This window comes from Pongo pygmaeus, chromosome 11 (genome assembly GCF_028885625.2).
Source record: "Pongo pygmaeus isolate AG05252 chromosome 11, NHGRI_mPonPyg2-v2.0_pri, whole genome shotgun sequence".
Taxonomy (NCBI): Eukaryota; Metazoa; Chordata; class Mammalia; order Primates; family Hominidae; genus Pongo; species Pongo pygmaeus.
This window is the reverse complement of record NC_072384.2, coordinates 37,279,214-37,350,369: the sequence shown is the minus strand read 5'-3', so window position 1 is coordinate 37,350,369 and position 71,156 is coordinate 37,279,214. Positions and strand designations below refer to the sequence as shown.

Genomic DNA, 71,156 nt, shown 5'->3' with positions numbered 1-71,156 from the left:
CACCATGCCTCGCTGATTTTTGTATTTTTAGTAGAGACAAGGTTTTACCACGTTGGTCAGGCTGGTCTCGAACTCCTGACCTTGTGATCTGGCCGCCTCGGCCTCCCGAAGTGCTCGGATTACAGGCATGAGCCACCGTGCCCAACCTATTTTGCTTTTATTTAGAATGAAATCACTGTTTTGAAATAGCTCTTGAGGATAAAATTGAAGCAGGATGGTACATATCTGAAGAGCACCAATGAAATTATTTCAGAAAGAGAAGAAAAAAATTGAAATATAGTTAATTGGTAATAGGAACTAAGTTTTAGAGGGTGAGAACTAACATTCATAATGCTCTCTCTAATTTATTATTTGAGACTAAAAGACAACAATGGAAGTAAATGGCAGCTAGAGATCATGGTATTGCCCAAGCAGTCAATAAGCCAAAGTTTGAATTTCTGTGGTACCTCCGAATAGCTGTTTAATATTAGGCAAATCATAACCTGTTTCAGAACTTGCAATTTGCCTAAGTATCAGTTTCCTATTCTATAAAATGGAAATATTAGAACCTACTTCATGATTTGCAATCATTTAGCATAGTGTCTGGGACACAGATTTGGGATTTTGTATGTAGTCTCAGTAAATTATCTACCCAAAGCATTGATTTAATATTGTCTGAACTATTTGATTTTTTTTAACGCATTTGAGAATATAATGAATATTTGCTGTGTTTTCCCTCACTTAATGACCGAGTAAAACTGAAGTCCTATTGTGTCATTAAAAGGGGGCTAGAAGGACCCAGACATTAGGATTTCCCTAAAATAAAAGAAGGTTTATTCTAGCTGGCTACACTTTGGTTGTTCCCAATCACTCTAAACAATTGGTATACTCTGACAATGAATTTGTATTTGTAATTGTTAGAAGTTGGGCAAATATCTGCTAGTCCACCCTATCCAAGCTAGTGATCATTCCTATAGTAGGAATTTGTTATTCTCCTCACATTGTAATGCGTCCCAGGAAAGGGCATTGTGTTACATGATGGGGTGAGGGGTAGAAGCGGGGAGTATGGTGGTCTCTAAAAAGGTGAAATTCTTGAAGATCCTGCTTAAATGTGTCCTGTCCATGAAGTCTGTTTCTTTAGGCCTCTAGTAAAAATTAATCGCTTTACCTTTCCTCAAGTAGTTTTTATAGCTCAATTTTGCATTTACATCTCACTCTGTCTTGTATAATATTTGTGTTCTTACTTCTCAGTCTTCCTTAGGAATTAGCAACCTCTCTGAGAGCTGAAACCAGTCTCTTTCTTCACTTTTACCTTTCATGTGGTACCCGGCATCCAGGCTTGTATGCAACTGGTGTCCAAACGCTCAGATCAATTAATCACCCTCTATAGAACCTTGAGACTTGAGAGTTTTAGTTGCTGTCAGTGTATCCATAGAAGTGAATGCCCTTAATTTGGGAATTGGGGAAATTTTTCAAGTGATTGTAATTGTCTACAACCCCAATTTGAGGTAAGAAAGATTGCAGATTGTGGAACCAGTCCATCATGTAATGCAGAAAGCATTTTCTGGTTCTGCTGTCTTCCAGCTCCTTGGCTGAGAAATGTCACAGACTGGTAAAGCTCACCTCCAAGCCAAAGGCACATCTATTTACACAGTCATTACTATTTCTGTTTCAAATATACATCTGCTTCTCAAATATTCCTCTCCCTTGACAGCAATGTGTCTCACTGCTCCATGTAAATTCTTCTATTTTTCAAATTATTAATCTGAAAGGGATGGAAATGGAGGCACTTGCATGAAAGGAAAAATCCCCTGACATATGTAGTTACCTTGAAAGCCTGACATTTGCTTTTAGTTGTTACCTTTCAAAAAAAATAAATAATATCCTTTTAAGGCATAAAAAAGGAATGATTACAAACTCTGATTTTAAATATCCATAGGTATTCTGGACCAGATCTAAACATATTTTTCTTGGCCGAAAGTGATATGTTTTACAGATCTCTTTGATACTATTGTGCTCAAGCCAGCAGACCTCTGTTCTTCCTGATTGGAAAATGTAAGTCATATTTAAGAATTGTTTAAAAAAAAAAAGTCACCAGCTGAGTCCTTGGATGTAAAGTTGCAGCTCACTGCAGATTCCGATAGCTGAGTTACAACTCACTGAAAACCAAGGGTTTAAAATGGAAACACTGACAAACCTTCAAGCCAGGGCAGCACAAATGGCGCCTTGATAATTTATAGTCTACAGACAGCTCTTGGGTTTATTATCACAATGACAAATGCACTGTCATTGTTAATAGGATATTTCCCAGCAAGGACTTCTTGTTATGCAAGCCAGGTCCAGTATGTCATGCCGCATGATAGCAATAAAGTCTACAAGAATTTGTAATGAACTTCAATTACTAATAGATTATGGTTAATGGGAAATATGTGCAGTAAAGATATGGGTTTTTATATGTGCCTTCTGGTATTCTATGAGGCAATGATTTATGTTACAATTTATGTTAACATTTTCTACTATGAAAAGACTCAATTTGGTAGAAAGCCACTTCATCCATAACAAATATTTAAGATAATTTTGCACATAATATAAATGAAGGTATAAAATTAGATATTAATCTATTTAATTCTAGCATTTTTATTTTTATTGAAAGTGAAGACTTTTTTTCCCTCTACCTAGTAGTACCGTTGGTTAAAAACTCTCACTATAAAACAAAAGCATAAAATACATTGATGTCTTTGAGTTAAATGTAACATCTTGTATGTTAATTTCTTTGTTTAACATCCTTCTGTAATTAAGAACCCCATTAAAATTTGATGTATACTGGTGTCTTGCTTATGCAAGTATTATTTTAAATTAAGAAAATACACAAGTATTCATCTTAAATTAAAATGAATTTGTAATCCACATCATGCTTTCTGTCACTGTAGAGATCGACGGCTGGGATACAAATGTGGAAGTACATATATAAATGATTTGTGCGTGTCTTTATGTCTGGGTGTGTATGACACACACACACAGATATTATATGTAGGCCAGGTGTGGTGGCTCACGTCTGTAATCCCAGTACTTTGGGAGGCTGAGGTCGGCTGATCACTTGAGGTCAAGATTTTGAGACCAGCCTGGCCAACATGGTAAAACCCCATCTTTACAAAAAATACAAAATATCTACTGGGAGGGTGGTGTGTACCTGTAGTCCCACGTACTAGGGAGGCTGAAGCACGAGAATCCCTTGAACCCAGGAGGCAAAAGTTTCAGTGAGCCGAGATCGCACTGCTGCACTCCAGCCTGGGAGACAGAGCAAGACTCTACCTTTAAAAAAAAAAAAAAATTGAAAAACGCTAACCATAACTTAGCCAAACGCAGACAAAAAAAAAAAAAATCAGTAAAATTAAACTATAAAATTGAAACAATTCACAAGATTTTATTAAATCATGGTGAATTTAAAATTCTGAAACTAGAGTCATCACAATCTTGGGAACCTGCTGAAAGCATTTTTACATCTCTAAAGTGTGTGTGTGTATGTGTTTAAAATTGCTAAAATGATTTATACAAAGCTTGGCCTTTTAGCTCAGAAAATGTGTTTTTATGTTCTCTCTTTTCTTCTAATCCCTGAACTCATGTCTTTTCACAGATCCTATATGATATCTTGCAAATGGAAGGTACAGACATGCTGAACACCTGTGTGCTCACCATTGCTTACTTGAATAACCTTTGAGCCATAATTTTTCTCTCTGAATGATGACGGCTCCAAGATTCCATGAAAGACCTTCCTGTCTAAGAGTTAAACACCTGGACTGTGGAGGGAGAAAAATCCAGAAAAGGCCCCATGCTATCACGTTTTAGCTTAGACTGTGGGCAAGTCTATCTAAACCTATCAAACCTCAGAGTCTTCATCTGAAAAATGATAATAATTCTAAAGACTGACTTTTTATTGTGAAAACAGAAGAAATAATATGTTAAGAATTTTAAATAGTCCCTGGCAAATATAAGTACTCACTTCACTGTGGATAATATTATTATTAATTGCAGAAATTCGATAAATACTGGTCGAGATAGGTAAGAGTATGATTTTAATATTTCTATAATTATTACTATTTTTTATTGTTATAATATTCTTTCCAAACCTCAATATATTGCAGGTTTAGGTGTTTTGGTGAGCCAGAAAATCACCTGGTCAGTTCACAAAGACAGATTCCTGAACTGCACACATGGTTCAGATTTGGGACGGAACCAAGAAATTTACATATCTAAAAAGCCTACCAGGTCATTCTTCAGTCCACAGAAATTTTAAAAGCAGTGCATGGTCACCATTCATAGAATCTGTTAATGTTCATATTTTTATGTTTTATTGAAATCTAACTAAATACCATGATGAATGACTAAGTCATCTGCTCATCTTTTGGGTATTTGACATAATGCAGATTAAATATCTAGGACTCAGGTGACTGATAAGATGAGTGCACTTCTCATCTTGATATTTTGGCCCCATTTGAAAAAATGTTTTTCTTCCAGTGCAGTCATCCACTTTCCTACCCTCAATATAACTTATGTTATATTTTCCAAGTTTTTTTTTTTTTTTTTTTTTTACCATTTTCATAATATTTCTTGTGGCTTCCTTTGCAGATTAAAAAAAAAAAGATTCTGAAACAGATGGGAAATACGTGGGTCAAATTAAGCTACCTATGGTAGTTTGGGCATGGTTTTAGCTGCTATTACTCTAAAAAAGTTAACATTGTACGTACAAGGTAGAATGCCCTTTCTCTCTCAGCTGACACTCAGAGGGTAGGTAGTCCACCCCAAAATGGCAACTCTTCTCCATCAGGTCCAGGGATGCAGCTCCTTCTACCTTGTTTCTCCACATTTCCTAGGGTGTTGCTGTCCTTGTCTGCATGGTCTGGCATAGCTGACTACCACATTCCAGCCATCCAGAAGGGAACAAAGTAGAAAAGGAGAATATATCTCTTTCTTTGTCATCATGTTCCACAAATTGTGTTATTTCTTCTCACATTCTATTGCCTAGAACTTAGTCATATGGCTATATCAAACTCCAAGGGTGTATAAGAAATGTAGTCTTATCTGGGCAGGCTTGTACCTAGTTAAAAATTAGACATTCTATTACCATAGAAGGAAGGCAGAGGGGGCTAGTCTCTGTCACCTCACTTCACGACTGTCCAGCTGGAGCCACAATGGGCTCAATATTTGCTGTTAAAAAGGCTTTTGTTATCAGATGCTCAGTAACTGAGGATATGTTATACAAGGTCAAAATAATGGATTAGTTCACTGGGATTGTTCTCTCTTCCCAAGGACCAAGCCACAATCATACAGGAGTTGCCTCTTGAAGATAATGTATTTTGCCTCTTGAAGATAATGTATTTTGGGCCAAAGTTGATCAAGTCAACCAGGTACTATCTTTATGCTAGAGTCACCAGGTGAGATCCGTCCCTGGGAAATAGAATAAAAATTAAGAAGCTAGGAGGTAATTCCTATATGAAACTTAAAGAGGAAGAAAAGGGACAGAGAGTCAATGAAGGTCAACATTAAAGACAGCAAGATGTAGTGGTTATGAACATGGTCCCTGGGGTTAATTCATGTGTATTAGAATTCTGGCTCCACCAGATGTGAGAATGAGGTACACATTATATAATTTAATATATAATTTAAACCTCAGTTTCCTTCTTTGTGAAATTGGAATAGAAATTGTAACTAACTCACTCATAAGCTTGTTATGAGGATTAGGTTGTGTAATGCCTATAAACACTTAACATGAGCATGACACGTAATAAGCCCTCAAGAAATGTTAACTATTATTAAAATGGGGTCTTTTAAATCCCCTGTGGTCTGTTTTATTTAGCAAAGAATCTTCCTCCATGATTAACTCTTTTTCAAGCTGGAAACTATGGATTAGAATGGCCAAAGAAAACAGAGGGAAGCAGCCAAGCTGAAGAGCCAGTTTTTGCTCCACCATTCCTAGGACACACAGATGCGAAACTCATAAGTTGCCAACCTTGCCCAAACAAATCCATCCCATGAGGCTACTACTGGAGCAGTAAGCCCTGGCTAATTTCCTTGCCTGGGTAACTTATACAATGAAGAATAAGTCCAAACTCTTCTCCCAATCAGTCCTGGAGAAATAAAAATAATTATAAACAAACCACAAGGAGGGTAATGCACCTTCCATTAAAGGCTATTGTGGGGTAGATGAAGTCTGTTGGGAAATGTGCGGCATGAGGCAGCAATATCTTGATAAATAAGCTAAGGCTGCAATGTGCTCATGCTGATAATAAGCAGCATGGAGCAACTGCCTCTTCTACAAAACCCTGGGATTTATGTCCAGTCTGCCTGCATTGAAAACCAGAGAATTAACTCATGAAACCCATATATCAACACATGCAGAAAAAGGAATTACAGTATAGAAATGAAATTAGCATGAAATTAGTTAGCTGTAGAACATAAATAAAGGTACTGACACTTTTCTGTATCTTCTATAGCAAATGTCTTTGGAGAACTCACCAAGCTTGGACTATACCTCATGGCCCCCATGATTTATTTCAACATTTTCTATCCTAAGCAGGTTGTTTGCAAAGTCCTTCAAGTATCATTAAGACAAACCAGGAAACACAGATAATTCTTCAAGAGAAGAATATGATCATGGAAAGACACTGCTTATACAGAGTATCCCCATGTGTCAGTGCAGCCTTCAGAACAGTGTCTTGCTGTATTTATTAATCCATTGCCACAGAGATTACTACAATCTGACTCAGAGCCCTAATTAATTTTTGGCACATTTAGAAATTGTGACTGTCATTACCCAGGGATCCCTTAAATCAACCCCCCTTTTACTGCAGTTGCCTTTTTGTGGTGTATATCACACTGAGAAATGGATTACATGATCCTTAGCTTTAACTATCCTGCATTAGTTGATCGTGTACTATGGATGTATATTGCACAGTTTATGAATCATAGGGGAGCTAAGGTATGGATGACAGATAATTTAAACATGAAATTGGTGATGTCTGGGACCTTGTAGGAGGTGAGGCAGAGAAATACAGGCAAAAGTTAAGGCAATGGGATGGAAAAATCAGATATTTATGACAAGCTTAAAAGGAACTTGTTAGTGAAGTGTAGTATTTAGAAAGAGTACTATCTCATTATTCAAGGAGGTGATTTTTTTCATAGTACTCTGATCCTCTGATTGCTTCTTCTTCCCTTTTATAATCAGATCCCCTTCAATGTACAAGTGGATATTTGGGGGCAAAGGTGATTTAGTTCTATGAAGTCGTACTCTGCATCTAAGATGAATGAAGATCACATATTTAACTTGCCGAATATGTAGACATACAGTGTGAGTCGGCAGGTATAGGGTTTGGCTAACTTCCTGTTATAAACTTGCTTTGGGAGCTGGGTTAAATTATTCAATGTATTAGTATCTCAGTTTCCTCACCTATGAAATAGGATAATAAGAAATAATCTTTCTAATTCATGAGGTAAGAACCAAATAAGATCTTCTATTTTGCTCTACCTAAGACATTTGGGAGGCAAGAAGCAGATACCCACAAGGATACCTAGAGTAAAATGGTATTTGTTTTCAGGTTAGACACAGATGGGAATAGAAATTGCAAGAACCCTTCCTTGAGACAGCCAAAGCTCATCTCCCATTCAAAGGCCATGTGGTCTTACACTCCTGGCATCTCTCATTCTCTCTGCAAGTTGGTTCCATGCCTCACCTTCAAACCATGGCGTCCCAGTGAGATCCTCCCACATGTGGCCCACAGTGGTGACTCTAGACTTGAATCTGTCTTAGGACCTTTCAGCTCAGCTACTATAGAAAGCCACCTCGCCTTCTTATTGTCCTTTAGATATGTAAAGCTTATTTCCACATCAGCGCCTTTGTATTTGTACTTCTTCAAATGCTTTTCTCCCAACTCTATGCATGGTTTGCTCCTTCACTGCATTTCAATCTCTGTTCAAATCTTGTTCTTTTAAAGAGAGCTTCCCTGATCACTCCACTTAATATTACCCCATCTGGTACTCTTTTCCCCTTATTTACTTTTATTTTCTTAATACCACCTATCATTCTCTGGCATATATTTATTTTTTGCCTATTTCACCCACTAGAAATCAGGTCAATGAGGTCTGGAACTTCGTTGTTGTTGTTATTGTTTTGCTGTGATATGTCCTTTGCTTAGAAAACTCCCTCACACCTAAGAGGTACTCAATAAATATTGATTAATTGTATATATCACAAATAAGTGAATGAATGTCTCATTGCCCCAGATTTGTAATTTCACATTTTTAAGAGAATTTTTAATGGATGCATTTCATAATTTTCAGAAAGACTGTTTCATCAATTTCTGCCTATAGGTTTCTATCCATGTGCCAGCTGGATAGTCTCATCAGGCAGGGTTGAGATGGGGCCATTTCACATAGTACTGAGCACAGGCACTTAGAGCATGGATAGCTCAGGGAGGCAGATCCCTTAAGGTGGTGCTTGGATGGTGCAATCCTGATGGCACCTTGAGTCTCTTGGAGGACCAGCTTAGCTCTGAAAGACACAGAGGCCATCTTCCTGTGGCTAAGAATCGCAAGGTCAGAAACTAGGTCGGCTCCTACAAGTACTAGCTCTCTGGCCTTAGTTTTAATTTTCCTTAAACTTTTTATTTACTCTGCATTTTGTATTGAGTTTCCATGAGTAACTAATAACAGTGGTGGTTAATATTTTTGAGTATTCCTGATGAGTCTAATACTTTACGTGCATATTTATGAAGCTTAACTCCTGGGCTTCTCGTAACCATCTTCTGAGGTAGATACTATGATTCACTTCATTGTGCAGATGAAGAAATATGAGAATAGAGAGAAAATAAGTTGCCTAATGTCACTTGGTGAGTAATTAATACAACTGGAATTTGTACCCAGTAAGTCTGGCTCTATAGCTTTATTTAACAAGGTTATTTTAATCCACTCGCTCCACTGTGGGACTTCGCAAGAAGCTCACATTTTCTTAGAAGTAACATTCTGATGAGGTGACACATATAAATATGATTTCAATAATAAAGTATTATGTGCCAGCTATTCTCATTAAACAAACATTTAAAATACATTAAATATACATTTGGGTCTGTGCAGTTCCACAGACTTAAGATCTAGTATTCTCCTATGGCCCTTGCATCTCTTTTTATGGATGTGCATTAGGAATTACTTAACTTTTATGGCCCAAAGTGTCAGGGCCATAAAAAAGTCACCAATTTTTATAATAAGCAAATATCAAGCCCTAAAATGCTGTGCTCCACGTCATGCTTTCTCTTTGGGTTTTGGCAATATGCCCTAACAATACATGCAAAAAAGTGTCTGAAAGAGTCCTAAATAAGTTAAGGTTTACACTGGCAACACATAACTTTGTTGGGGATCTTGAGCTCTGTTTATAATAATAATATGAACACACAAGGTATAAGATAAATGTTTGAGAAGGAAATAATTCATTGATCCCCCTTTACCTAGCATTTACCATATGCAAGGCACCATGTTAAGCACTGAGAGATCCACAACGATACATAAAACAACATTCCAAATTCATGCTGAGCACTTTTTTCTGAAACACAAGAACAAATCTGAAAAGTCAGTATGTGACTGCCCCAAATTTTGGTACTATCATACAGTGCAAGAAGAAAACAGGGATAGGTTTATCCCTTGAACTTATACAGTTTCCCATTGCTAACTAGTAGGTTTTCATGGGAATTTCTCTCTTTAAAAAAGCTTGTGTGTTTCAATTGCACTAAAATTAAGCAGGTGAGAATTTATTTATACTTGTATACTAAGGGTTTAATAAGGATGAGAAAAAGGCCATATTTACAAACACCAATCTATAGACTGCAATTCTTTTGTATCTTTCAATAGCACTGTTAGTTCTAATTTTGTTTGTTTTTGCACGTGTGCTTTATGCAAAAGACTCTGTAAAGTCTTGATTTCCAAACTTCTGGTGAAGCTCTTCAAGGTCTTCATGGCCCCATACCCATCAATCATGTGTGCCTCACAGATTCCTTTGTCAGTAGTACATATCAGTATGATTAATGGTTCAGTGTTCATATTCAGAAATCTGATTGGATAACTGTCATTTCATTTGTTGAAACGTATAATTCAAAAAGCATTGATGAAGTTGTCCAAAAAAACAGAGCAATGCAAGTCCTTTTTACTTATTATGAACAACAAAGCTTGGTAGTTTATTAGTGTAAATAGGCTCTCTATGCCGGTGTATTCCCTGGGGATAAACTAGGTGATTGAGAGGGGTCGTTTAACTTTTTAAAGTGATTATATGGCAGCATTACATGGAAGCCCTATTGCGTGAAAGAGTGAGTATCACACCGGGTTGAAGCCTTCCTCACTGGCAGAATGAGGGCTCATGAACTGTTTAGTAAAACCTTACTTTTGTTTGTAACAGGGAGTACTAATTATTTACACACTTAAAATGTTTATTTATTATTTATTTGACTGTTTATGTCAAAAATAACAGAGGGTTATTATTAAAAATAAGAAACATCAAACCATCAAACATGGTTTGAAGGTTTTGTTTTTAAAAACCCCCTGAAATCCTACAGTCCAAAGATGACTCTTGGTCTTATAGGAGGTCTTGAGAGTGACATAAGAAACTATAAAGTATCAAAATGCATTGAAGATTTTCTAGAAACTTGCATTTACCCAATTCCTAGAACCTTGCATTTACCCAATTCCTAGAAATCTGGTAAAAGGTGCATTTTAAGCTAGAACAGGTTTTAGTTTTGTGTTTTTTTGTTCTTCAATAAATTTTGTTTATACATCTGGCTATTATTTTGAGGGGAAACAGTTTGTTCTCACTGTTTATACTTATCTAAATTTCAAACATATTACAGATTTCATTTTTTAAAAAAAGCAAAACTATAATATTATTTTGATAAAATGTTAGTATTCTAAAACCTTGGTTTTAGAAGGTCTTTTAAAATGTATCAGAAGCCCAGACTTAAAAAAAAAAATTTGGCTGAATATAATAGAAAACTTCAGTATATCAAAAAGACAAACAAAAAGCTATTCACAGATAAAATTACAAGAGAAAACACAATGGGAAGAAATGACAACATGTGATAAAGAATTAATTTTTAATATTCTAAAGGTGCTTACTCTTACAAATTAATAAAAATAAGATAGAAAGCACAATAGAAGAACATACAAAGATAAATGTTTCTTCACAAAACGGCCAAATCAGTAACACAGGCTTTGTGTTCAAAGTATTGATTAGTGCATACTTCACTAATAAAGAATCTATAGTATATATTTTATTAGTATTCTAGAAAATTTCAGACAATCAGCAAGTGGAATGAATTTTATTATCAATATGCCATGGAAATTCAGTCGTCTAATTTTTCTAGCTTATGTTATGTTGAGCCTGCATGTGGTCTCTCTACCTGGAGGAGGGACAGCATAAGACCAGCAGTATCCCATATGATTCCAAATGGAAGTCCAATCATGTCTTGGAATTTGCTACATCTCATATCCAAACAGTGCTTTATCTACATTAATGGATGAGTTTGTGATTTTAATATGGAAAAAATGAGTGATCCGAGTTGTTCAAAATATAATTTTTGAATATACTTTTGTGATTGATAGTTATGCCTCAATCACTATGAAACTCAGAGTATTATTAAAAAGAACCTTCCCCTCTTTCTTAGCACTAAATTCAGGCTCTTGTAGATCTTTCCCAAGCTCTGCTTTGAGATCAGGTGGTGCTGTGGCATTAAAGTTGCAGGTTTCGGTCAAAAAATCCCAAAGCAGGTCTCCATTTTCATTACCATCAATAAAGCAGTCAGATATGTCCATGGTGGAAAAAAGGTCATAGCACTCATACTTAAGCCCTAGGTTGTCCAGCATCTGAGTGAGGTCATCTGATGTGACATACTGGCAGAGGTCATTCTGGGGAAAGCGTGATCCATACTTTTTCCACAGCTTGTCCCAGCCACTGCTTCCTGTGCAATAAAACACAATTCATGCTTTCATTTATTCTTTCTTTCATTTGCAGTCTGCCAGAAAGTACACTAGATGCTTAGAATAGAACAAAATAATAATCTTGTCCTTTTTGTGCATCTCATATTTCAAGCAGTATGGGAGGAGAGAGAAAAATAAGTAAATATATGGTGATCAATGCTAAATGAAAAAGTAATCTGAGTAAATGCTAAGAGGGTTAAAGACTTTGATGGGCTGCTGTTTTAACTAGGGTGGTCACAGTGTCTGTCTAACAACCTGACATTTGAGCAGAGACCTGACAGCAAGCCATGGAGATATCAGGGGGAAGATGACTCCAGGAGAGAGATGAGCAGCTGCAAAGGACCTGAAGCAGGATGATACTTGGCCCATTAAAGAACTAGCCAGGAAGCCAGTGAAATTGGAGCTGAATGAGTGAGGGCAGAGGGGAAAGAGATGAGGTTGGACAGATTAGGGGTGGGGAGTGGATGAAGGAACCAGATCACTTGGGGCCCAGTGGGGCCCAGACCGTAATGCTCTCTGATAGAATTTTCTGAACCAATGGACACATTCTATATCTGCATTGTCCAGCAGGATTGTCACTCACCACTTGTTGCTATGGAGCACTTGAAAGGTGGCTTAGGACTTGAGTTTCTTTTTTTTTTTTTTTTTTTTTTTTTAGGGCTATAGAACACATACCACATTTATTGATTAAGTTCACTATCTTATATGGACATGGTTTATGATACCCCAGAACAGTTACAGTAGTAACATCAAAGATCACTGATCACAGATCATCATAACAAATATAATAATAATGAAAAAGTTGGAAATATTGTGAGATTTACCAAAATGTGACACAGAAACACAAAGCAAGCACATGCTGTTGGAAAAATGGTGCCAATGGACCTGCTGGATGCAGGGCTGCCACAAACCTTCAATTCTTAAAAAATGCTGTATCTGCAAAGAACAATAACATGAAGTGCGTTAAAATGATGTATGTTTGTACTTGGATGGGAGACTAAAAATTCAAAGCAGTATCTATGAACTGAGCATATTTTGCAATGGACAAGTTTTATCTGGAAATGTCGTTTTGTAGAAGTGGGGCTAGAGCTAAACTTTGAATTTTAAGGAGGGAGAGCAAAGGCAAGGGAGTAGAATATTAAAACTCCTTCTGGATATAATAAATAGTCTGGACTGGATTGTATAGGGACAACATGGGAATTGAGACTTCTTGACATTTTGCATTGTTGCCCAAGTGATTAAAATTTTATTCTGTAGGTGATGAGGAGCCATGATGATTTTTGTTCAGGGGTTATTACATAGTTAAAATGGTCTTGGGAAGCTTGAGGTAGTGGTAATAACGTGCTATCATTAGAGTTCTGAATTAAATTGGAGTTATTTTTCAAGGAGGAATTTTTTTTAAGTCCTTAATGTGTTAATGGTTTTTAAACTACTATTTAAAACAAATTAAATTTGACTTTTATTAAAAATCAGTATTTACTTGATATTTTAAGTTTATGGAGTGAATAGTAGATCTCAAATAAGAGATAGTGAAGGCTTATGTTTCTATGTTGTTTAGATTTCAAGGCCATGAGGTTGTCCCTGGGCCTCAGCCTGGGATTCCTGATGACAAGACACTGAGGAAGACATTTAAATATTAATTCTTACCAAAGCTGCCTTGTTTCAGCCCTATTTTTTGAACTTCCATTTGTTTTTTTTTTTTTTTTTTGGAGAAAAGATAAAACCTTTTATTTAAAAGAAGAAAAATCAATTTTGTATCAGTATGTTCCAATCTCAAACATATACAGTACAATAATTGTCAAGATCTGGATTTCTAGCTAGCTAGCCGACAATCAATAAATCATTTACTTTTTTGTTGTTGTTTTGAGAGGGAGTCTCGCTCTGTCACCCAGGCTGGAGTGCAGTGGCGTGATCTCGGCTCCCTGCAACCTCTGCCTCCCGGGTTCAAGCGATTTTCCTGCCTCAGCCTCCCGAGTAGCTGGGACTACAGGTGCCCGCCACCACATCCAGCTAATTTTTGTACTTTTAGTAGAGAGAAGGTTTCACCATGTTGGCCAGGATGGTCTTGATCTGTTGACCTTGTGATCTACCCACTTTGGCATCCCAAAGTGCTGGGATTACAAGCATGAGCCACTGCGCTCGGCCAATCATTTACTTTTTTTACTCCTTTAGCTATGTTGACAAAGCTCATGACCTAGATTTTGGACTCTGGGAGCCTGCCTGGCATTATGAAGGAGATGGGTTTTCTTCATTTGATTTTGTCATTTCCTATGGTAATTTTTTTTTTTTTTTTTTTTTATTTCTGAAGTATTTATTGATCATTCTTGGGTGTTTCTCGGAGAGGGGGATATGGCAGGGTCATAGGATAATAGTGGAGAGAAGGTCAGGAGATAAACACATTAACAAAGGTCTCTGGTTTTCCTAGGCAGAGGACCCTGCGGCCTTCTGCAGTGTTTGTGCCCCTGAGTACTTGAGATTAGGGAGTGGTGATGACTCTTAAAGAGCATGCTGCCTTCAAGCATCTGTTTAACAAAGCACATCTTGCACCACCCTTAATCCATTTAACCCTGAGTTGACACAGCACATGTTTCAGAGAGCAGGGGGCTGGGGGAAAGGCCATAGATCAACAGCATCCCAAGGCAGAAGAATTTCTCCTAGTCAGAACAAAATGGAGTCTCCTATGCCCACCCCTTTCTACACAGACACAGCAACAATCTGATCTCTCCTTCCTTTCCCCACACTTCCTCCCCTTCTCTTCAACAAAACCGCCATCGTCCTCATGGCCCGCTCCCGATGGTCGCTGTCTCTTCGGAGCTGTTGGGTACACCTCCCAGACAGGGCAGCCGGGCAGAGGCGCTCCTCACCTCCCAGACAGGGCGGCTGGGCAGAGGCGCCCCTCGCTTCCCAGACGGGGCCGCCCGGGCAGAGGCGCTCCTCTCCTCCCAGACGGGGCGGCCGGGCAGAGGCGCTCCTCACTTCCCCGACGGGGCCGCCCGGGCAGAGGCGCTCCTCGCTTCCCCGACGGGGCGGCCGAGCAGAGGCGCTCCTCACTTGAGTTTCAAGTGTTACTGAAGACCTCAATTTTAAGTTTAATTCATTTAAATTAATTTCAGTTTCAACTTCACTACTAAAACATGGTTTCTGTATGGAACAGCACATTAGAATGACTCAATATACATTTAATAAGTCACCCTGGCCTCACCGATGGGAAGAGAGTACTGGAGCATAAGGGCAGAGGTGGGGAGAACAGCGAGAAGGCTACTGTAATCACCTGGGGGATAGGTGGGGGTGGGTCCCACAGACCAGTGAGCTGGGAGGTGAAGAGACGTGGTGGGAGTTTTTATGTGTTATACTCTTAGATCCAACAGGGCTCGCCAACGATTTGGATGTAGGATATGGGTAAAAAGAAAGAATCAGTGATGACCCCAGTAATTTCTGTGAGGGCACCTGAGAAGACAGAATTGTCATTGTTGGAGAGGAAAAGAATGAAGGACGAGCAGTTTTGTATCATCAGGCCTCTGGTTTCAGGAATATAGATTTGAGATACCTACTGGACATTCAGGTGGTGATATGAGGAAGGTAGTTGTTAGTCTGGAATTCAGACAAGAATCTTTAACAGTAATAATTAAAATGGAAAGAAAGAGCACAGTAAATGATGATTTACTGAAATCAATGATTTTTTACTCTCATCCGTATATTAAAAAAAGATGCTGCCTTGGACTGACAATAACTAGGTGGATTTCTATAAATCTTGTCCCCAGGTTTAGAAGACCTTTTAGCAATGTTTGTAGTATTTAATTGAAATTCTAGCCCTGCAGAGAAGCTACGGAATACCTTATCTGAGGGAGACAGATATGAGCTGAACTCTTCTTCTGATGCTTTATGAATGAGATGAGGCTTGTTATCTAGCCTCTCAGAACTTAAATTTCCTCATCTGTAAAATGGGGATTATCAAACTTACCTTGAGCGACTACAAGCATTACATGAGATAATTTAAGTGAATTATTGCATAATGGTATGCACATGAAAGATGTGTAATAAGTGCTTATAAAATACATGAATTAGTTTGCCAGTGTATTTCCACTGATTGCAATCTTGAGACTAAAAAAGCAAGCCTGCTATTCAGAAATCTATAATAATAATAATGAGTTTCTATTTATGGGCCTTCTGATACATGCATATTACATTATACAGTCAGTACAGGCAGTAATAAAGAGCATGGTCTCTAAAACCCAACTGCCTGAGTATGAAGCCTGGCTTTCCTTCTTACCAACTTTATGAACCTGTGTCTCAGTTTTATCATCTGTAAAACATGGGTGATAATGTAATCCATTTATAGACTGCTACAAGGATTCACTGAGTTAATAAAGACCGTTAGAACCATGACACAATAGTTAACGTTACTGAAGTGTTAAACTGGATTTGGCAAAAGCAATATAAGAGACAACTTATACTTTCTTTGTGCTTCTAGGATTAAATGTCTTGAGATACCTTTGGTTCCCAAGTCCCCTTTATGATCTAATGAGAGTAACTGACTCTCCAGAAAAATACACAAACAATACATACCTACACAGTTCTGCATAAGATTACAGAATGCTCAAAGACCCTTGGCTCTCATGCATGGATTAAGCTAAAGTTCCCAGATTTAATTAAACTCAAGAGATGAACCAAGACAAATAATAGGCTAAATAATAAATAGCCTAGGATAATTGATGTTCTACTTATATTTCAGAAGAGGGAGAGGTAACTGCAGGATATGCTCTAGGAGAAGGTGGAATTGGAATGAAGCAGAAAGAATAAAACCTCTGTTCAATGAAAATAAATGAAGGTTGTAAGTATTTATTAAAAAATCTTTTATTCCAAAGACAGTGGATTGTCTTCCTAAATAAGAGTTTGCCAGCAAACAAGACATTACAAGAAAATCAGCATTTCAGTGGTTGAAGAGAGGCTCTGTTATCATCATTATTATTATTTTTAACCTGGCAGAGAAAAAAGAACCAAACACTAATTGCAGAAAATTTGCTGGTGTCAGTACTGTGACTCGGTGCCATTTCTGAGCTGAGCAATTATGCACTTCCCGACTGATGCATTATCATAATGGCTCTCGGTGGGCACAACATATGGTGTTACTTTTGTTTTCAACATGATATAAACCAGATTATTTTTTTCTCACTGCACTAAAAATAACACACAATGATTTGCCTCCTTCCTTACTCAGGTAAGGAGAGGACAGACAGAAAGCTTCAGTGATCTCCTTCTGGCTCATCTCCCTTAACCAGACAGGCTGCCTTTTAAATAGCAACCCTCCCAATTGATGCTTGGCTATAATATTTGCAGAAAAAAACATTTCTTTGATATGATTTTAGTGTGGGATACTCCACATTTTTTTAAGAAATCCAACTCTCTTGTTCTTATGTCCCTTCTTTTTTATCCCCAAGTCAAATTTCTTTCATCTCCATTATCAGGAACTTCTACTAGTTATCACTAAATGTCTATCTCTTGAGTTGGGGTAATTCTGTAATGGATATTTAGAAACACAAAGGTTGATTTCCATCAAGCAGCATATATTTCCATAAGCTGACCAGTAAATGTTGTCATTTAATTCTGATTTCAATTTCTTTTTCTTTCCCTAAAAATACACAAATAGTTTTAGTTGTTTGTTCTTTATTGCTTTTGTCTGGCTGCTTCCATTTGCAGTGTGTGTGTGTGTGTGTGTGTGTGTGTGTCTTTTTTATTGAGCCTTTTATTCCTATTTATTAAACTCCCTCTGCAAATATCCAGAACTTCCTGTGTTCTCTGATTTCATAAAGTCAGTTTTAGCTGAAATATATTCTCTTTTTTTGGATGTATATTCAGAGCTTATTGTAGTTCTGATATCATAAGGCGGAAATAATAAACAATTATTCAGTTCAATTAAAACATATTTACTGAGTATTGTCTCTGTGCCAAAGTCTTTACAAAGAGCTAGGAACAGAGATGAATCTCCCTATATGCCTCCCTATATACCATGAGTATTCAGTTTTCTGCATTGGAGAGCAGCTATGGATGACAATATTACCCTGAAACAAATGAACATACACAGAAGCATCTTCCCTTTTAGGTAATTATGAGGCAAATTCCATTGAGAAAGTGACCCAAAGAATCTTGATAAAAACAGAACTTAGTGTAAACCAATGTGATATAGACATTCCAAGTTCTGGGTCAATATTCAACTTTAGGAAATGTTTCAATCTGTTGAGTAAATGAAAAATGGGGTTTAAAGAATTATAGTTCTGGTGGAGAAGGCAAGCTAGGCAATGATTCCTAAATAGGGGTAAGGAGGGATGTAGATGGAACACCTCAGCTGATGAGGTTTCTCAAACTTGTTTTCTATCCACTGACTAGTCTAGCAGATAGGGATTTGAAGCTACATCATTGAAAGAAAACAATGAGTAGTAATTTTGTGGATCCTTCCTATATGTGTTCACTGACATCGATATGAAAATGTCTGATTGGAAATTTCTTGTGATCAAATTTGTTTCCTGTTGGAAACTAGACTTGATCTATTTTTCCAAAGGCTGACCAAGATATTTCTATTGGTTATGTTAATATAACAAAGCAACTATTGCTATTTTTTTAGAATAGGAAACTACCATCACCCTCATCATACACTGAGGGGGGCAAAATAATTTATCTCAGGGAAATGTGTTGTTGTTAAGACAAGTTCATGTGTGCAAAGGTTTATCTAGGTGATAGAAATAGAACAAAAGTGATTTAAACTACTCTATAAGAGTGTTGCTGGGTCAACTGGTAGTTCTGCTTTTAGCTCTCTAAGAAATTGCCATACTGCTTTCCATAGTGGTTGAACCACTTTACACTCTCACCAACAATGTATAAGTGTTCCTTTTACTCCACAACCTCATCAGCATCTGTTATTTTTTGTCTTTTTAATAAATAGTCATTCTGACTGGTATGAGATGGTATCTCATTGTGGTTTTGATTTTCATTTCACTAATGATCCATGATGTTGAGCTTTTTTTCAAATGCTTCTTGGCCATATCTCTGATTCTTTTGAGAATTGTTTATTCATGTCCTTTGCCCACGTTTTAATGGGGTTGTTTCTCTCTTGTAAATTTAAGTTCTTTATAGATGATGGATATTAGACCTTTGTCAAATGCATAGTTTGCAAATATTTTCTCCCATTCTGTAGGTTGTCTGTTTATTCTGTTGATAGTTTCTTTTGCTGTACAGAAGCTCTTAAGTTTAATGAGATGCCATTTGCCAATGTTTTATTGATTTTAGTGTCTTTGTCACAGAATCTTTGCCTGTTCCTATGTGTAGGATGGTATTGCCTAGGTTGTCTTCCAGGTTTTTATAGTTTTAGGTAGTCTTTAAACCACATTGAGTTGATTTTTGTATATAGTATAAGGAAGGAGACTGGCTTCAATCTTCTGCATATAGCTAGCCAGTTATCCCACCACCATTTATTGAATAGGAAGTCTTTTCCCCATTGCTTGTTTTTGTCAGCTTTGTCAAAGATCAGATGGTCATAGGTGTGCGGCCTTGTTTCTGGTCTCTCTATTCTGTTCCATTGGTCTATGTGCCTGTTTTTGTACCAGTACCATGCTGTTTGGTTATTGTACCCCCCTATAGTATAGTTTGGAAACCCATTACTGGGTATATACCCAGAGGAATATTAATCATTCTGTCATAAAGACACATGCACATAAATGTTCATTGCAGGATTATTCACAATAGCAAAGACATGGAATCAACCTAAAAACCCTTCAGTGACAGAGTGGTTAAAGAAAATGTGATACATATACACTATGGAATACTATGCAGCCATAAAAAATAAAGAGATCATGTCTTTTCCGGGGACATGGATGGAGCCAGAAGCTATTGGCCTTAAAAAACTAATGCAGAAACAGAAAACCAAATACCGCATGTTCTCAATTATAAGTGGGAGCTAAATGATGAGAACTGATGAACACAAAGAAGGAAACAACAGACATTGAGGTCTACTTGAGGATGGAGGGTGGGAGGAGGAAGAGGAGCAGAAAAGATTATTATTGGGTAGTGGGTTTGATACCTGGGTGATGAAATAATCTGTTTAACAACCTCCCCCCCGGACACTTTTACCTATGTGACAAACCTTCAGATGTACCCCCAAACTTAAAATAAAAGTTAAAAAAGGGAGTTGCAATAGAAAATGAGGAGGTGGCATCTTAGCACTGAACTAAGAGGATATGAGGGAAGACTGAGAGAAGTTAGGAGAGCAGGTTCAACGGAAGTGTGTCCAGATTGAGCAAGAGAAAGGTGAGAAAAAGAGTCACAGTGGGACCTTAATGCTGAATTCTGTTCTTTGTTCCTCTTTCTCCCCCACAGGTCTCAACGTCTGTCAAAAGCAAGAATGGTGTTTTGGAGAAGGAAGGAGGTAGGACTATGTCCATGTTTAAGGCAATGTGAAACAAGATGAGAAAGGGCGGCTGCAGCACATGCAAGATTTGGAGAGAAGAAATCAAAAGTTGAACTTGGAGCACGCAGTGGATGGCAATCACCAGGAGCATTTACGTCTGACCCCAGGAACCCTCAGGAGTAAAGGAGTGATGATGAGGGGATGGATTACCCAAGTTACTTGAAATGAGAGCTCTGTCATTTACTCTGGATGTTTAAGAGTTAAGTATGACATGCCCACCAACTCGTCATCTAGCATTAGGTATATCTCCCAATGCTATCCCTCCCCCCTCCCCCCACCCCACAATAGTCCCTGAAGTCTGATGTTCCCCTTCCTGTGTCCATGTGTTTTCATTGTTCAGTACCATAGAGCCTAAAGTATAATAATAATAATAGTAATAAAAAAAAAAAAGTATGACGTGCCCATAGGACTGGAGAATCTAGGGACATTCCATTTCTACTAAATCGATGACAATGATCAACATATTTCACAATTCTATTTCTCTTTTCATTCAGGTAGAATTATTTTTCACTGCAAAGTATTCATTATTGGGAAAAGTAGGTTTTTAAAAAATTAACTTATATTTAATTTATTTATTTTCTTAGCATTCTGACAAATAGAGGCAAAAAAAGCCAAGACATTCTTAGGCTTAGGAGAGAGAGAGACGTAGAAAACCCCAAATAAAATATCGAAATCTTTCTTTTACTTTTGCTAAGTGGTTTGTCTTTTAGGAAGAAATGGATGGCTATAGCTGTGTAAATCTCTTCTAAGAAGTGATATGGTAAAGGAAGGCGATCATTAGAATCTCTTTAATAATCTGTCAAATGTTATTCGTTGCATTCTTATGTCTATTAACAATGTTTTCCTCTTTGGAACAGCTGTCTCCTGTGCTATAAGCAGTAATGAAGAATTGTTGACTGCATATTGAGAAAGTGAGTAAAACATTTCCATCATCAAATACTTTGGTTAAATAATTTTTGACTAAAAATACTTTTCAAAAAAAGCTAGCTGATTTTTGAGTCTTTACTCCCTTTCTTTTGATTTTTTTTATGACGAATGCTTATTTACAGATTGTACTTATGAACCACATATATGAAAAGATGTAACATAATGCAGATATGGTTGTCCAGAAATAGCCCTTGAATAAACTGAGATGCAGAGACCAAATTCACATAGCTAGAAGTGCCTCAGTATTCTTGCACCATGTATTAACATATAACACATTTCATTGGGTTTATTTTGGTCTTCAAATTTCTTGATACCAATAATCATCAATTAATTCATTCCTGATACAGCCAGCAGAATACTGTAGCCATAAGGGCACTTAATCAGTTCTCAGTTACTTGTGAACTATTCATGCTCCCTTCTAAACTTTAGGCTGGCTTTGTCTTATTGGTAATATATACTCATAGAAAGCTAACTTCTGGGTGCTCAGATACTTAATTTCTGAAAATATGTTAGAATAAACCAAATATAAATAAGAGATTAGACCTACCATTGAGATGAAATATATTCTAAGATAAAAAATACATGACTTCTCAATGAATTGTTATTTCTGTCTACAATACTTTTTCTGTATGATTGATGAATATCATCAAGAATAGGCTGCCTACAATGTTGATAACTAAGTTTATTTTGCAATTCTAAATGCAGTTTATAGTGCTTTACTAGCTCAGAGAGAGGTTAGTAGGATGAGTCCAGTTTCCATAAGCCCTTCTAAATGGGAAATGAGTCCTCTCCCACATAAATGAGTATTTTTAACTAAATAGAGATAAAAATAGTATATCTAAATGTTCCCTTGGAGGAGAGGTTGTGTACAGGAGCTCTCTATTGCCAAACTTTCACATAAGGTCAAACCCAGGATTACAAGCTATAACCATGTTTGCCATCTTTAAAGCAATTCTTCATATTTAAGAACAAATCAATTTTGTGACATACGGTGTTCAAGTATGGGATCTGGTATAACCTTAGGAAGACAGAGTCTGCTGTGTATCTAAAATCAACCTGTAAGTACTGGTAGACAATCCATAAAGATTTCTGAATGAAGGAAGTAATAAATACTGTCCTCAACAATGTCAATGTTTCATTATCTAAAAATATTTACTCGTGTTCTCTGTGTGATACTTACTAAATCCCTGGCAGCAACTGGACATGCTCACATGCCTCTTTGGAAAATAAAATACCAACACAAAACAAAACAAATGAACTGTTTTTGATAGGCATTTGAAAAAACCTATAGCAAGCAGTGTCGATCATGGCTCTAAGAATGCAAGTCAATTAAAAATGATGACATCTGAAATATTTAAACCTTTATTTATTAATAAACATCATAGAGGGAAAAGAAACGCTCAAATGACACAAAGTAGGTAAAATAAATGTTTACTATTTTTAGTCTCATTTAAAATCTTTTGTCAGTTGCGTTTACTCTAAGCTATATAAAAAGGATTCATATATAGAAGACAAAGACATATTTTCCCAAAAGAAAGAAGTAAACAGATGTTTAATTCCACTATACCTTCTAAATTGAGAACTGTTGTGAATGACTTCCCTAATACTGTGAAAATTAATTGGCTATGATTAGAGGCCAAGGCAAGAATTTTATAATGAAGACAAAATATGTAAGCTTCTTTCAAACACAGGAATCCATGAATACGCATACTATTGCTGTTTTAAAATTCAGGCTGAATGAAAATAACTTACCTGACACAACAATAATGAGCATCTTAGCATTGGTACCTAAGAGACTATGGAAGAATTTCAGGGTAGCTGGGATGTCTTTTACATAATACAGCATCTAGAAAGGAGGAAAAAGAGAAATGAGCTGCTTCTCTATGTTGAAGTCTTTATTGCTTGGGCTAGATACTCCTAGAAAGTTTGATTTTCTAGTTGAGTGAATTTTTACCCAAGAAAACACTTAAGAAATTTAAAGATTAAAGACGTTGCATGAAGACATAGAACAATAATGTGAGAAAATATTTGGGGAAATGGAAAAGTATGATATTTGTTTGACTAGAGTCAAATGGTTTTAAATTTACTCTTGCTGGCTTCCATAGCACAGACATTTATAGCTGGAGACACTTAGTCACCATTCCACATGGGGACATGAATCCTATGCTTGTTCTATAATTCGTGAATTGCAGTTCTTCTGGGAAAAAATGGTTCCGGCACCATAAAAACAGACCCCATTTCATGGAACGTTACTTTACAATTAAGCCCTTTGCACTAGCTTCTCCATATGCTCACAGATGCTTTTTTAAAACCACAGAAAATGTGACAGGCTCTGATGATGACAGATTCTGTAGGAAGTTGGACTAAATAAAGCATGAGGTTATCTTCTTGGTCACAGGGTGTTTAAGGGTCAGGACACCCATTTTTAATAATTCTGGATCAATCTCAAGTGAAGTACAGGCCTTTCCACCCAACACAGAGCTTGGACTTACGCATTGACAGTGGGAAGTTTTTCTCCATGGCTTGCATCTTTGGACCCCACCCCCATAGACACTTCTTATATCTTATCTTCATCTTTGTTGGACAAGAATTCAATATTCCATATAGCCTGTCCTTAGAGAATTCATTGCACAAAGGAAAAGTACTTTAGCTATGCCTCTTTCATATGAATGAATGAAATAAAATGGACCTGACCTGTGCATGGCTCATGGTGCCTTAGGGGCCACACTCCACATTTTCCACCACAGGGACCATAGGCAGGTACCCAAATATAGTGAATCAATATGATGGCTAACAATCTACGATATGACCTGGCTAGAAATGTGGAAGTGGGCCATAGATGATACCTTAAATTTTTCTCAAAGACAGTGAAATTTTCTGAATTGACAGTGAGGTTGTAAAAGTATCATGAGAGTGTGAGGATTATAATGAGTAACAGAGAGGCAGAGACGCTGCACAGAAAAATGGGGCATAGACCGAGATGGAGAGAGAAGAACAGGATAGAGATGCAGAGGGAAACAGAGTTGCTATAAGAAAGAAGGAACAAACGTGGAAGTTTTAAGAGAAATAGGAAAGACAAGCTGATTCCTGAAATCACAACATTTATAACAGAGAAAAGAATGGGATCCAGGGTTAAGCAGAGGGAGTGGTTTTTAATAAGAGGAGGTTTTTGCAATAAGATGGAAGAAGGAGATGATGCACAAATGCAGTTATGTTTGCAAAGTTAGCGGGTAAAAAATGAGTTTCTATCTGGTAGTTTCTATTTTCTCTATACATTATGAAGTGAGGTCATCCGTTCGGAATGAAAGGTCTGGGAGAGACTGCAGGAGTAGTAAGGAGAGAGGGGAGTTATGAAATAGTTATGTGAGGAAGTGGGAACAAAAGCAAGTCTGGTAGAGAAATATCTTGGCATCCTGGACAGTGATAAGTACTACCTGACAGGCAAAAGATTTCATCAGCTAAAGAAGTAGAGACATAGAATTGCCTGTATATGACAAAACTGGAGTATTTCTTCCTTTGACTTCTTGTAAGTTTATTCCTTTGGGGTGACTATCATTGTAGACCAGTAAGAAAAATAATGTTTTGTTGTTAATCAATTGGTATTGCCAAAATATGTACATTTCCCAATGGTAACCAACTTCCAAAACCATACATCCTTTATGCTATTCAGAAATATTAGTTATCTCTGGAAATCCAGCCCCGTGCTACCTACTCAATAGTCACTCTCTTTCTATAACATGTGTGAGTCAGTTTGTTGGATCTGGATGATGGAAGTAAAAACGTATTGAACTGAGGCATCATGTAATCTGCCCCTTTGACCATATGTCCACTACAGAAACACTCTGGGACATTGGTCCACCCAAACCATTAGAGCCACTAGAGAATATGTTATGATGCTATCATTCTCAAATCTCTGTAAAAACATTCAACGATATAAAAATAAATTAAAGACTGGGTGCAGTGGCTCACACCTGTAATTCCAACACTTTTGGAGGTTGAAGTGGGAAGATCACTTGACTCCAGGATTTCAAGACCAGCCTGGGCAACATAGTATGACCCCATCTCTACAAAAAATAAAAAATTAGTTGGGTGTGGTGGTGCACACGTGTGGTCTCAACTAACCAGGAAGCTGCAGTGGGAGGATTGCTTAAGCTCAGGAGGTTGAGGCTAGAGTGAGCTAAGATCATGCCACTGCACTCCAGCCTGGATGACACAGTGAGACTCCCATGTCAAAAAAAGAAATAAGAATTAAGCCAACATTTTTTAAAATGGATAACTGTAGAGGTATTTTGATTAGAGAAAACTGGTTTTTTGAATGTTAAAGAGAATCTTAGTATAATAAACATCTTTATCCTTTATTTGGGCAGATCATGGTCACTTGTAAAATTAGAAATTAGAAGATTTTCATTTTCCTTTTAAAAGTTAGAATAGTAGGTATTCATTATATATATCTGAAAAGTCTTCTTTCTGAGTATATAGTATAATACATATTTCTCACCTGAATCATATGAATAAAGTCCCACTTCTGAAGCTCCTTTTTCTCCAATATTCTACTTTGATATTCAGATGATGTCTCCTTATGCCAAGCAAACTTTACGTTCTCGAGGTTTGATGTCTTGGCTACAAGCCCTAAAATACAGAGAAGAGGTGACACACCATCAATTTTAATTGCAAATGTGGAACCCATTTCCATTTAGAATTTTAATGCAATCAATGTTATATACAAACAGATAGAAAGAACATTTTTCTTTCTTATGTCTGGGAGACCAGAGAGTTCATACTGCTTTTTTTTTTTTTCTAGTATTTAATGAAATTAGAGGTGAAAGAAACAGTCAGTAAGAAATAATTACAAGAACCCTGGGCAGACATAGGTTATATTGTCTTAGTATTAATGAAGGATCAACTGGTGAATTTTATCAGTGGAAAGTGAATTGGAAACAGATCATATGTTTGTATAATTCAGGAGTAGGCAAACTACAGTCCAGGGACTATATCTAGCCTGCTACTTATTTTTGTATGAACTGCAAGCTAAAAACATGTATTGTTCTACTTCCTGACTTTGTGTCACTGCCATTCATGTTTCATGTCATTATATTTTTGAATGATTTAAAAAACACATCATTCATATATGCTAATTCATATGTGAAAATGATATGAAATTCAAATTTTAGTGTTTACAAATAAAGTTTTATTCAAACACACCCATGCTTGTTAGTTTACCTATTTTTTTTTTGGCTGCCTTTGTGGCACACGGCAGGTTGATTAGTTGTTACAGAGATTGGATTGACCTTCTGAATCTAAAATATTTACTATTTGGCCTTTGCCAGGAAAAGTTTGTGAACTTTTACTGTAACCCACTAAACATAAGCTCTTTAAGGTTGATTTAAATAATTCTGGATCAATGAATGAATCTGTACCTAAGCATAAACATCAAAAGGTAATCATTGATGACAACTGGGGAATGGACAAAGCATCAATAGAAAAGGGAGTTTATTATTCATTGTTCACATTTTGAGATGTTTAGTCATGCCTGCCAAGAACTAATTCAGTTCTTCTCCCAATAAGCTTGTGAAAAGCATGCCACAGTAACTATATTATTAATCATTCAAGGGAACAATTTGAGTTAAGTCTTTTGGGATAGGATCTGGTGTAGAGGACCAGGAGTTACAGGTACCTTTGTATTTGGCAATTTGTTCAGCACTTGGCTCAACAACTTCATTGTTGATACAAACTCCTGGGTATTGAGCCTGAACTTTGGAGAGAATTTGAAGATCAATTTCACCTAGAAGATAAACATATGGGACAGGTCACATCATTCCAGCAAGAAATGATTAAAAACAATTTTAGCTGATTTATTATCTGCCCTACCTTTACTAGGAAAGCCTAGCATAAATAAAGAATAATGTTCAACTGCTGCCCTGCCATGATGCCTGTGATGCAGAACAGCTAGGTTCTAAGTAGGCATAGTAATGTGACTCAAGGAGGGCTGTGAGTGCCATCCATTCATTTATATGATCTTTAACATCTGTCACTATATTTCATCAAATCAAAGATGCTGTTGATTGTAGAAGGAAATTAACCCTTATTTTTGTTTCACCAAGTTAGAAAAAAGCCACTGTCAATTATAATTTTAAGATTTTATCAACTGGAGAGCATAACAATATCAGAGGTATTAAAATACGAAAAAAAATGCACCTCAGAACTGGCAGAGTAGGCTAGGCCAGAAGAGTACAAAAAAAAATGTCAGATTAAAAAAAGGGTACAAGCATATGTCAGGTAAAATAAAGAAGAAAAACATGTCAGCTATCTGCCCTCATAAACACTATTATCTGTGACACAGACACAGAAATAGCCCTGGCTCAGTTGGGCTATTCTTCAAGGTAGGAAGAGGGAAGAGAACATATGGGGAGAGGACGAGGGATGATGCCAGAGTGATGGTGCTTCATGGGGGAAGATCACTCATGAACTCTGTCACTCCCAAGGTAAGTGGGAGTTAGCCCAGAAACTGTGGGGAAGTGAGGGATTGCAGGTACAGGGGACAAGATGACAGATGCACACACAGAAAATAGAAGAGTATATTTGGAACTACTAGCAGTCTAAATTTCTTAGAATATTGAGCAAGGCAGGACCTCCAAGCAAGAATCCCTGCCCTGGTGAAAAATTCAGCCTGTAGGGATAGTGTAAGAGAGATGACAATAAGTCAGATGGACTTGAGTTTTAAACCTGTCTTCTTCACTTACTCAGTGTATACAACTTTGGGCAATTTGCTTTACCTCTCCAAGCTTCTTTTTTTTTTAATTAGAAAAATAAAAATAATAATAGTACTTAATTTATTAGTTGTGAGGGTTAAATGAAGTAATGCATATAATGCACAGTGCAAAATAAAGTTGGCACTGAATAAATGTTAGCTGTTCATTATTTTTATTGTTATCTTGAGTCCATCTCTTTGAAAATATCTCTTCTCTCCCTATTGCTGATGCCTCCAACTTATGTTTTGCACGTTTATTCAATTAGGTTATGATGTTGACCTCCATTAAAATGGAAATACCTCCTGGCAAGATTAGCATAGGAAAATGATGTTAGTCTTTAACATTTGGCATAAATGACATTAACAGAACCTTTCCAAGGTTGCACATAGCAGGAAGCAAAAGCAGTGGTCATAAGACTTGGAGGTCTGGAAGGAAAGAGATGAGGAAGAAAAACCAGGAACAGAAGATCCTAGACTAGGAAAAGACAGCGGTCCAGGGGCATATGAGAGTCCCAGGTACTGGCAATAGGAGATGGTGTACATGGTGTGTGTGGAGGGAAGGAGGGAGAGTGGAAAGGAAGCTGAAATAGAGTATGAAGTCACTTATGTGACAATTTTCTTCACAGCCAGCCCTACCTACTTGAAATCATGTATTTCTTCACTGATGACTATAGCTGCCATTTATTATTGGCCACCTACTGTTCACCAAACACTGTTGCTAGGCTTTTTACCTGGAACATCTCATTAATCCTGACAGCAAGTTCCATGATATTATTAATATTCCCAACTGGATTAGGTGATTTGAGTATGTTGATATTCAAGGGATATTGATATACCTGAAGTTTAAGTCACATTTGTCTAAATCTACACTGTTTGTTCTTCTAACTCATTCAACTAAGAAGTAGAAAGATAACAAACGCTAAAAAGACATGAAAAGCCTTCTATTCTTCTGTTCAGCAACTATTTTGAAGGGAAAAAAAGATAACTAAGACAAAAGGCTGATAAGAATAGCTGTGGGCTAATGGGAAATAGATTCCAGCTTGCCCCCAAAAGACTAGAGACCAAAATTTTCTTGCCTCATATTAACCTAGCCATACATTTTAAATGAAAAATTATCAGTTATGAGGATCTCAAATTCAACATTTTGAAAAAGATAACTGAAATGCAATTATATCCCCTCAGGGCTTGATGAGCTCTCCTCCAAAGATGGACCTAGACATTTCAGGTTGGCCTGGTTGGCAAAATATATCTAGCACAGTCTGGGACATGTTCAGAGCCAGGCAGTCCCTCTCCCTGGGGCACTGATAGAGGACACAATGCTAGAATCACAATTGACATATGGAAACCATTGGTTTGCATAACAGCCTCTAGAGTATAAGCTCATGTGTGCTGGATTCCTGGCAAAAATAAATTAAGTTTAAGAAGAGGTGATAATGGAACTATTTCCTTAAGAGTCAATTAGAACATAAAATCTATTTCTGACCTCATAAGTAGGGTGACCATACTTGTTTGTCAGGGACATTTCCGTTTTATACCTGTTGTCTTAGTGTCCATCTGCTTTTGTTTCTTGGTCCTAACTTGTTCATTTTTAATAAAATATCATTAGTAGAATTTTAGTTTTGGAAGTAGTTTTTAAAAAAGAACATTTCATAAATTTACTAATATGAGAAACTTGTTCAATACATACAAATTTCAAAAATTATAATAATTTTCATTATTGTACCTACTGTCTCCAACTAACTCTCTAAAGTACCCTACACTGGACAATAAATAATACCACTGTGCTCATAGGCACTTACATTCTGTGCTTTTTTTTATTTCTTCTGAGAAAGGATGGAATATATGTGCAGAATGTACAGGTTTGTTACATAGGTATACATGCACCATGGTGGTTTGCTATACCTATTGACCTGTCTTCTATGTTCACTCCCCTCACCCCCAACCCCCAACAGGCCTTGGTGTCTGTTGTTCTCCCCTCTGTGTCCATGTGCTCTCATTGTTCAACTGCCACTTATGAATGAGAACATGCGGTATTTGGTTTTCTGTTCCTGTTAGTTTGCTGAGGATGATGGCTCCCAGCGTCATCCATGTCCCTGCAAAGGACATGAACTCATTCTTTTTTATGGCTTCATAGTATAACATGGTGTATATGCACCACATTTTCTTTATCCAGTCTATCACTGATGGGCATTTGGGTTGGTCCCATGACTTTGCTATTGTAAATAGTGCTGCAATGAGCATACATATGCATGTGTCTTTATAGTAGAATGATTTTATTCCTTTGGATATATACCCAGCAATGGGATTGCTAGGTCAAATGGTATTTCTGGTTCTAAATTCTTGAGGAATCTCCATACTGTCTTCCACAATGGTTGAACTAATTGACATTCCCACCAACAATGTAAAAGTGTTCCTATCTCTCCACAGCCTTGCCAGCATCTATTGTTTCCTGATGTTTTAATAATTGCCATTCTGACTGGCTTGAGATGGTATCTCATGGTGGTTTTGATTTGCATTTCTCTGGTGATCAGTGATATTGAGCTTTTTCTCATATGTTTGTTGGCCACATAAATGTCTTCTTTTGAGAAGTGTCTGTTCATATCTTTTGCCCAGTTTTTAATGGGGTGGTTTGTTTTTTTCTTATAAATTCATTTAAGTTCCTTGTAAATTCTGGATATTAGATCTTTGTCAGATGGGTAGAGCACAGAAATTTTATCCCATTCTGTAGGTTGCCTGTTCACTCTGATGATAGTTTCTTTTGCTGTGCAGAAGTTCTTTAGTTTAATTAGATCCCATTTGTCAATTTTGGCTTTTGTTGCAATTGCTTTTGGCATTTTTGTCATGAAGTCTTTGCCCATGCCTATGTCCTGAATGGTATTGCCTAGGTTGTCTTCTAGGGTTTTTATGGTTTTGGGTTTTACATTTAAGTCTTTAATCCATCTTGAGTTAATTTTTGTATAAGGTGTAAGGAAGGGGTCCAGTTTCAGTTTTCTGCATATGGCTAGCCAGTTTTCCCAGCGCCATTTACTGAATAGGAGATCCTTTTCCCGTTGCTTGTTTTTGTCAGGTTTGTTGAAGATCAGATGGTTTAGGTGTGTGGTGTTATTTCTGAGGCCTCTGTTCTGTTACATTGGTCTATATGTCTGTTTTGGTACCAGTACCATGCTGTTTTGGTTACTGTAGACTTGTAGTATAGTTTGAAGTCAGGTGGCATGATGCCTCCAGCTTTGTTCCTTTTGCTTAGGATTGTCTTGGCTATATGTGGTCTTCTTTGATTACATATGAAATTTAAAATAGCTTTTTCTAATTCTGTGAAGAATGTCAATGGTAGTTTGATGGGAATAGCATTGAATCTACAAATCAATTTGGGCAGTATGGCCATTCTCATAATATTGATTCTTCTTATCCATGAGGATGGAATATCTTTCCATTTGATTGTATCCTCTCTTATATCCTTGAACAATGCTTTGTAGTTCTCCTTGAAGAGGTCCTTCGCATCCCTTGTTAGCTGTATTCCTAGGTATTTTATTCTCTTTGTAGCAATTGTAATTTGGAGTTTCTTCATGATTTGGCTTTGTGTTTGTCTAATGTTGGTGTAAAGGAATGCTGTGATTTTTGCACATTGATTTTGTATCCTAAGACTTTGCTGAAGTTGCTTATCAGTTTAAGAAGTTTTTAGGCTGAGATGATGGGGTTTTCTAAATATACAATCATGTTGTCTACAAACAGAGACAATTCGCCTTCCTCTCTTCCTATTTGAATACCTTTTATTTCTTTCTATTGCCTGATTGCCCTGGCAAGAAGTTCCATTACTACCTTGAATAGGAGTGGTGATAGAGGGCATCCTTGTCTTGTACTAGTTTTCAACAGTAATGCTTCCAGCTTTTGCCTATTCAATATGATATTGGTTGGGTAAGTTTGTCATAAATAGCTTTTATTATTTTGAGATGTGTTCCATTAATATCTAGTTTATTGAGAGTTTTTAACAAGAAGAGATGTTTAATTTTATCAAAGGCCTTTTCTGCATCTATTGAGATAATAATGTGGTTTTTGTCTTTCGCTCTGTTTATGTAATAGATTACGTTTTTTGATTTGTGTATGTTGAACCAGCCTCGCATCCCAGGGATGAAGCTGACTTGATCGTGGTGGATAATTTTTTTTAATATGCTGCTGAATTTGGTTTGCCAGTATTTTACTGAGGATTTTCCCATCGATACTCATCAGAGATACTGGCCTGAAGTTTCCTTTTTTTGTTGTGTCTCTTCTTGATTTTGTTATCAGGAAGATACTGCCTTCATAAAATGAGTTAGGGAGGAGTCCCACCTTTTCAATCATTTGTAATAGTATCTGAAGGAATGGTACCAGCTCCTCTTTGTATTTCTGGTAGGACTCAGCTGTGAATCCATCTGGTCTTGGCTTTCTTTGGTTGGTAGGCTATTAATTACTGCCTTAATTTCAGAACTTGTTATTGGTCTATTCAGGGATTCAACTTCTTCTTGGTCTAGTCTTAGTAGGGTGTATGTGCCCAGGAATTTAACCATTTCTTCTAGAGTTTCTAGTTTATTTGTGTAGAGGTGTTTATAGTATTCTCTGATGGTAGTTTGTATTTCTGTGGGGTCAGTGGTGATATACCCTTTATCATTTTTTATTGTGTCTATTTGATCCTTCTCTCTTTTCTTCTTTATTAGTCTAGCTAGCAATCTATTTTGTTAATTTTTTCAAAAAAACAGTTACTGGACTCATTGATTTTTGTTTGGAGGGTTTTTGGATCTCTATCTCCTTTAATTCTTCTCTGATCTTAGTTATTTCTCGTCTTCTGCCAGCTTTTGGATTCATTTGTTCTTGCCTCTATAACTCTTTTAATTGTGATGTTAGGGTGTCAACTTGAGATCTTCAAGCTTTCTGATGGGGGCATTTAAGTGCTATAAATTTCCCTCTTAACACTGCTTTAGTTGTGTCCCAGAGATTCTGGTATGTTTTCTCTTTGTTCTTGTTGGTTTCAAAGAACTTCTTGATCTCTGCTTTAATTTCATTATTTACCCAGGAGTCATTCAGGAGCAGGTTGTTCAATTTCCATGTAATTGTGTAGTTTTGAGTGAGTTTCTTAATCCTGAGTTCTAATTTGATTGCACTGTGGTCTGAGAGACTGTTATGATTTCAGTTCTTTTGCATTTGCTAAGGAGTGTTTTATTTCCAATTATGTGGTAGATTTTAGAATAAATGCCAAGTGGCATTGCGAAGAATGTATATTCTGTTGATTTGGGGTACAGAGGTTTGTGGATGTTTACTAGGTCCACTTGATCCAGAGCTGAGTTCAAGTCCTCAATATCCTTATTAATTTTCTGTCTCATTGATCTAATACTGACAGCGGGGTGTTAAAGTCTCCCACTATTATTGTCTGGGAGTATACCTCTCTTTGTAGGTCTCTAAAAACTTGTTTTATGAATCTGAGTGCCCTTGTATTGGGTGCATATATATTTAGAATAGTTAGCTCTTCTTGTCAAATTGTTCCCTTTACCTTATGTAATGCCCTTGTCTTTTTTGATCTTTGTTGGTTTAAAGTCTGTTTTGTCAGAGACTAGGATTGCAACCCCTGCTTATTTTTTGCTTTCCATTTGCTTGGTAAATTTTCCTCCATCCCCTTATTTTGAGCCTATGTGTGTCTTTGCACATGAGATGGGTCTCCTGAATACAGCACACTGATGGGTCTTGACTCTTTATCTGATTTGTCAGACTGTGTCTTTTAATTGGGACATTTAGCTCATTTACATTTAAGGTTAGTATCATTATGTGTGAATTTGACCCTACCATCATGCTGCTATTTGGTTATTTTGTACACTAGTTGTTGCAGTTTCTTCATAGTGTCATTGGTTTTTATATTTTGATGTGTTTTTGCAGTGGCTGCTACTGGCTTTTCCTTTCCATGTTTAGTGCTTCCTTCAGGAGCTCTTGCAGGGCAGGCCTGGTGACAACAAAATTCCTCAGCATTTGCTTGTCTGGAAAGGATTTTATTTCTCCTTTGCTTATGAAGCTAGTTTGGCTGGATATGAAATTCTAGGTTGAATTTTTTTTTTTCTTTAAGAATGTTGAATATTGGCCTCCAATCTTTTCTGGCTTGTAGAGTTTCTGCTGAGAGGTCTGTTGTTAGTCTGATGGGTTTCCCTTTGTAGGTGACCTGGCCTTTCTCTTTGGCTGCCCTTAACAATTTTTCTTCATTTCCATCTTCAATCTGATGATTATGTGTCTTGGAGTTGAATTTCTTGTGGAGTATCTTAATGATGTTCTCTGTATTTTCTGAATTTGCATGTTGGCAGTCTTGCTAGATTGAGGAAGTTCTCCTGGATAATATCCTGAAGTGTGTTTTCCAGCTTGTTTCCATTCTCTCCATTTCCTTCTTGTACTCCAATCAATTGTAGGTTTGGTCTTATGAAGTCCCATATTTCTTGGAAGCTTTGTTCATTCCTTTTCATTCTTTTTTCTCTAGTCTTGTCTGCGTGCCTTATTCCAGGAAGGTGGTCTTCAGACTCTGATATTCTTTCTTCCACTTGGTTGATTCAGCAATTGATACTTGTGTATGCTTCAGGAAGTTCTCATGCTGTGTTTTTCAGCTCCATCATGTTGTTTATGCTTCTCTCTAAACTGGTTATTCTAGTTAGCAATTCCTCTAACCTTTTATCAAGGTTCTTAGCTTCTTTGCATTGGGTTAGGACATGCTCCTTTAGATCAGTGTAGTTTTTTATTACCCATCTTTTGAAGCCTACTTCCATCAATTTGTCCATCTGATCCTCCCTCCAGTTCTGTGACCCTGATGGAGAAAGGTTGAAATCATTTGGAGGAGAAAAGGCACTCTGACCTTTTGGGTTTTCAGCATTGTTTCATTGATTCTTTCTCGACTTCGTGAGTTTGTCTAGTTTTGGTCTTTGAGGCTGCTGACCCTTGGATGGGGTTTTTGTGGAGACTTTTTGTTGCTCTTGTTGTTGATGCTGTTGTTGTTGCTTTCTGCTTGTTTGTTTTTCTTTCAATGGTTAGGTCCCTCTTCTGCAGGGCTGCTGCAGTTTGCTGGGGGTTCACTTCAGGACCTATTTATCTGATTCACTCCTGTGCCTGGAGATGTCACCCAAAGAGGCTGGAGAACAGCAAAGATGAGTGCCTGCTTCTTCTTCTGGGACTTCTGACCTTGAGGGGCACCAGCCTGATGCCAGTAGGGAGCAGTCCTGTATAGGGTGTCTGACAACCTCTATTGGAGGGTCTCACCCAGTTGGGTGGCATGGGGAACAGAACCTGTTTAACACAGTGCCTCACTTGTGGGAAACCCACTTGTCTGGGCTGCCTGGATTCCTCAGAACTACCAGGAGGAAAGGCTAAGTCTGCTGGTCCACAGAGACTGCAGCCATCCCTCCCCCTAGGGACACAGGACCAGGGAGATGCAGGTTCTGTCCCTGAGCCTCTGGCTGGTGTTACTGGAGTTGGGGCGGGGAAGCCTCACCCAATGAGGAAGGATGGGTCAGGGTCAGGCCTGAAGAGGCACTCTGGCCACAGACTGCAAGCTGGTGTGTTGGACTGTGAGGGACAAGTCTTGGGACCAAGCCGTCCAGCCTCCCTGTCTCCAACAGGGGAAAAGCACAGCCTGGGGCTATAGAGATGGGTGCCTCCCTTCCCCTGCCCAGGGAGCTTTGTGTTAGGCAGATGCAAATCCCAGTACTGGCTGCTGCTCCTCCCCCAAGGAGCTCAAATAGCTTTGACAGCAGGCAGCCACAGCCAGTGCTGGTCACCTCTCCCTCCAGGAGTTCCGTAGGCTTAAGCAGATTCCTTCCAACTGAGAAGCTAAGAGTCTGTGCATTTCTGGGTTGGGACGCTAGTCCCTGGTGGTGTGGGTTCACAAGTGGGATCTTCCAATCTGTGGGTTGCACAGTTCTGTGGAAAAAGCACACTCACCCATTGCCTCCCTTGGTTGGGGGGAGGGGGCTCCCCCACTCCATGTGGCTCTCATGTGGGCTGCCACACCACACTGTTCTTCTTTCTCTCCGTGCGTCACACCAACCTCCTAGTCAGTTCTGATGAGAGAACCTGGATGCCTTGGTTACTGGTGAAGTATTCACAAGCTTATTATGTTTTTTTTCAATGGGAGCCTCCAAACGCTGCTGTTTCTAGTCGGCCATCTTGGCCCCGCCCTGTGTTATTTTTATAATAGGTATAGTATTTCTTATTGTGATATATATGTAAGAAATAATACAATTATCTATATCTATATCTAGCTATATAAATATCTACTTCTATTTACATACATATATGTATCTTTATAGAAATGTGTGTATATGCATATATCGATATATGTGTGTGATATTATTTTTTATATATATATATATGTTTTTATCTATGGCTCCTGGCTTATGATTCCCATAGCCTTTGTTAATAGTCTTTTATTATAATGTTATGGTGCTTTTGGCCTCAGGAGCAGACCTCAGAAAACCTTTCACCTACACAAGGCAGGACTATAACATGTTTCCACCTTTGTGATTGAGGGTCATAAGACCTCATTTCAGAGGAGGTCCTGTCCCATATCCTAGAGGAATTAATGCTGCACAGAGAGGTCAAGAAGAATCTGAACAGAGAGGCCTCACTGGGTTTCCCACTCAGCCTATCAGCATTAGATTATAACCTTTTTGTCCAATCACATTACTACATGGTTGTCCAATGAAGTTTTCATAAAAGGCCCAAGAGAACAGGATTTGAAGAGCTTCCAGATAGTGAACATGTGTAGGCTCCTGGCAGGTAGCATATCCAGGCAGAGCATGAAAGCTCTGTGTACCTTTTCTCATACCTTACCCTATGCATCTCTTCATCTTTAGCCTTTGTAACATCTTTTATAATAAACCAGCAAATGTAAGCCAGTTTCCCTGAGTTCTGTGAACCACTTTAATAAATTAATCAAACCCAAAGAGGGGTCATGGAAACCTCAGCTTGAAGCTGGCTGCTCTGAAGTTCTGAAGGCCCAAACTTGCAACTGGTATCTGAAAGGGGACAGTCTTGTGGGACTGAGCCCTCAACCTGTGGGATCTGACATTATTTTCAGGCAGACAGCATCAGAATTGAATTGAATTGGAAGATACCTGGTGGTATCTGCTGCTTGGTGTTGGGAGAAAAAAAAGCTCATGCATTTGGTCACAGAAGTCTTCTGTGTTGATTGTTGTGGTGTGAGAGCAGAGGAAAATATTTGAGTTTTTCCCTCAGAATATATACATATGTATGTACATATAAATATATGTGTGTATATATACATATCCATAAGATATAAAATCATAAAATAAAATATTCCTTGACATTGTATTCTACATGATTTGCTTTTCAGTATCCCTCAGAAATAGGAGACATGTATTTTTAAAAAATAATTTATACCCATAATCTCCAATATAATATTGAAAGAGAAGAATAAAGTTGGACAACCGACACTATCTGACTTCAAGACTTACTATAAAGCTATATGAATCAAAACAGCCTGGTAATGGCAAAAGAATAGACAGATAGATCAGTGGAACAGAATAGAGAGACCAGAAATAGACCCACATAAATATAGTCAATTGATCTTTGACAAGGGAGCAAAGGCAATACAATGGAGCAAAGATAGTCTTTTCAACAAATGGTGCTGCAACAACTGGATACCCACCTGCAAAAAAATGAATCTAGACACGGACCTTACATCCTTCACAAAAATTAATTCAAAATGAATCATAGAACTATGTGTAAAACATAAAACTGTAAAATTCCTAAAATATAACAGAGGAAAACCTAGATGACCTTGGGTATGGCGATGACTTTTTAAATAGAAACCAAAGGCATAATCTATGAAATAAGTAATTAATAAGCTGAACTTTATTAAAATTAAAAACTTCTGCTCAGCAAAAGAAAATGTCAGGAGAATGAGATGACAAGCATGAAAGAAAATAATTGAAAAGAGCATATCTGATAAAGGATTATTATCCAAAATATACAAAGAACTCTTAAATCTCAACAATAAGAAAACAACCAGCCCAATTAACAATTGGGCCAAAGACCTAAACACCTCACCAAAGAAGATATACAGATGGCAAATAAATATATAAAGAGATATTTCATATCATATGCCATCAATGAAATGCAAATTAAAACATTAATGAAATATCATTAGACACCTGGAAGGGCCAAAATCCAGAGCACTAATGACAATAAATGCTGGGAAAGATGTGGAGCAACAGGAACTCTCATTTGCTGCTGGTGGGAAAGGTAACTTTGGGTCCACTTTGGAATACAGTTTGTCAGTTTCTTAAAAGATTAAGCATAATCTTACCATATGATTCAGTAATCAAGCTCCTTGGTTTCTACCCAAAGGAGTTGAAAACTTATAGTCACACAAAAATCTGCACATAGATGTTTATTAGCTTTATTCGTAATTGCCAAAGCTTGGAAGTAACCAAGAGTGTCCTTCAGCATATAAACTGGTAAGTAAAAGAACAAACAAACAAAAAATCTGTGGTACATGCAGACAATAGAATATCATTCAGCACAAGAAAGAAATGAGTTACTAAGCCATGAAAAGACATGGAAGAAACTTAAATGCATATTACTATCTGAATGGAGCCAATCTGAAAAAGTTACATGCTGTATGATTTCAACTAGATGACATTCTGGAGAAGACAAAATTATGGAAACAGTGAAAAGATCAGTGGTTGCCAGGGGCTGAGGGGTGGAGGTGAAGGGGTGGAGCATAGATGATTTTGGGGGCAGTAAAACTACTCTGTATAATACTATAATGGTGGGTACATGTCACTATAATTTGTTTAAACCCATGGAATACAACACCAAAAGTAAACCCTAAAGTAAACTATGAGCTTCTAGTAATTATTCATCTTTGGAATACTGAAATAATATCCTCAAAGGTCAGCCTACCTCTGGTCTTGTATTCCACAAAGCACTTACCACGATAACCATTTTAAACCCTGCTAAGCAAACCCATCACTTCCCTGCTTAAAATCTTCTAGTGACTATAAAATGGATGAAGGTCAAGCTGCTCTACTAAACATAGACTATTTGGCCTGGTCTTTATTCTCATCACTCACAGTTTTATATTCTGAATTTTGTGGCTCCAGGAGCCCTGAATTGCTTGCATTCTACCCTCTTTCCTTTATGTACCATCCTCTCCCATGCTTTCTCCTCTGCCTAAAAAGCTCTCCCTCACTTCTTCACTTCAACTGGCTAACTCCTACACATCTAAAACTCTACCACTCATAGCTGATAATCTTAGTGGTCTTTCCCACAGAGCCCAGAAGCAGCATGAGAATCCTCCAGACACTAACTACCCATCAATTGACTGGAGTTGGCAACACAGATAAAACACACTTGTCTTTCCTGATCTAAATTATTGCTTTTCTTCATTTATATGATATACTAGCAAAGGCTTGCTTCCAACAAGTTTGTTAAAAAGAACTAAGGATACTTAAATGCTGGATTGAATAACTGAGCTGGTTTGATCATTAATCATTGCAGGCATACGAGGAGTTATTATACCCTATAGAACCATGAGCCATCAGTATAAGAGATTCAAAGTAAAAAAAAAAAAAAAAAGTGGCCATTGTCCTTTCTAACTGAATCCTTCAGAGCAGGACCCACAATGTTATGACTATGTTCCAGTATCAGGTATGAAATGCCTTACAAATGCTTTCAGAGAAAACACAAGCCAAACTAATGTGTTAAAATAATGGCAGAAAGTAAACTAGACTTGAGTCAAATAATTCAGAAATTCTCAACAAATTCAGGGGTAAGTGAAAAAAATGTGGAAGGCAGCAATCTACTTTTATTGTACATTGCAAAACTTTCTAGGAATCTTAAACTTGAGATCCAGAAAATGGCATTTAAGGGGAGTAGGGCAATACATGCTCAGTTTATAGTCAGTCTCTTCCCACATGTGACCTCTCATGACCGTTGCTTGGTCATAACTCTGATGATTGAAGGCTACTTATTTTTGACCTCCCTAAGGCCTTTAGATACATACACACCAACAGCTGTTTGGGTTAACAAAAGCCCTATTAAGAAATGACATTAAATGTTTCTCCCTAAAGAAACTAAGTCTACAGCATTTTCTGTGACAAATACAGAAATAATTTTGATGATTAAACAAACTCTATTCAAACATATCATAGTATTTTCTTTCTTTTTTTCTTTTCTCCCCTTCTGTGAATAGCAAGGCAAATTAATGATGTTTCAGTCTGTGCTTGTGATGATGATGTAACTGATTTTCTCAGTTGATCCCTTGTGTGTAATTTTAGCAAAGCTGGGCAAATCCAAGTATGTATCAGCATAAATCAATGGGATACAGAGCACTTCATTTCAATATACAATGTTTAGAAAGATATGCACCAAATTAAAATCAAGAGTTATCTAACGGTGATAGAATTATAGGTTATTTTTAATTCTCTTTTTTTTGTTTATCTATAATTTGAAATGTTTCTATAAAAATTTATTCAAATTAATTATTTTCGAAGTGTTCATCTCCCAATTAGAAAATCTTTCTGTGATGGTTACTTTTATGTGTCATCTCTACCGGGCCATGGAGTGCTCAGACATTTGGATAAACATGATTCTGAGTGTGTCTGTCAGGGCGTTTTTGGATGAGATTAATGTTTGAATTGGTAGACTGAGTAAAGCAGACTGCCCTCCCTCATCCAATCAATCCAAGACCAGAAGAGAACAGCTTGAGCTGGAACTGGTCATTTCTGGCCTTCAGACTCAGACTGAAATATCAGCCCTTGTTGAGTCTCAAGCCTTCAGGCCTGCTGGCTTTGAGACTAGAACTTACACCATGGGCTCTCCTGGGTCTGCAGCCTACCGACTGTAGATCTTGGGACTTGTCAGCCTTCATAATCATATGAGCTAATTCCTTATTTTACATATTAAGGTATATATATATATATAAATTGTATTTATATTATATATATATAATCTTGTTGGTTCTGTTTCTCTAGAGAACCCTGACTAATTACTACAGGTCTAAATTTTTTCTGTTATTATTTTATATGCAAGTGACTATTTCAAGGCATTTATCAACATATATGAAACAACTCACATTAGCAACAATTTGGCCTTTAGCTTACTGTAATCATTTAACCTCTCTACACTAATTACCATATTTACCACTAACACTAGTACCACATTTACCACTAAGTATCTAATTAAACATCTTTATTTAATTTTAATTATTTTTTTTTTTTTTTTTGAGATGGAGTCTCGCTCTGTCGCCCAGGCTGGAGTGCAGTGGCGCGATTTTGGCTCACTGCAAGCTCCGCCTCCTGGGTTCAAGGATACTTTATAATGCAAGTTGTTCTCTTACGTCCTGGAGGCTTACATTTGGTTTTGTAAAATCACGTCTATTTGATTTTAAAAGGCATTGCTGTATTATAGTAAATGTTAGTATACTGAAGATGTGACTATACCTTATATATGAACTTTATCTGGTGACTCAAAGAACTGGTCTTCTGAGTGGGAGACTTTCTGTTCTGGGCAAGTGCACTAGTAAAAGAGGCTATAAAATGAAATTTTTATTGCTTAAAAAATATGGATAAGTAGGTAGACAGCTGGCTAGATGGATGCATGAATGCACAGACAGACTCACAGACTGCTTCTAGTAAGATAGTTACTTGGATGACTAGAAGAATAAAAGTATGTAGGAAAGAGAGAAGTCACAACTTGGAAAAATAGGTTTTCTAGGTGCTCTGCTGTTACATTTAAAAAAGCATGTTTAAAGGGTAGGATGTGAAGATAGGCTGGAAGGAAATCCCTAACAAATGCTTTACCAACCCTCTACTCTTCAGCTAGCACATTATGTGAAATCCTATTCTTAGGACACAGCTTTAAATTGGACATACACCTCCACTTGTATTGTTGATGGACATACGTTTCTGCTATTTGAGATCCCAAGGCAGTCAAGGGATGGAGTTAGAGCGGTTTTATACATTCTTAATCCTTTTTTTTTTTTTTTTAGTTTCGGTTCCTGTGGCACTGCCTTTAGCACGCACCAATTTTGTCCATGCACGTTTTAGGCAGATAGTGAGAAGCTGAGAGTCTTACGTGTCATGTCTCTTCTATCTTAAACTGGTCTGTCATCATAAAATTATAATCCTAGTTTGCTACTATTCAAAGGCAGAGAATAGAACTTCATGACATGATTGCTGGTATATCAAATGTTTTATTAATCACATAATGATTATAATTAACTCATGCCAGCCCTAGACAAATGGCCCAATCTTTTTTATTTATCCTTATAGTGCTACTAGAATTCTGCATGCTTTTCATAGGGTATTTAAATCTCTCCTGAACTCATTTGCTCATCTACAAAATGGGAAAATATAACTCACAGTCACTCCTTACATCATATGGTAACTTTTAAAAAATGTTATTTTTATGATTTTTTTAAGTTTAATTTCCCTATGTCAAAGTTATCAACAATCTTTGACTGTAAAATCAGGACAACTGATTAATGTATTAATTACCTCAAAAACTTAATTCCAATATTTACTTATTGTTCAGATTTCGAGATAATCAACAAGTACCAAAAATCAAAGCCTGAGACTAATTTGGGAATTGTGCATGCTATGTCTTTCTTTCAATCATACATCCACTAAGGATCCATTATATGCCAGGAAATGCCCACTGTTGGGCTTATAGAGATAATTTCTTAAAAAGTTAATAGGCACATTGACATTGCTCAAACCCATTAATAATAAAAGAGATGAAAATTGAAATGCCAATACAATATCACCCGATGCTTGTTGGACTTGTAAAACATCGGAAAGCTAAAGAATGCTAAGTGATGTCAGGGATATTCAGATAGAGAAATTTCATCCAGGCTACTGAGAATATAGACTGGAGCAGCCACTATGGGGACTAATTTGGTAATCCTTATTCAAATTAAATATATGCATAACCTATGACCCAGGAATTCTGAATTGAGAATGTAATAAAAATGCATAATCCAAAGAAATTCTCACATGGGTGAATAAGGAGATATTGAACCACGTTCACTACAGCATTGCTTGGGATAGAAGGGGGTTAGATGGAAAGTTATAAGGCAGGAAAATTGTTGTAGATGCACAACACTCAGTATTCTGTAACAGTCAGAATCCATAGACCAGATCAATACTTAGCAATACAGTAATCTTCAGGGTATAGTACTCCATGACAATGCAAGAAAGAGTAATATATTGAGGGAAACCAGAATAGGTCACCTCGACATCTGCCTCTTTGACAAGAAAATTATTTTTGAGCTAAAGGCAATTAAGAAGCAGCAAATGGAAGGAAAATTTTCCCTATCCTCCTGCTCTTCTGCCTAAGGGCAGGATATAAATTCTCCTTTACTGGAGACAACTCTAAACTCTTACCAGCCCAGAGACAGCACCAGAGGAATCTGCAAACAAACTTACTCGTATTTTCCACCCATATATTTACCTTCTCACAGTTTCCCTCCCTTGGAAGACTAAAATAATTTTCCTTTCTCCTGTCATTTCCCCACAAATTTATTGTTTTTTGTTGAAGGTGCTCTATGAGCCAGAGTTCCAAACCACTACTTCGAGTTACTTTTCCTTGGAGTTTATTCTGTATGATGAGCACTGCATGTTAATAAATGTGTTTGTTTCCCTCTTATTAATCTATCTTTTGTTATAGGGACCCATCCCAACTAAGAATTCATGAGGGTTGAGGGGGAATTTTTTTTTGTTCCCTACTATATATATTGTATACACTATATGTATATTGTATAAAAATATACAATAGGAGAATAAAAATGTACAGATTGGTAATGGGAAACAGAAAACATATTAATTTCAATAAATTATAACAATGGTATAATGGAATTCTTCAGGGCAAACAGTGAAAATACAAAGGCAGAGTTAGTGACTGTAGTGAGCACAGGGGAGGCTGAGTCCAAGAAGAAGAGCAGGAAATACTTTGCGGAGGATGTGGAGGATATACCCCTTGGGCAAGTCTGTGTATTCTGCTGTTAGCTTTCTTCTTGGTTTTGGGTCACTTACTTTAGACTACTTTAGGCTCTAGAACTTTCTGTATAATGAGCAACTACATAGGTTCTGCATGATATTTATGGATGAGGTTTTGTGATAATAGGAAAAAATCATGCACTTCAAGAAAAATCCGACCTGGGCTTGGAGATCGGCTCCACCGTCTATTACTTGATGAAATGCATCTGAAACCAACTGTTACAGGTGAATCAAAATCTTCTGAAGAAAAACTGTCAGGAAAACACACTTATTGGAGCAGTGCTTTGGGCTTCAGCTGTTTAGCTGAAGGAGACGAAGGAGAGGCCAGGGGGGTCTAGTCCTTACCATCATCTCTCGTATATAAAATTATAGTTTTGTTTTTTTCTCTCTCTGGCTAAAAACTAATAATGCAGAAAACTCAGGACATAGAGAAAGGTAAAAAGTAGAAAAGAAACTCACTGCTTCCTAAACTTTTATTTTTCTCCATTGATCAAATCAATTTTTTTCTTAGTCTAAATAGGTGAGATTATTATGTATATAAATTATTTTGCCTTTCTCTTGAGTGTTAAACTGTGAATATATCAAAATTTATTTTAATGTGTTATTTGTAGTGGCTATACTATATTCTCTTAAATGGACATGTGAAATAATTCATTTAATTATTAATCTTTCATATATAATATAAATAAAATAAAAGTACGGCCGGGCGCGGTGGCTCACGCCTATAATCCCAGCACTTTGGGAGGCCGAGGTGGGTGGATCACGAGGTCAGAAGATCGAGACCATCTTGGCTAACACGGTGAAACCCCATCTCTACTAAAAATACAAAAAGAAATTAGCCAGGTGTGGTGGCGGGCGCCTGTAGTCCCAGCTACTCAGGAGGCTGAGGCAGGAGAATGGCGTGAACCCGGGAGGCGGAGCTTGCAGTGAGTGGAGATCACGCCACTGCACTCCAGCCTGGGCGACAGAGCAAGACTCCGTCTCAAAATCAATCAATCAATAAATAAAAGTATACATTTACGTAAAATTCATTTATATATACTTTATATATGGAAATATATGGATATATTTTTATATGTGAATATATAATTTTACATATAGTTTGTCTTATATATACATAAATTATACTTTATATATTATATACTATATATAACATATACATATAACTAAACTATATAACATATATAAACTATACTATATATTATACAATTTACTATATTATATAATATAGTATGCCTATATAGTATACTATATATTATATAATGTATTACCAATTATATATATTATATATTACTTATTATATGTAATATAATAGATTACCTATTTTATGTATACTACCTATTATAATTATGTAATACGGAATATACTTTATACTATATATTATATAAGACTATATTATATAATACTAAATTATATAATTATACTATATTACATAATTATAAAGTATCATATAATAGTATATTATATAATCATAAGTATTATATAATACTATACTATATAATCATATGTATTATATAATACTATATTATATAATCTTATGTGTTATATAATTATGTAATATATAATTGTATACCATATTATATAATATAATACTATTTTATATATTATATAATTGTATAATATATAGTATAGTATAGTTAATATATACGTATATAACTATAGTACAGTTAATATATACATATGTAACTATAGTACAGTTAATATATACGTATGTAACTATAGTACAGTTAATATATACGTATGTAACTATAGTACAGTTAATATATACGTGTATAACTATAGTACAGTTAATATATACGTGTATAACTATAGTACAGTTAATATATACGTGTATAACTATAGTACAGTTAATATATACGTGTATAACTATAGTACAGTTAATATATACGTGTATAACTATAGTACAGTTAATATATACGTGTATAACTATAGTACAGTTAATATATACGTGTATAACTATAGTACAGTTAATATATACGTGTATAACTATAGTACAGTTAATATATACGTGTATAACTATACTTAAAATTGACTATCATCAGTCTCATATATAGTTTTAGATATTTTGCTATTGTGAGGAGACTGAAAATGAGCCATAAATTTTTGTGCAAAAATCTTAATTTTTTAAGTTAATTTCCATAATGGGAATTAATGATTGGAATAAGACTCTTGATCTGTGATGATATTTTTAAAAACAGTGATAAACAACAATAACAACCACCACAAAAAGCTCACGTCCAGGGGTGGCAGGTGCTCAGAAAGGATGCAGGCTGAGGAACTGTAGCACAGTCCCAGCAGCCCTCCTGGACTGGCAAGGCCAGGCCAATTGCTGGAGCCCTGGAGATGGGGCTTGGGGAGGCAAGGTGGGATGTCCAGGAGAAAGCACTGAAGCAGTATCTGGGGCTGTGGTAATATGGAAGAAGAGTAGCTGTTTATCAAAAATTTCAATATTTTTAACAACCAGCAGGGCCAGGCCAGGGCATATTAGATGAAAATCAGAACTGTTCTTGCTATATAATGCCAAATTACTTTCAGGGAAATTTTAATTTCATACCCTTACCTTTTGCACATGAAAACTTCCATATCACTATAACCTCATCAGTATTATATGTTATTGGCTTTTTAAGTCTTTTTGAATTATTCTTAGCAAACATTTGAACTTTTCTTTAAATAAATTTTTTATATTTTGAATAAAATATATTATTAGCTAATTAACCAAATATTTTTTCATCATTTCTCTCAGATTGTTATTGTTAATAGAGATCAAGCTGAAGGAGACCCAGGGGGTTGATCTCAATCCCTGCAACCTCCCCAGTCCCCTTCAGACATATATTATTAGGTTCGCTATCTATAAAATGAAGATAACAAGTCACCTACACCACAGTTGCATGACTGTGTATATTAAATTGTAAAGTTTTATTCAGCGTGACTGTCAAGAGGAAACTTATTCACTGATTAAGAGACTGCAGACCAAAATGGCACAAAAACTGGCAAGATACAAATTTGCCCTTCAGCAAAATTACAGATAAACACATGCCATGGACTTTTATGTAGATTGTAATTAATCAAAATTGGGAATGGAAAACACTCTAATGTTAACAACAACAAAGCAAAATGAGAACCTACCATACTGCTTTTTTTCTATTTTACCTGTTTAAGTCCATTGCTGCATTCTTATTAATTCTAAGGCTTTAGAACTAAATTTATTTGCTTTTGTAAGTATACAGTCATTTAATCTGCAATGATAGTTTTGTCCTCACTTGGTTCATTATCCCTTGTTTTGCTGTTTCTAACCTTATTGAATTAGCCAAAACAATCTTGTTTACTCTGCTTTTAATGACAGTCACTCCAGTGTTCTAACAGTATGTTCCATTCTCTCGAATCTGTAACTTATCTGTCTTTAACAATACCTCAATGCTCACTGAAAGTTTTAAATACAATACAATGGGGTAAGCTATTTTGGTAAAATTATTTATGAAGAATACTTTATTTTTTTAATCATATATTTAACAAATGCCTTTGATAAAATGATGCCACAAACTATAACTGTGTTTATCTAAAGTAGTTCTATATCTTGTAGATTAGTTTATGATTATAATCTATATCCTTCTGGTAAAGCAGTTAACTGCTCTGATGCTGCATATAAATACTAGTTTTTACTCATTTTTAGTTATAAGCAATTAAAATCCATTCCCAAAGTTGTCTGCAGGTCTAGAAACCCCATTAGAATACCACTTCCTCAATACAACAAACATGGTAATAACCACACTACTCCGAAAAAAATTCCTACCTCTTTTCTAGAAGGTGACTCATAAAACAAGATTTCAAGACTGAAAGCACGTTTGACAGCCCAAACACACAAGAAATCAGTGCCTAAGTCCCTTCCATAACATATCTGTAAAGTATTTCTCCAACCTGTGCTGACACCACCAGAATGACAGATAACTTTTTATCTCCCAAAGAGTGGACGTTATTTTCTATTTATGGATAGGTTCTTTTTTTGTTTTTTTTTTTTGATGGAGTCTTGCTGTCACACAGGCTGGAGTGCAATGGCCCAATCTCAGCTCACTGCAACCTCCTCCTCCCAGGTTCAAGAGATTCTCCTGCATCAGCCTCCCGAGTAGCTGGGATTGCTGGTGTGTGCCACCATGCCCCACTAATTTTTGTATTTTTAGAAGAGCCGGGTTTCACTATGTTGGCCAGGCTGGTCTCAAACTCCTGACCTCAGGTGATCGGCCCCACTCAGCCTCCCAAAGTACTGGGATTACAGGCGTGAGCCACCAGGCCCAGCCAACATGCTCTTACACTGAGCCAAGAAATCACTCTCTGAAGCTTTCAACCATTGGCCCTTTGAGGGCAAATATTCTATTGTTTGCCCATCAGAAAATATACGAAAATGGCAATAAGCACAATCAAATTCTTCTTTCCAAGCAAAAAATACCTCAATTCCCTGTATTTTCTCACACATTTTAAGTTTGTTGATCTGTACTATTGGCTTACTATGGATCATTGGTAAACATTAACCTTTGCTTCCTGCCACCTCCTAGCTTCTAAACCTGACACACTGGATCTTCCAGTTCCTGCTTGAATTACATTCATTCTACTGCCATCCAATCAGCTTAAGGTATTAAGCTTCTGTGTTACCTTAACATGTTATTTATGAAAGGAGACAAGGTTAATAATCTGATAAGGTTAGATTTTCAAATAGCTAGTCATTGCTAAGTACCTGATCTCTCCTGTGAAAGGAAAATAAAATCTTGGGACTCCAAACTCACTATGTTAAAAGGAAGAGTTACACTTGAGAACTGGGTCACACAAAAACTGCCTTCCTTTTCGTACCTGAACAGATAGGTGCAATGACAGAAAGCCACTATTTCTCCAGGTGGCCCCCCTCCTTTTACATATAACATGTGGATTCAGTGAGTACTAATCAAACCCTCACAAGAAAGTGACCACTTACCTCACTCCCTGCCCTCCCTATTTTTTTCTTTCCTCCTCTCCCGCTGCTCTTCCCCGTTTAAATATTGAAGCCCTCAAACACCTCTTGGAAAAAGCACAGATCAGATGCTACTGCAACCTATGTCTCTTTTTCTCAATTGCATCCTCAACCTTGGTAAAATAAACCTCCAAATTGATTGAGAGCTGTCTCAGACACTTTCTCCTTTACCAAGTTAAGAATTAACTATTAAATCTGTTTAGTACAATTTGTTGGACTGGACTAAAGTCAAGAGATCTGGGTTTTGTTCTGCCTTGATGGTCCCCAGGTTTCTTATTTGTGAAGTGAGAGTGTTGATGGTCTCTAAATTTTCTTCTAGGTTTTAACCTCTGTAGAAATGCTGGTGTCTATATGCTGCAGAACAGGAGAACCATCAAACTGCTCTCAACATATGTCAGAAAAATTATTACAAAAAATATTATGAGGGTTGATAACAGCTGTATTTCATATGAGTTGCCTGAGTGGGTTAAAAAAATTATCTATAAACGTATATACAATTATTGGTGTAGCAATGGTATAGTGGTTGAGTTAGTATACAATAGGTTAATGAAAATAGAAGTAGGAAGCTGGATTAAATGTGATTATTTGAGTTATGGTTCTGTCTAACTCTTAAAAAACTTTCTGGCATTTGAACCTAAGAACCAAACAGTGGCACAGATAAAATGATTATCCTTTAAGCAGAGCCCAGAGCAAGGAGAACACATTGGCCATGACTGCTTTCTGGAACATGTTTTCAGGTATAAATATATGCACTGTAAATTAATAGCATTCTGTCTTACCAAAAAGAATATGGGTTTCTTTTTTCCCATGTACCATCTAGTATGAAGACAACACTCATTAGAAGTTGAATAATAATGAACCCCCATCGAGTGGTTTAATTTAAGGATGCGCCAATGTTGATGGACCCAAAAGCATGTTCTATGAGATTTAGAATATATGCATTACTCTCAAAACCTAAAAACAATTGCAGAAATTAACAACATGAATACTTCAAGACCCTGAATAAAGCAATTCTGGCCACTCATTGTGTCTCATTAAAGCACAGAAACTCATATACTTGAACATACATGCATAACTTTACACTTCCAAGTTTGGTCTCTGTAAAAGCTTCATGGTCTGTTTTTCTGTTCATGGTTTGTTTTCCTCTCTTTCTTCCTGTTGGGTTCATATAATATTTATTTCATACATTTTCCTATCATTAGAACGTGTAATCTATGGATAACAGTGTGGTTTACCAATTATACTTTATTGATATGGTAAATGACTCAAAGAGTTTGCCATCTATTTCCTTCCTTTTGAATTTCTCAGAGCCCTAATAATTGCTTGGCTTCTAAACTGAAGTGCCAAGCACCTTTGCAGAAACCTCACATTCACTCTTAAACTATGAAAACTCTTTCCACACAAACACTAGACTCAAGAGGAGAGGCTAATCGATAGGGCATATGTGCATCCCCTCCCTGCTCATGTTTCTGAAAAAAATCAAATAGACCACCACCCCCCCCAAAAAAAAAACATGAGAATTAAGTGGTATAAAAGTAGCAGTTTCATCTAGGAAGGCTTTTAGCTGGTTTGCTTTTGTGTGTTTTTGAAGTACGGTGGGAGAAGTGGTAGCACCATTATGAATGCTTACAGAATATTTGCACCAAAGCCACGTGCCTATCTATCTGTGCAAACAAGGAAAGAAAATTGAGGCAGTAAAACCTGTAAACTAAGACAGAAATGGGACCCTATGAGATGCATTACAGGAGCTGAGCACAAAGGACTGAACAGGATAAATGGCCTCATTTGCTAGGGACTGGAGTTTAATGAATGATTTGGAAGGATACTCAAGCCATGGGACAATACAAAACTCGCAGGCACCCTGTAGATCATAGAATATGTGGGGAGACCATTTCTCTAAGGTAAGGATAGAAAGTTCCTTGCTGTATAGTAATGCATTGTTCTGCCTGATGCTTGCAGTCACGCCATAATAGGTGATTAGATAACCATCTCCCAGTTGCTACATGAGCACTCAAACTAACTGAAGTAGAGTGTCCTCTCCCCTCAAAACACTGCTCTTTCAAGCAACAGACACCTAGACCTAGGGATTTTAAATGCATTGCTTTTGATTTCATATAACTTAGTTGGGTAGTGAAAGCTAAGTAGATATAACTTGAATTTTTCTTGGAGTTTTTCTTACATTTCTGATTGATTTCTTATGAAAAGTGACCTTAAAGGGCACCCACATTCTCCCCAAGGTGGAGTTTGTTATTAATACATTATTAGGGCTCAGTCAGAAGAACTCCAAGAGTTGTTCCCTTTATTTTGTTAAGTTATCTATATTAGCTTCCATGTGCACCTTTATGTAAGGACTCACTGTGCAGGCCAAACGTTCCTTTCTCTGGATAGCTTATAAGCATGTGGATAAATTTGCATTAGAAATTCAATTAACTTTATATTAAAAGGTCAATTAACTTGGCCATGATAGAGATTGTTTTTAATTACTTTTTCTTGTAGGCCTTCTCTTCTTGTCCAAGCACAAGTGACACTATCAAATGATAGTCTCATTGCCTATTGGTTGCCTGAAACTCATATCCAAAACACACAGGAAATAACTGTCTTGGTTAAATGAATTAATAAGACATTCTTTAGACAATTCATAACTATTATAATTTTTGGGACTTAAAGTATAACCAATAATAAAGTATTTTAGCTTAAATACCCTCTGTGGTATTGTTCATGACAATCCCCTTCATTGTCTGTCTTTGTTGGTTTCTATTTTCTTGGTGAAAGATGATAATAAAGTAAAATGATTTTAACGATTAGTTCTTATTACACTATATCACAGTGTATTTCATGAAAAATTAACAAATAATGACATGAAAAATTAGTGATCTCTGTTGGGCGTGGTGGCTCATGCCTGTAATCTCAGCACTTTGGGAGGCCGAGGCAGGCGAATCACCTGAGGTCAGGAGTTTGAGACTAGCCTGGCCAACATGGCGAAACCCCTTCTCTACTAAAAAATACAAAAATTAGCTGGGTGTGGTGGCAGGTTCCTGTAATCCCAGCTACTCAGGAGACTGAGGCAGGGAGAATTGCTTGAACCCAGGAGGCGGAGGTTGCAGTGAGCCAAGATCGTGCCACTGCACTCTAGCCTGGGCAACAGAGTGAGACTCTGTCTCAAAAAACAAACAAAAAAACAAAAACAAAAAATCAGTGATCTCGTTTCATTAGAAAGCTCTTAGTTATCCTTGTGTTAATATGAGCCACAATTCAACTCATTCATGGGGCACTAGAACACTTATACTTAAGAGGTTCAAGGGATTACCACTTGGCATTAAGTTACAAGTGACAATAGTGTCCACTTAATATCAAGTTGTAACCATTACTGAACTATCACTCAGACAAAAGAAAATAACTAAAGATAAATATATAAATAATATATCTACATATTTTATATATTAATGCATTAACCCAAACTTCCAGATGACTTAAAAATAAAGCAAACACTGTTCAGGAGTTGATATGAGGAAAAGTCTTGAGATGAAACTTATTTTACTTTTGCAGAAGGGAATAGCCTTCACCCTCCAGGAGCAATAAGAATGTCCTAAGCACTTTGTAAATGTTACCTATATCACTCTCACTACAACCTTACGAGATAAAATTCATTATTCCCATTTTACTGATGTTTCAGCCAAGATCATACAGTTCACTGGAGGCTGAGTTACCTGTGTCCATCTACCTTTCCAGACTTTCAATTTTCCCCTAGAATGAAAGCACTGGATCTAAAAGTAATGAGATTATAAAATACCTATAAAAGGATGCTTAGGGCTGGGCGTGTAGCTCATGCCTGTAATCCCAGCACTTTGGGAGGCCGAGGTGAGTGGATCACGAGGTCAGGAGTTCGAGACCAGCCTGGACAAGATGGTGAAACCCTGTCTCTATTAAAAATACAAAAATTAGCCATGTGCGGTGGTTGGTGCCTGTAATCCCAGCTACTCAGGATGCTGAGGCGGGAGAATTGCTTGAACCCGGGAGGTGGTGGTTGCAGTGAGCCAAGACTGCACCACTGCACACTTCAGCCTGGGCAACAGAGTGAGAATCCATCAAAAAAAAAAAAAAAAAAAAAAAAAAGGTGCTTAGGAGTTATCTGAATGCTAGAGGTAATTCTAAGCATTCAGTTTTGGAACTGAGCAAGAGGAAGGGAACAGATTAGGCCCATGCCACTCAAAGAATGGGTCCACAAGGATGTAAATTAACTCTGTCATTGAGCACATTTTTCCCCTTGGTGAGACTTTCTCAATGAAAAAAGCTGTGCATCAGTTTATATTCCAGTGCACCTTTCTTTTTTCTTTTTTCTTTTTTTTTTTTTTTTTTGAGACGTCGTCGAGACATCGTCTCGCTCTGTCGCCCAGGCTGGAGTGCAGTGGCACGATCTCGGCTCACTGCAAGCTCCGCCTCCAGGATTCACGCCATTCTCCTGCCTCAGCCTCCTGAGTAGCTGCGACTACAGTCACCCGCCACCACGCCCGGCTAATTTTTTGTATTTTTAATAGAGACAGGGTTTCACCACGTTAGCCAGGATGGTCTCGATCTCCTGACCTCGTGATCCGCCCACCTCGGCCTCCCAAAGTGCTGGGATTACAGGCGTGAGCCACCGCGCCCAGCCTCCAGTGCACATTTCAAATCTTCACATGGACCAATAACAGTTTGAAAAACAGTAACCAGTCCATGAACAAGGCTTTAAGTGGCACAAACTTAAGAAGCTTATTATGAGATTTTCCTTTTCTATGAGTATTTTAATCATTTTGGATAAGAGTTATCCTTAAAGTTATCCTGTTTGATTTTTCATCTATCAAAAGAACAAGTCACATCCCTTATTCACAATAGAGATAGTAATGAAGGCTAATGTCCTAAACCCTGTAAATCTATGGGGGCATTAATGTTAGCTGAAGTAATATTGCTAGTTTTAATAAGCTGATCTCTTCCAAAAGCAAAAAAAAAAAAAAAAAAAAATAGCCTTCCTAAAAAAATGAACAATATTGTCATCACACAGCATAATGTTTGAAGTGAAATATGAACTTTAAAAATATATTATTCATACCTGCACCTCCGCCTATGCTTAGAATCTTAATTTCTGATTTTGTGTCTCCAATCCTGAAAGAAAAAAATTATGTAGTTTTAGAAAAATGTGTTAGGTGCTTTGTGAAATCTGATTATCTAGTCTAGTTGAAGAGAACAGACTAAAAATACAATGAATGAAAACTAGGCCAACATGAAATGTCCCAATTATATCAGTTATATTGCCATCTTTAGAGTATGTTTCAAAATGTAGGTTTTATTCATTAACAGTCTTGAACTGGGAGACTTGGAAATGGCAGTATGTACATCTCAGAGGTAGAAAATGCCATTTGTTTGGATATGGTTTGGAGAACAAGAATAGAAAAAGTGGAGTTTTGAGTCTAGTCATATAATAAGCCACTCGTAGATAAAGGAAAGGCTCAGGTGGTTTCCACTATCTATAATGTCTGCCTTCTTTCCTCCCCGTTTTTTTAACTTTCCTTTTAATGAACAAGTGTTTATTAAACATGCATTATGTGTATTCTATCCTAGGCATTAAAAAAACAGATATCACTTTGCTTTCAAAATGAAATGTGAGATAATAAAGCCTGAATTATGACTCAGGTACTAGAAATAGAGTGGAGTAGACAGATTGGGAAATAAGCCAGTAGGACTTGCTGTTAGATTGATGTGAAGAGGTCAGAAAAAAATATGAATGCGCAATGACTTCCCTGTTTCAGGCTTGGATGACTGGGCAAAGGGTAATGCCAAAAAGAAAGCTGAGAAATATAGTTTGGCAGCAAGCTTATGTTTTGTCAGGGCCTTTAAAAAAATAAATATGAATTCAGCAGACATTTGGATTTGCAAGATTTAAGCCGAGAGGAGAGAAATCAGGGTCAATGATGTATTCTGGAGAACCATCATCATAAAGTAATGGTCAATGCTAGAAGAGTAGATTCCATCACCCAAAGATATTGCAGAGTTAGAGTAGTAGTGGATGGTGATGCAATACCAACTTCTAAAGATCACTGATTGTGAAGAATATACAAAGAAGACAGAGAAGAAAAGAAATAAAGCACAGAGAGGTACTAGAGTAATTGGAGGCAGAGAAAGCCCGTCGTCGTGGCAAAAGCAGCAGAGTGTACTACTTAAAAAAAGAAAAATCTCCATCGAATTTGGCAATATGAGCGTCTTTAGTAATAGCAGTTGTAAAAGAAGATTGAGGACTGAAGTCAGATGGCAATGGGATTAAAACTGAGCTCAAAAATGAGGAAGCAGATCTAGGGTCTGTTGAAACAGGATGAAAGAGAGAAGGAAAAGAGATGACTGCTATAGGGGAACCATGAAGGGATAAGGATGGTGTTTGTTTCTTTGGACTTTGGGATGGCAAACAAAACTGTGTTTTGTCTACAGTGCAAAAGCCTGCACAGTCACAGGATGAGAACAAAGGTTGAAGTAAGGTTCTAAAGGAATCTTGCAAAGTCTAGGGTCAAGAACACCTATAAATGATTTGCCTTCTTCAGTTCTAATTATCCTCCAACTCATAATCCTGAGTCCTAACACATCCATTTCTATCTACACCTTTTGTTCATTCTTTAAAATGCTTACATCTATGACAGCATAGGGAGGCTATGAAGCAGAGCACCCAAGTTGAAATCGCAGGTTACTGATATGTTACCTTGAGCAAGTTATTTGACATCTCTGTGAAATAAGATAATAATATCATCTCTCTTGTAGCATTATTAATAACAGTTTCTAATTCATGGAGAAGTTGTGAGGATTCAATGATTTAATTCATGTAAATCTCTTAGAAATGTATCTGCACATGACAAGCACTCCACATATATTAGCAATTATTATGATTCTAGGCACATGTAAGTGATTTATGTGAATTAACTCTTTGAATCCTTAAAATTCCTCTATGAGTTAGATACTATTATTCATCCCATTTCACATATTATAATGACATCAAATAATTATTGAAAACTTACTATTTTCTAGCCAAGGATTTAAATGTTTTATATGTAACAACAATAACCAACTTTACTATTTATAGATATATACTGTAAGTTTTCCTGCCCCCAAGCCCTGCCCCACCATCTACCCCCAAACAGGGGATTGAAGAATTCCTCTATAGGGAAACAAATCGTCTCAGTGATAAAGTTAACATGATTTTATATCTGAGGATCTCCCAGGAAAGAGCTGAGTCCACACTCAATTATTCAGTGAGCTACTCACTCAACAAACCCTGCCCTTACTTACACAAAGAGAATCTGACTACCTCTTAGTGCCTCATTATTTGATTGAATAGAAAACGAAGGCTCATTAGGTGGTTGGGGAGCCATCTAACATAAGAAACAGAGACAGAAAGAGGCACAGAGAGCAGAGGAACATTTTGTAATGAATAAGAAGGTATTACATCTGGGAATGATGAAAAGAATGCTATAGAAAACATTCTTGGAAATTAAAAATATAATAGTAAAAAATTAATAGATGGGCTGAAAGAGGAAAGTTGTAGCAAACTGGAAATATAAGAAAATTAGGTAATCAATCCAGGAAGTATCTGATGAATAAAAGTTCCAGAAAAAGAAAACAGCAGGGAAGAATGATTACCAAAGTTCCTCATAACTGAAGGATCTGAATCTCAATTGAAATAGCCCAGGGAGTACCCACAAAATGGGTAAAAAGGAACCATTTCACAACTCAGTATTTTAAAATTTCAGAATACTAGACATAAGAAGATTCTAAAAAGTTCAAAATAGGGAAAACAAAACACATAACAATGTAAAAGTTATTCCACATGCCAAGGATGAGAATTTTGAGTAGCATTTGATGTATTTTTTTCTCTTATTAAGACTGGATCTCACTCTGTCATCTAGGCTGAGTGCAGTGTCTCAATCATATCTCACTGAAGCCTTGATCTCGCGGACTTAAGTGATCTTCCCACTTCAGCGTCTGGAGTAGCATGTGCATGCCACCTTGTTCAGCTAATTTTTTCACTTTTTTGTAGAGATGGGATCTAGCTATGTTGCCCATGCTGGTCTCAACCTCCTAGGCTCAAGTAATCCTCCTGCCTCAGCCTCCCACAGTGCCGGGATTACAGGCATGAACCAACACATCTGGCCAGTATTTTATTTGTTAACAGCAATTCTGGTATCTAAAAGACAGTGGAAAAGTACCTTTAGATCTATGATACAAAACCATTTTCAGTATAGAGTTCTATATCCGGTCAAACGATGGACATAGAACCAAGGGATTTTTAAACATACAAAGGTTCAAAAAGTTTACCTCTCGTTCACTCTTAAAGCTCTTAAAGAATTGTTCAGGAAACAAAGGACCAAGGAAACAAAGAAAAGAAAGGCGTGAGATACAGAATCAAGGAATCAAATACTGGAGAAAGAAAATGATTCTCAGAAAGTGAAATAAACTCCCTCCTTAATAGTTGTATAGCAGGCCAAAACAGATCTTCCTGAACTGAAAAAAAGAAGAGAGGGCTTCAGAAAAGTTGTTCCCTTGGGGGGTAAAATAAACAGATTCCTTGATATATTGAGAGGAGATTAATATATCTGCTTGGGGATCAAAATAGTAATAGGTACATAGAGAACTAAGAAAAGAAACCAAAATCAAGGCAATAGTCAACTCTAGGGAAAACAAAAAGTTGTACATAAAAGGAAATGTAAGCATAGTCTAACATATTGCTCAATTATTAAGAATATGTACATAGGCAAAATAACATAAACACTCAAGTTATTTAACCAATATTTTGACTACATATAGTGACATGATAGAGTGGGAAATATGTATGCTTACTTAGCTATTTTAATACAGCAAAATGAAGAAATAGAACAATAACATGTTATTTTGAATTATGAAAGAAAATTCCATAAATAACTAAAAGATTTCAAAGTGCTGAAAGTGGTTGCTTCCAGAGAGTGGGAATCAAGAATGGAGTGGGTGGGGTTTGTTATAGTCCCCACCCACTTTAGAACCATTTGATGGTTTTTAGAACCATTTGATGTTTTAAAATATGAGCATGTCTTGCTTTAATAAAAATTTAATAGGCTCGCTCCACACTCAATTAGCACAGTGAGCCACCAACTCAAGAAACCCTGCCCTAACATACACAAAGCATATCCTAATCACATTTTGGTACTTCATAACTTATAGACAACTTTAAGTAACAATTTTAAAGGTCCTTCAGCTAAATCTTATTTCAAACACTACCTTCAGGAAAAAAATTACTTTTTAAATAAATGACACTGAGTCTGATCATTCCTAACTATATACTACTGTTATAAGACAAACAGTGTGCCCTTAAAAATTCTTCAGTCTTTCACAGATTTTATAATATTTCCAGTTAGATTTAAACTTTGAAGATAAGGAAGGGGTCATTCATCATAGATTATGTTATCTCCATCCACGGTTCCTCTTCAAACCAAACTGTGTATGGCTGAAGAAAACCAAGGATCTGGTAAGCTACAGACATGAGCAAATACTTTTAGTACTGAAAAAGAATTGCAAAATTAACTCATTACCTTTAACTTTAGAAATGAGCAAAGAAACCCAAAGAGGTTACCTATAATTAGTTCCTAGGTAAGAAGTTATCTATATTTGCTATTTGCTTTGATGTTTGCATCCTTATCCTATTACATATTAATTTTTAATATATAATATCCTATTTTTTGAAAGCTAACATTTAAAATCTGAATCATGTTAAATAGAAAAGGAAATAAAATTTTATATATGTCTAATAATGCCTGCTCTGGTCAGACATAGGTACTGCCCTGGTGAAAGAATTTCAGGCCTACAATACAGAAATTCAGCAAAAGATAAAATACCACTTTCCTTTGCTGTTTGCAAATTGGATCCATAGTCATTTCTTCCCAGTTTCCCATTATTATTTCCTGAAGTAGAGTGAGTTACAGCAAATCACCCCCAGATAGGTGATTTGATTATCTTTAGCATGTGGAATCTGTTACTCTCATAATGCTTATCAGCTCTGGCACAAATTGAACACATTAATCACCCAAAAAAAAAGAACTCTGCAAGAAGGATAGGAACCAGTGAGTTTCACTGATAATGGGAAAATGGTTCTTTTTTTAAGGAACACATTGCTAATATTGAGTTGAAAGAAAAAGACAATTTTGGGGAAGAGAATGATAACTATAACAATGGATAAGGAAAATTAATTTAAATGGATATTATGAGAACTGAGGCACTCAATCCTCAGGGCAAATCGTACTTTGGCAATTATTTATATTTGATTCTAATGAAAAGCATACCAGACTCCCTTTGGGACTTTTTTGGGATGTAAAATTTGGAGGAGAGCTGAAAAATCTGAGTTCGAAGATTAGCATCTTATCTTTTCCCAAATGAACATGGATTTGTGCTTTCAAATGGTTAACGCTTATCTCTATGCAGCTGGAAATACAGCACAAATGGGAGCCTTTGAGTGTTCAAAGCAAACGTGGAACCAAAGCACTGCAGGAGAAAGGCAGGGCAGGGCAGCGAGGAGGGGACGAGGGGGAGCTGCTATCAGTAATTCGCCCTTATCCCTGTGCCCAGCCTGCGAGGCTGAGCGAGACCCATCTATCACTGACGCACAGCCAGTCTGAGGCTTGTCCCTTTGACAACAACGTCCCTTTTGTTACCTTGCTATTATGCCTGGCAGCTTCTTGTCCATGAATTCCTGCATGCACTGGTGTTCCGTGGAATGGTTGAGAAACCTCCGGAAAGATTCAACATATTTCCCGTGGTCAGAAAACAAGCTCCTCATGGAAGATGCCATATTTGGTTTTCTGAGAAAGACAGAGCAGGAAGCAAGGTTTAAGTTCCCCTCCTTCTCTTCCCAGTTCCCTCTTTCTTTCCCCACCCCCACCAGTTTCTATCCAAAAAAAAAAAAAAAAAAAAAAAAACTGCTAAGCTTGTTTTGAATTTAACATGCCACAAAGGCTGGCGTGCAGAGCTCATTACGGAGTCAGTATTTGAACAGGACTTTGCACTGATACTTTAACCCCTACACGGTTGTTTTGTAAGAAATAGAAGTATTAAGCAAGGCTGTAAATCCACTGCTAAAACTTTTCAAATTCCTGAGGTTGAAAGGTCATAAAAACAAACTGTATTCAAATCACTTCCTGTTTTGTCAGCAGAGCCACAAGTAAGTTCCAAGTGGGAAAGTGACTGCTCGAAGTGGCAGACACCAGGATAAAGAGGACAACTACACAGCACTCTGAGAAATCTACAGCAGTGAAATCTTTAACGAAAGACTGTCATCTGCCTCTGTGCTTTCTACGGGATTGTTTTGGGCCTTTACATCCCTCCGCACTTGAATTTTCAACTTATCTGCTGCATTTCTTCAAGTGCTGATTTGTTGTAACTCAGAAATTATCTTAAGAGGAAGTCACGAAGGAGGAGCCCAAGAGCTCATAACTAGAAGGTGTCAGAAGCTGCATTTATGGGAATGAGAGTGGTGAGAGAAGTCTTGGAGCAAGAGTGCAGGACACCAGGATAAAAGTCCAGTCCACAGAATCCTTCCCTAAGGGCGCTGAACACGACGAGGTCATAGATACTTCGCTTGGCTGGATGAGCCTTTGGAAACCCAGTGGTGTCCCCACCAGAAGAGCCAAAGCTTCAGAGTACCCACACACAGTCTTTTTCCTGGGAAGTGGTCTTTAAGAAGGTCATCCTTTATCTAATATTGGGTTGTTAATAATAGCATCCAACTCATGGAGGAGTAATGAGGATCAAATGAGTTAACTCATATAAGTCTTTTAGAAATATGTCTGCTTAAACCGTCCCTTCTTCTAATTGAGTTCCCAAGCTGCCCTCTAAGCATTCAAAACACTCCCCAACTCCCTTTTTGTTTTGTTTTGTTTTTGAGAGGGAGTATCGCTCTGTCGCCCAGCCTGGAGTGCAATGGTGCGATCTTCGCTCACTGCAACCTCCGCTTCCTGGGCTCAAGTGATTCTCCTGTCTCAGCCTCCCGAATAACTGGGATTACAGGCACCCGCCACCAGGCCTGGCTAATTTTTGTACTTTTAGTAGAGACAGGGTTTCACCATGTTGGCTAGGCTGGTCTCGAACTCCTGACCTCAAGTGATCCACCCGCCTTGGCCTCCCAAAGTGCTGGGATTACAGGCTTGAACCACCATGCCCAGCCTCCCAACTCCCTTTTATAAGTATGTTTTGTTCTCACTATTCTTAGAGCCAGTGCTTTTACCCTGGGGGAAAGTGGAATATCTGGACAGGCAGATTGCCATGGATGACTCTGCCCTTAATGAACTGTCTGACTTTGGCTGAAACATAAGCTGCAGTTTGCTCATCAGTAAAATGGAAACAACGAATGTTATCTCATAAGGTTGTACTGAGAATAATAATATAACTAATGTTTAAAAAGTGCAAGCCAGTCCCTTCTGCAAAAAAAAGAAATATAAAATGACAAAAACAGTCGTCGCTTTATTCACGGACATTGAAATTTGAGTTTCATATCATTTTCACATGTCATGAAATATTATCCTTCTTTGAATTTACTTTAACCATTTAAAAACATAAAAGTTATTGGTAGCTCATGGCTGCACAAATCAGGTTGGTAGGGTTGGGTTTGGCCACAGGCCCTATTTTGCCAAGCCCTGATTTAGCTCCTCTGCCCTTCAGTCATCCTTAGATAAGGTCTTTGCTAGTTCTTTACTCACATCTCTATCCAACCAGCCTTCCCTTTCCTCAGATTGGCTCTGACAAATTTTTGCTTCTATTACCATCTTCCATTTTTCTCTTTAGAGCTCAACCCAAATCATTCATTCATTCATGTGTACATCTATCTGTTTTTGTTTCATTTTAACCAAAACCAAAAATGGCCAATAATGTATTCATTCATTGAATAAAAGTTTAGTAAGAGTCGCTGTTTGCTATTCTGCTGAGGAATACTCCTGACATGACTTTCTCTTGGAAAGCTGCTGCTAAGACCTCCCTTAACTGAAACTTGGTCTTCTGAGACCATCACCTCCCTTGCCTGCTGTCAGATATTCTCCAACAGAGCCAGTTCTTCATGTGGATCCCAGTGAGGACTTCCTTTCCATTTCCACTGTTTCCACCTTACTTGAGATTCTCTTTATTTTTCACTTATTGTGCTATTTTAAAAAAAAAGAAAATTTAAGTTCAAGGGTACATGCACAGATTCGTTACATAGGTAAACATGTTTCATTGGGGCTTGTTTTATAGATTATGTCACCACCCCGGTATTAAGCCTAGTACCCATTAGTTATTTTTCCTGATTCTCTCCCTCTTCCCACACTCCACCTTCAATAGGCCCCAGTGTGTGTTGTTCCCATCTGTTTCCATATTTTCTCATTATTTAGCTCCCCCTTAAAAGTGATAATATGCAGTATTTGGTTTTCTGTTCCTGCATTAGTTTGCTAAGGATAATGGCCTCCAGTTCCATCCATGTCCCCACAAAAGACATGATCTCATTCTTTTTTATGGCTGCGTAGCATTCCATGGTATATATATGTCACATTTTCTTTGTCCAGTCTATCATTGATGAGCATTTAGGTTGATTACATGTCTTTGTTATTGCGTATAGTGCTGCAATAAACATTCACATGCATGTGTCTTTATAACAGAACAATTTATATTCCTTTGGGTATATACCCAGTAATGGGATTGCTGGGTTGAATGGGATTTCTGTCTTTTGGTCTTTGAGGAATCGCCACACTGTCTTCCACAATGGTTGAACTAATTTACACTCCCACCAACAGGGTATAAGTGTTTCCTTTTCTCCACAACCTTGCCAGCACCTGTTATTTTTTTACTTTTTCATAATAGCCACTGTGACTGGTGTGAGATGATATCTCATTGTAGTTTTTATTTTCATTTCTCTAATGATCAGTGATGTTGAGCTTTTTTTCATATGATTGTTGGCTGCATGTATGTCTTCTTTTGAAAAGTGTCTATTCATGTCCTCTGTCCACTTTTTAATGGTTTCTTTTATTCTTGTAAATTTGTTTAAGTTCCTTATAGATGATGGATACTAGATCTTTGTCAGATGCATAGTTTGCAAAAATTTTCTCCCATTCTGTAGGTCATTTATTCTGTTCATAGTTTCTTTTGCTGTGGAGAAGATCCTTAGTGTAATTAGATCTCATTTGTCAACTTTTGCTTTTGTTGCAATTGCTTTTGGTGTCTTCGTCATGAAATCTTTGTCCACGTGTATGTCCTGCATGGTATTGCCTAGTTTGTCTTCCAGAGTTTGTATAGTTTTGGGTTTTATATTTAAGTCTTTAATCCATCTTGAGTTAATTTTTATATATGGTGTAAAGAAGGGATGCAGTTTCAACCTTCTGCATTTGGCTGGCCAGTTATCCTATAGTGTGTTATTTTTTTTATTGACTTTCCTGCTTTAGGAATCACACAGATCCCAACCAATTTTATTGCCCCTGTCAACTTCATGTATTTTTTTTTAAGTAAGTTTGGATAAAGACACTCTTTTCTTTCTCTCGTAATATGTAGTCTCCCCACAGACCCCTAGGTCAAGTACAAGATCCACTCTGAAGCCCCCCCAATAATTATCCAGAATTGTGTCTCATTTACCTCTAGTTTTGCATTTATATCCCCTTCAAATTGTGCTGCTTCTCTGGATATATTCCTATGCTTTTTTGCCTACAGCATCTCCTCATAATAGTCCCTTCTGTAACATGCTGCTTTCTTTCTTACCACATCCATTGAAAAATTTTCTATTCTTTATATGCTACCACTTTCATATAGCCTTCCATATTTCCCTCAAAATAATCAGCACTCACGCTCGTAATTTCTGAGATTCTTGCAAGCATTCATCCTTGTGTTATTGTTGTTTAATATATTTGCCTTAACTCCCTTGCTTGTCCCCATGTGACTTAGCTCATAAAGACAGGAACTGAGTCACAGCTACTTCCCCTGATGTGTTGCCCAAAGTAGACTTTCAGTTCTTTTTTAAATAATTAAGAATATGCTTGAACATTTACACTATTGAGTTGTTCTCTGCTATCAGATGTCCTCCATCCTTTTCATTATTGAGTAGCTCTATATGTTACCAATAACACTAGAATTCCATTTATTGAGCACTTACTATGTGCCAGGAATTGTATGGATCTTTTCAAATTTAATGTAGGATTTACTCTTTGTGGTACCTCCATCAGCTTCCTCCTATTACAAATGAGAAAACCAAGTTTCTGAGAGATTAAGCCACCTAGCCAAAAACTGCAGGACTGGTGTTGAATTATATTCTGTCAAACCCCAGGACTAGCACTCTCACAACAATTTTTGTATTCAGCCAAAACCTGCTGCTCTATAATTCTTAGATACTACTCCTATTTCTGGTTGCTTAAACTAAACAGAAGTAATCCAGTTCTTTCTCCATATAACAACCATTAAGAAACTTGAAATCAACTGTCAGGACAACCTTACTCCCCAAGGTGTCTCTTTCATAGTTCCTAATTATTTATTCTACAATATAGCATTATATAATTCATTACTCTGGCCCCTCCTTTGGAAAGATTCTAGTTTGTCTGGATTCCTTTAAAAGGTGATGTTTGAAAATAAACGCAATATCCCCAAAGCTACATAAAAAGTGGAGATTTATTTTCCAGGCATACACTAGTGTTTCCCAAAGTTCTGCCCAACCCAACTTCTTTCAGATTTTACTCTGCAAATAATGGGTTCCATGGTCAAATAATTTAAAAAGTGCTGAATTCAGTAGCTTCCTCTGGATATTCATAATGCACATTAGTATATTAAAGATTCATAAAACCTTTGTCACATGTCCTCTTCAGATGCAAATATATCATGGCGATGACATTTCTCTGATTAGTCTTGCAGACCCTCAGAAAAAAAAAGAGGAAATCTTGTTGCTTTCAGCATGATTTGTGTTTCATTAAGTGCTGGTTTCAGCAATCACAACTTCCTTTTAAAATTGCATATAGAATATCTGTTTCATAATCCATACTGCATCTGGAATTTCCTCCTAGCTGGCTTGTTGGAATTACTGAATCTTGAAAATCTTTTTTTTGGAAAATTGACACAACAATCTACCACATCTATCATTTGACATGACTTTTCAAAAGTTATCAGCAAAGACGTCAGTATTACTTTTATAAGTTCTTTCAGCACATTGAAATGTAATTTTTTTAGACCTTAAATTATTGCCTAATTTAAAATTCTTATTTATTTTCTTACCTATTTTGGGCATCCATCCCCTATTATGTATCAATTATTAAGCTGTTACTGTGTCAAAGTGCCTTATATACTTCTAACACTCTGGGGGATGGAACTACTGACACCATCAAGGGAGACTCAGAGCAGATAAATAGTTTAAGACCACATAACTCCTAAGAGAAGAGCCTCGGTCCAAATTAATGTTTGATTCCAAGGCTCATTTAAAAAATTATGCCATATTACCTCTCATCACTCTGTGTCTTTCCAATATGAAGATTATTTTCCATGTTACAAAAGACAGGAGCAAAGAAAAATGGAATAATTCTGTGTTCTTTCTATCACCTTTTAATAGAATACCATCTGTGCTAGGTCAAAAAACAAAGGCTTTCCCTTGTTCATTCTTCTTCCTCTGTATGTGGTATACCAAAAAATAAACAAATGAACAAAAGAGAAGAAAAAACAGTAGCAAAGTCTTCAGGACCCATTTTCTTCTACACAGCATTGTTCAGATATCTCTGTTCATCCTGGTCTTTAGTCTTCTGAACACCATGCTCATTGGTCTAGCTTCTTATTCTTATTTCCCATCATCTAAGTAGCATACTACATAGATATATGTTAACAGCAATATTGTTAAAATATCTTAGTCAAATAGGTCAAAGAATCACATTTTCTTTTCACTTGACAAGAGTGGAGGAAGACAGTATTTTATAGAAATTGATTGATTTACTTGATCTGCTGGCTTATTTGAAAGTTATCAGGAAGAGTGACCCAACTGTGGTCTCAAAGGAAGGATTGGAATTATAGCACATAAAATTTTAGAGCTTGATTAGACTGGTAATTTCAGCCAAATATAATGGGCATCAGGAATCTTACATTCCACAGGAGACTTAGGTAAGTTTCTCATAAATATGGAAATAAGAAGCAAGAAAACGGAATGCTATAAAAGCCTAGCCTCTTACTAGGTAAGTCTGCTCTAAACTTTTTTTTCCTTGTATAAAAAAATGTGGAAAGATGAGAGGTGAGATGATCTTTAAGTTTTCTTGAAGTTCTAGTTAAATGCCTTTCATCTTTTAAAAAGATAAATTTTTGTGGGCTTGTGAAACTAAAAGTAGTTGTATATATATTCATAGCTAGTAGAGCCACTGTATGTAAAGATTGTCATTAAATCATAAATGATAACCTAAAGATAGTCTCTGGGTAAGCAGCCCTTGAATTTGTGGTATTAGGCAAATTTACCAATGTGAGTTGCTTAAGGTCACACAGCTGGTAATAATGCCATGTATCTTGTTACTATTAATGACTTAGTTGTTTCAATTATACTTTATTAATGTGGAGTTTATAATAGTTTTGTTTTAATTAACTTAAAACAAGAAAGGAAAGGCCCAAAATACCCAATCAGGGACAAACCAAACCATCTTGTGATAGAGATGAAATACTTGGAGAATAATTAATTGAGAAGGAAGAGAGCAGATGGGCAGACAAATCCTGTAAAAAGACATAAAGAGTAATCAGTGAAATTCTAGCGATATAAAGCTTATATGAAATATTTAAGGATGTGAACAAAGAATAAGGCACAACAAAAAAGAAAGAGTCTGTGAACTAACTTTCCATTTAATAATCAAAAAAATTTTGTCACCTTGAAAGTACTAGATCTCCTCTCAAAGGTAAAGGTCAGTAAGTATTTAGAACCTGGAAAATTAGCAAGAACTGGACAGTTATCAAAACAAAAAATCAAACCAAAATACAATAATACAATTCATGAAATGAGCTTTTGCCTTACTGTCCATGTTACAGATGATGCAAACTTCAGTGACTACCGTAAGGGGTAGCACCAGTGTGGAGGTGGGGATCTGGTGAAGGGAAAAGCTTCATGTAAAAGGAATTTTGTAAATAGAGGGGTTGTGGTAAGCAAACTTCTCTGGCATCTGGTGAAGAAGTATGTGCTCAATATGCCAAAAAATTGCTCAATATACCAAAAAATATAGTCTATCAAATCCCAGGACTAGAACATTCTCCTGGGCTAGAACATTCTCCTGTCTGAGCGGTCTTGTAATATGGTTTGGCTGAACCTTATTTTCTTACCTGTGAAGTAGAGATAATAATTCCTACCTCATAAAAATGTGTGAGGATTAAAAGAAATAATGTGTATCAAGTTTTCAGCCTAGTGCCTGGCATATAATAAACTCTCTGGTGTGAGGCTGACTTCTTTAACTTTTAGTTCCTTCATTTATGTGATGAACACAATAATGCTGTATTAGTCAGGTTTCAATACAAATGGCAAAATCTCCGTCCAGGGTTCCAGAGATAATTTTTAATACGGGTAGCTTATGATAAAGATGTTGGAAGAACTGAAAAGCAAACCAGGAAGGTGAGCAAGCCCTCAGGACAGGATGCCCTTGCCACCTGTACCACCTGTAGAAGCAGGTGTTACCAAAGTTCTGAAGCTGATGCTGCATAGTGGGAGGTAGAACAAGCACTCTTGAGGATGCTGCCTGTAACACCAGGACAAGGGCAGAAGTACCCAGTGTCTCCTCTTCCTGACCCCTCATCTCTACCAATTTTCCCACTTTACTAAAACTAGCTGAAAACCAGTTGGCAAGGAAGCATGGGTGATATAACTTGTAGGATTCAACTTTTTGAAGTACTTAGTAGAGGATGGGAAGGACCAGAAATGTATCTAGCATCAAACAGGCAATAACCAGAACAAGTGCCTACTATAGTAAATTAATTTGTTGTGAGTGGAAAAAGAAAAAGAAAAAAAAAGCATAAAACAAAATACCTAGAATGTATTAAGTACTCACTGAATGCCAGATAAAATAGTGAAAACAAAAGGTGTCTATTATGATAGCTACAGGTCAATGAGGGCTAGTACTCATGAACTCTTTAAGAAGACTGACTTTGTTTGATGAGGGTATTTGGCTGAAAACTATTTCTTGGGAATCTATCAGGGTTTTGGGAAACTCATCAGCAGGCACCCGATAATGAGAGGTCGTTAGGAGTCCCATGATGATGGGATTCCTTTTCAGATCTGAGAATTTCAGAGCTGTCTGTCCCTTTTTCCTCCTGTGCTCACAGGGAGTCAGGAGATGGACTAATGGGCGACTCCTGCTCCTGCTTCTCTCCATGTTACACTGCTTACTAACTCCTTGTGTGACTTTGAGCAAGCACTTAATTCAGTTGCTTTGAATTTCTTCAGATGTAGAGAACTAGATGCCATCATTCACTTCCAGTTCTATAATTCTAAGACTACTTGAGTTTACACCTGTTAATCAGAGACACGGCTCATATTTCAGGCTGGAATTAGGATGCCATTTGTAAGACATTTGGCACTCGATGTGTCTCACTCTCTGACTCTTTGGTGCTCCTCCTTCCCTAATACAAATTCAAAGCTACTTTGCATTTCTAAGCGTAGATTATACCATTGTGATGCACTAACAATTTGGAAAACATAAGGGGATCAAAGTAATTATCCATATGTTCTCTGGCAGTAGAAAATAATTAAGGTCTGTTTATCAATATGGCTAATTAAAAACAAAATGCATATGAATTCAATGTTTATTTTATGATTTCCTACATAGGAGTCTAAGAGTTGTTGTTGTTGTTGTTGTTGTCTTTAGAGACAGGGTCTCACTCAGTCACCCAGGCTGGAGTACAGTGGCACAATCACCACACACTGCAGCCTTGAACTCCTGGATTCAAGCAATCCCCTTGCCTAAGCCTTCCAAGTAGCTAGGACTACAGGCACAACACACCGTGCCTGGCTACTTTAATTTTTTTTTTGTAGAGTTGGGAAGTCTCACTGTGTTGCCCAGTCTGGTCTTGAACTCCTGGCCTGAAGCAATCCTCCTGTGTCGGCCTCCCAAAGCAGTTGTTTTTAAATATAGTCAATGCCTATAGAAGTAGCTCCTTTCCCAGGATGTTGTATAATCAGACATTATGCATGGGGTGTCAGTCAGTTCAAGTAGCTCAAAGATGATCTGTGGCAAAATGCATTTCAGAGTTATCGATTTGGCACACATTTTGTGCCATCAAATGAAATTTGTAGTTAATAAACACATGGTTAAAAACAGAGGCATAATGTTCCCAAAAGTGTATTTAAAGCCTCTCTGCTCTACCACTCCAAATTAATACTTCCACTGGTCCAGTTCTAGCAGCAGTGAAATGCAGATTGGGTCAAAGATGGTGAAGGTTTATGGAGATTAACCCAATAATTTTTGAAAATTTGCTTTTTGATAATTCTGAATTGATCTGTGGATTATCTTGTCTCTAAAACTCCATACTACTAAAACAAAAAAAAAAAGGAAGAAAAGACAATTTTTAAAAGTACAGTGATTTTTGCCTCTCACAAGTGTATGCTCTGTTTTATACTGTGTTTCTAGTTATGGTGCCTAATGAAATGCTGGTTGAAATTGTGGCAGGCTGGGTCTCACTAACGCAGGCCTCCGTAATAACTGTTTCAGTACTGACTGAGTGGTTAAGTTAAATATTAAAAGCCAGTACCCTTATACAAAGGCTGGAATGTAACAAATGCCCACCAAGAGTTTTGCTTAGGCCTTTCCTGGGCCTTAAAACATGACAAAATAACAAAGGATCTCTTAACAGAACCTATTCAGGATTAAACAAGCTTTATTGTGGGTCTGAAGCAACTCCCCAGGCCTCCACAAACAAGTTTATTGGAGGTCTGTAGGAACTCCCCAAACCTCCATGATTTTGCAGGAGACAAGATAAGGGTAATCACCCCAGCACCTGGACCCATTTACATGAAGTAAATTTACCGAGGCTCAAGAGGAAGGTCTTCAGGACTCAGGCCTTAGTTACAGATTAAAAGAAGTTAATCACTTATAACATTTGATGAATGCACACTTATATGTAGACATATAGCTTACAAGGTACATAAGCTCTGAAAAACTTTGTAATTTTGAGTTGGTCTGGTGATCCAGGCCTTCTCCCTGTGACTGGTTACAGAAATAAAAACTGTTTCTCCCCAATTCATCTGCATCTCGTTATTGGCCCGCAAGGGATAGCTGCCCGACCTTCAGTTTGGACCAGGAATAAAATGTCAAAGTTGATTAAAACTTTTCACAGTACATATTTGGTCTTTTATTAGTCAGATAAACAGTGAAAAAGCCCATGTTTTTCATAATATTGCTGCTAGAATCATTCTTCTAAGTTTCATTTTTATCACCTTTTTATCTCCAGTCAGGATAGGAAATTAATACATATTGGAATTTAATTTGGGAAATTCATTTTGTTTAATTTGTTTTAAAATACTAACTGCAATCCGTTATTGAAAGGAGATATAGCTCAAACTTCTTAATAGCCATATCCAGGGAGACTTCCATAGTGAAAATGTGAGCCAAAAGTAGATATCGATGATATTCAAGAAAATAATTTCAGTAAATTTGGAATGAGCCAAAATTATGTATCAAAACTCAACTTGAAATTAGAATTCAAAGCAAGAACTCCATGAATACAGGGTGTTGCACCTTGCTGCTAGGTGGCAGACAGAGGGAAGAATAAATGAGCTCCAGCTTTTGAGAAATTTAATTAAAAATTATATCAAACCTGGGATTCTCCTGAAAGAATTTGTACTTACTTTAATAAAGGTTGTTTCTCATGGAGAAGCAATTTTAATTTTAGACCAGGGTTGCAATTATGTGATAAAAATGGCCTTTCTATGAGATCTTGTTCATTTTTGCAAACACAGTATATCCTCCCTGCCCTCAGGACCTTCCTTTAGCACCCAGACAGAAGAGCATTTACCAAAATAATGATAGGAATGCTCTGAAGACTAGC

The 71,156-nt window shown here is 37.0% G+C and overlaps 1 protein-coding gene across 2 annotated transcripts; it reads right to left on the bottom strand.

Moving 5' to 3' along the window:
* Positions 1–11,088: 11,088 nt before the first annotated feature.
* On the bottom strand, positions 11,089–60,327 carry HNMT (histamine N-methyltransferase). 2 transcript variants are annotated; one of them, XM_054477490.2, is made up of 6 exons: positions 59,828–60,327; positions 54,220–54,272; positions 27,048–27,155; positions 25,872–26,002; positions 23,126–23,219; positions 11,089–11,969 (listed from the first exon to the last, which is right to left on the bottom strand). In XM_054477490.2, exons 1-6 carry the CDS (start codon positions 59,962–59,964, stop codon positions 11,614–11,616), a joined length of 879 nt encoding a protein of 292 aa, XP_054333465.1. In that variant the 5' UTR covers positions 59,965–60,327; the 3' UTR covers positions 11,089–11,613. The 2 variants fall into 2 exon arrangements, with proteins under 2 accessions (XP_054333465.1, XP_054333466.1); XM_054477491.2 differs by lacking the exons at positions 54,220–54,272; positions 59,828–60,327 and adding an exon at positions 36,057–36,292.
* Between the last annotated feature and the right edge of the window lie 10,829 nt (positions 60,328–71,156).

Coding starts and splice junctions, on each gene's coding strand:
- HNMT (XM_054477490.2), bottom strand. CDS start 59,964: ATGGCATCTTCCATGAGGAGCTTGTTTTCTGACCACGGGAAATATGTT. Junction 54,273..59,827: donor CTGCCAGGCATAATAGCAAG/GTAACAAAAGGG, acceptor TTTTTCTTTCAG/GATTGGAGACACAAAATCAG. Junction 27,156..54,219: donor AAGCATAGGCGGAGGTGCAG/GTATGAATAATA, acceptor TTTATCTTCTAG/GTGAAATTGATCTTCAAATT.